This window comes from Erinaceus europaeus, chromosome 15, assembly GCF_950295315.1.
Source record: "Erinaceus europaeus chromosome 15, mEriEur2.1, whole genome shotgun sequence".
Lineage (NCBI taxonomy): Eukaryota > Metazoa > Chordata > Mammalia > Eulipotyphla > Erinaceidae > Erinaceus > Erinaceus europaeus.
In genome coordinates this window covers 87,917,392-87,989,480 of record NC_080176.1, presented here as the reverse complement: position 1 = coordinate 87,989,480, position 72,089 = coordinate 87,917,392, and the positions used below count along the sequence as shown (strand labels likewise).

General features: G+C 43.9%; 1 pseudogene; it reads right to left on the bottom strand.

Annotated features, from left to right (window-relative positions):
* Positions 1–13,376: 13,376 nt before the first annotated feature.
* LOC103111311 (protein mago nashi homolog) lies at positions 13,377–54,094 on the bottom strand (annotated as a pseudogene).
* Positions 54,095–72,089: the final 17,995 nt, after the last annotated feature.

The window sequence follows — 72,089 nt, the reverse complement described above, 5'->3', positions numbered from 1 at the left end:
TGTTTATTAAACAATTCATCCTGCCTCATACCTTACTGCCTTTTAGTCACCAAGTTGCAGATGCTACTACTACCACCATGATGCCAGCCTGACTTCCCTGGGCAGATGCCCTCACCCATGTGTCCTGGAGCCTCCCCTCCCCAGAGCCCTGCCCCACTAGGGACAGACAGACACAGGCTGGGGGTGTGGATCCACCTGCCAGCACCCATGTCCAGTGGAGAAGCAATGACAGGAGCCAGAACTCCCACCTTTTACAACCCAAAAAGAATTTGGGTCCATACTCCCAGTGGGGGAGAAATGTCAGGGGAAGATGACCAGAGGAATCTGAACTCCAATTCCATCAGGACCCAGAGAAAGAAGAGGGAGAAATGATATTTGGAAGTAGTAACAGGTGTAGGTGTGACTTAGGAAGAGAAAGTAGAACCACTGAAAAAAAATGGATATATATGTAATTACCTGTGACCTTGGAGAACCACTGCAGTTTCCACCGGAAACACAAATGGGGACACAGAACTCTGGTGGTGGGAACAGTGTGGAATTATATCTGTCAGCTGATAATTTTATAAATTAATATGAAACCACCAATAAAACCAGACAAATAAGCACAAATAAAGCTGGTAATGTGAGAGAGGAGCACCAAGTTTTAATTATCCTCCTGTTACAGTCTGACCTGGGGTCAGCCAAAGTGTGCCTCCAAGCTTCTGCTTTCTTGAGTAAAATGGGATTAGCACAGCGTCCTCACCTGAGTGCCGAGAAGAAGACAGGAGGAGCTGACATCTTGGAAAATGCTTTGCGAATGGTGATTTTATGCGGAGAGTGGAAACAAGAGCATGGGTTACAACCTTTATGATTCTACAAAGAAAATCACCTGCACCTCTTAAATGCAGTCCTTAAAATAATCCTTCATTATTTGCAAGGAACTGAGACTCCCCAAGATGGATTGCTGTGCCCAGGACCAAGGAGCCATGAAGATGGAAGCAGGATGGATGGTCTATCCTGCCAATTTCTCCACTGGCACTCTCAGTGGTACACTGCTCAGTTTCTGCATTTTTCAAAACCAAAGACTCACTGCCCTGGCTCCCACCACCGACTCCAGAATGCCATGTCCTCTCCTCCTGTGGAACTGGGTGAACAGAAACTAAATTATAACTTCTGATGGTTCAAAATTATAGAGCTATATAGAGAAACTGACACGTGCTTCCTAGTCCAAATCCCGAAATAACTGTCTCCTCCTTCCCCTACCCATCCCATTCCTGATGGAAGCAGGGAAGTTGGCACTCACAGTCATTCCTAGGATGACTGTCAAGCTTTGCAAACTCACTCTGCTGGAATGAGGATGCAGGTTGTTTCAAAAGATGCCATCCCAGATCATTGGAGAGAACTTTGGAGCTCCTTTCTGTGAACTTTTGGTGACAGTAAGAGCGCTGGTCTCCTGCACTGGTCACACTGGGGGGGTGTCATTGAGTAGAGAACCCACAATGAAATTTGGGGGGGGATCCTCACACATTCCTCAGGACATTAAGTATATATATATTATTAAAAATAATTATTCATTCTCTGCTTTATCAAATTAAAATATATATTTGAACACCTAAAATAAACATAATAGTCTATGTTAATTATGTCTCAATTAAAATAAAAGAATGTTTGACAAAAAAGTAATTATTCATGTACACACTCATTTTAATTTAAATTATTTTGGGTAGAGACAGAGAGAAGTTGAGAGGAAAAGGGAAGATAGAGAGGGACAGAGAGGGGCCAAGTAGTGGTGCTCCTGGTTGAATGCACATGTCAGAATACAGAAGGAACTAAACTGAAGCCCCTGGTCCCCACCTGCAGGGGAAAAGCTTCTCAAGTACTGAAGCTGGGCTGCAGGCATCTCTCTGTCTCTCTAGAGTCCCCCTCTTTGTTTCTATCAATAAATATGTAATTCAATAAAATATTAAAGAAAGAGGGGAGAGAAAGGCAGGAGGGGAGTGGGGGCTTTATCCAGTGTGAGATTATGTGAAATCATGGTAAAGCATAGGGGAACTCCCATCCTAACGATGGAGGTCTGAAAAGACACCCCACCTGTCAGCCTTTCCCTTTCAGGGATGGAGCATGAAGGGAAAAGCTTTCCTGACTCGGTTTCCTCTTGTCAGTCTCCCAGGCTTCACAAAGGCCTGCACCCCCTAACACTTAACTCATCCCTTTGCTACAAACAACGAAAATTTGTTCTCAAGGATTTCATTTGGGCTTTGTACCTGCATGATTCCGCCTATCCTAGGAGATTCCCTCTTTTTTATTTTCTCTTTTAGATTAAGAGCTAGAGACAGAGAGGGAGAGACATCTTAGCATCATTCCACCCACAGGCTTGTGAGGCTGTTCCTGACTTGGGGCCTGAACTTGGGTCCTCACACATAGAAAGATGTTCCCCAGCCCTGAGAAAAGAAAGTTTCCCTTTTTAGATTTATGTTTTATTTATGATTAAATATTGATACACAAAATTGTATGATAATAGAGGAATAATTCCATATGGTTCCCAGCACCAGAACTCTGTGTCCCCAGTCCTCCCATTGGAAACTGCAGGAATTCTCCCACAGGTCACAGATACAGGCTGATTCTATGACTATATCTATGTCTTTTATATCTATATTTATCTATCATCTGATTTTGACTATCTATATGTCATTTATATCTATATATATTTAAATATATAGATATAAATATATAAAAATATATTTATAAATATATATCTATATATTTTTTTTGCCCATTTTTTCCTATGGTCTTGCTTTCACTTCCTTTCTTTTTTAAGTATTTATTTATTTATTCCTTTTTTGTTGCCCTTGTTTAATTGTTGTAGTTATTATTGTTGTTGTTGTTGGATAGGGCAGAGAGAAATGGAGAGAGGAGGGGAAGACAGAGAGGGAGAGAGAAAGACAGACACCTGCAGACCTGCTTCACCGCCTGTGAAGCGACTCCCCTGCAGGTGGGAAGCTGGGGGCTCGAACCGGCATCCTTAGATCTGTCCTTGCGCTTTGTGCCACGTGCGCTTAACTTGCTGCGCTCCCGCCTGATTCCCTTTCACTTCCTTTCTAAGTCACACCTACACCCATTACTACTTCTGGGTGTGTTTCCTTTTTTCCTTCTTCTCTCTCAGATAAGAGAGGCAGAGCCTGGCTGCTTCCTCTGGTGTTTTCCAGACTTGTTTCCCTTTCAGTTATGGTATAAGAACAAGATTCCTGGTGACAGACACTTTCGCTGGTGAAATGGGGGTGCACAACTATCTGGTCATCTTCCCCTAACACTTCTCCCCATTGGATAAAAATGATTTTTGGGATGCGGAAGGTGGGAGTTCTGATTTCTGTCATTGTTCTCCAGTGGACATGGACGTTGGCGGGTCAATCCATACACCTAGTCTCTCTCTCTCTCTCTAGCTAGGGGACAGGGCTCTGGGGAAGTTCTTCTTCTTCTTCTTCTTCTTCTTCTTCTTCTTCTTCTTCTTCTTCTTCTTCTTCTTCTTCTTCTTCTTCTTCTTCTTCTTCTTCTTCTTCTTCTTCTTCTTCTTGCGTTTGCCCTTCTTCCGTAGCCGGTCAACAGCGTCAGGTTGAGCCTGATGTCAAGTTTCGAGACCTCCTTTGAATCTGGAGAGGTGGCAGTCGTTGACTATGTGGGTCATAGTCTGTCTGTAGCCGCAGGGGCAGTTCGGGTCATCTCTGGCTCCCCAGCGATGGAACATAGCGGCACACTGGCCATGGCCTGTTCGATAGCGATTGAGGAGGGCCCAATCATAACGTGCTAGGTCAAAGCTGGGTTGACGCTTGCAGGGTCTGTGATGAGGTGTTTGTTCTTTACCTCATCTGACTGTCAGCTCTGTTTCCAAGAGACTGGAACAGAGAAGTTCAGTGTAGGCGTAGGGGACCAGATTGGGTGATGAGACGTCAAGCGTTGGACAGGGTGGGCGAAGATATCCGTGTATATTGGCAGGTCCGGTCGAGCGTAGACGTGGGAAATGAACTTAGATGATGCCGCATCCCGACGAATATCTGGCGGGGCGATGTGGCTAAGAACTGGCAGCCATGGAACCGGGGTGGAATGGATGGTTCCAGAAATGATCCTCATGGAGGAATATAATTTGGAATCGACCAAGTGGACATGGGGGCTACGGAACCATACTGGGGCACAGTATTCTGCAGTGGAATAGCATAATGCCAGAGAGGATGAGCGTAGTGTGGAAGCGCTCGCGCCCCATGAGGAGCTGGCCAGTCTTGCAATGATGTTATTCCTCGCGCCCACCTTTGCTGCAGTTTTTATGAGATGTTTGTGAAATGACAGAGTGCGATCGAGAGTAACGCCAAGATAGACTGCCTGGGCTTCATGCCGGATTCTGGGGAAGTGAGACTCCAGGACACACTGGTGGGGTCATCTGCCCAGGGAAGTCAGGTTGGCATCATGGTAGCATCTGCAACTTGGTGGTTGAAAGGTGATAAGATATAAAGCAGGAAAAATTGTTTAATAAACAGGAACCAAATATCAGGAATAGAGCAGATGAGAATAGCAACCTTAGGGTGGAAAGAAGCTAGACTTATTTATTTATTACCCACATAAAACACCACTCACTCCTGGCTCTTGATGGTGCTGGGTATCGGGCCTCTGGCATGCAGTCTTATGTGTTACCACTGTGCTAGCTTCTCAGCACTCTGATTTTTATTAATCCCTCGGCTTCAGGCTGTTACATGGGCACAGGAAGAGACAGGAGCTAAGATCACTGGGTAAGAGGATGCATTGTAGGCCTGTCCAGTCCCAGGGCCTTCTGAGCAAAGGCCGCTGCTGCAGGGGAGCCTGAACTTTGAACAAAGGAAGGAGATGGCCTGGTAGCAAAGTCTCCTGCTTTTACTAACTCCTCCTTGGTCTCTGCAAAGACCTGCTGGAAAAATGACACTGGCTTTTCTGACAGGGTTTGGAGATAGCAGGTAACCAGACCCAAATGAAACACATCGATTTTTTTAGGTATGTGGATAGAAAATTGCTTTTTTCCCCCCATCTAAAGTAGGTACTGACAAACTCTGCTCCTTCTTAATCTGAATTGGTTCTGGGATGAGGGTCTGAGGTAGACACGTGGAAGGGTTGGAGGGAATTCTGAGGAGCCAGGAATGGGGGCTCCTAGACTTAACTTCTACAGAGTCAGTCCAAAAATAGCCTTGGTCCTGCAGAGTTTAAGAAAATGCCTTTTTGGGGGCGGATTGATGCAGCCCCCAGTTGAGTTCACACATTTCTATATTCATGGCTCCTCACCTGCATAGGGGAAGCTTTATAAACAGTGAAGCAGATCTGTAGGTCTCTCTCTCTCCCTCTCCCTCTTTCTCTCTCCTCTATCTCAATTTATTTATCTTTCCCCCCTTTCACTTTCAATTTTTCTCTGCCCTATCCAATATAACGGGAAGTGGAAAAAATAGCCATGGGGAGTTTTGTTTATCCTTGTCTGTCTATAATGTTGATGAGAAGGAAGCAGCCCTAATTGACAATAAGGAAATTATGTTATTTAAGAATATGCTGGGAGTTGGGCAGTAGCACAGCGGGTTAAGCGCATGCAGCGCGAAGTGCGGGAACTGGCAGAAGGATCTCAGTTCGAGCCCCCAGCTCCCCATCTGCTGGGGAGTTGCTTCACATTTGGTGAAGCAGGTCTGCAGGTGTCTCTCTCTCTCTCCCTCTCTTTCTTCTCCTCTCTCCATTTCTCTCTGTCCTATCCAACAATGTCGACATCAATATCAACAACAATAATAGCTACAACAATAAAATAAGGGCAACAAAAGGGAATAAATGTTGGTCTGCTTCTAAATTCTGCTTCTAAGACCCCTTCTGTTGCAATGCTTGATGTTGCGGTCTATTTACACAACCACTGTTATCTAAAAACCTCCCTGCCTGCAGGGCACTTCTTCTTCTAGCGTTTGCCCTTCTTCTGTAGCCAGTCAACAGCGTCAGGTTGAGCCTGATGTCAAGTTTCGAGACCTCCTTTGAATCTGGAGAGGTGGCAGTCGTTGACTATGTGGGTCATAGTCTGTCTGTAGCCGCAGGGGCAGTTCGGGTCGTCTCTGGCTCCCCAGCGATGGAACATAGCGGCGCACCGGCCATGGCCTGTTCGATAGCGATTGAGGAGGGCCCAATCATAACGTGCTAGGTCAAAGCTGGGTTGACGCTTGCAGGGGTCTGTGATGAGGTGTTTGTTCTTTACCTCAGCTGACTGCCAACTCTGTTTCCAAGAGTCTGGAACAGAGAAGATTAGTGTAGGCGTAGAGGACCAGATTGGGTGACGAGACGTCAAGCATTAAACAGGGTGGACTCGAAGAGCAGGACCAACAGCTTGAAAGCTGGCAGGAGCTTATTGCTGGCTTTGAAAGTGACTGGGATCCATGTGGATTCAGTCGGCTAGGAAGGATCGTCAGTTTCCCCAATGAATGGGTACTCACGGGATGCACCACGGGAAGGTCGATCCAATGCATCCCTGCAGGGCACTGGTTTAATCTCACTGGTTCACAGGCTTTTTCCTTCTCCACACCCCCTATCCTACTGCATCCTCCTCTGACCTGACACTTCCGCCTCAGGAGATATATATAGAACAGGCAGGATTGTGATTAGAGATAGCTAGCTTGCACTGCATTCCTCATCAATAAAGATTGAATTGCATCCCAGCTCAGCCATGAGTCCCTGGTCATCTCTCTCCCGCCCATGAAGCTAGACCGGCAAATAAATAAAAAAAAAGAAAGAAGAATATGCTGTAATTGTCAGAGTTTTTCAGAGAGATGAGAGAGAGAGATTGAGAGAATGGGGGAAGGTCAGGGAGAATGAGAGTGAGAGGAACAAGAGGGAGTGAGAAGGAATAAGACAGCAGAGGGAGGGGCAGAACACTCTGGAGAATTTATCCACATAACTCTGGAGGCCCAGAAATCCACCTGTCCTGTCCACCCGGAGGCCCAGGAGACCTGGTGACCCTAGTTCTGAGAGCAGAAGACCATTTCTTTCTTTCTTTTTTTTTTTCTTCTGTTTTTTTTTTTATTTTTTATTTAAGAAAGGATTAATTAACAAAACCATAGGGTAGGAGGGGTACAACTCCACACAATTCCCACCACCCAATCTCCGTATCCCACCCCCTCCCATGACAGCTTTCCCACTCTCTATCCCTCTGGGAGCATGGACCCAGGGTCATTGTGGGATGCAGAAAGTGGAAGGTCTGGCTTCTGTAATTGCTTCCCCGCTGAACATGGGCGTTGACTGGTCGGTCCATACTCCCAGCCTGCCTCTCTCTTTCCCTAGTAGGGTGGGGCTCTGGGGAAGCAGAGCTCCAGGACATATTGGTGGGGTAGAAGGTTGTGAGAGCAAATCCTCCCATCAAGACTTGGAGCAGAGTGAACACAGAGACGTTCACTGATTTCCACAGACATCCTCATGGCTCTAGCATCTAAGGACACACCTGGGTACCCCGCCATCCAGCCACATGATAGAATCACAGTCCCACCCTGAAGCTGCACCCCGATGTGCCCACCAAGCTTCCCATATAACCCAAAGCTCCCTCCCTCCCTGCTCCCAACTGTAGCCCCTCACCCAGTTTTCACAGTAAAAGTTGCAGGACATCTATGGGCATTCATTCACTTCTATCAGAGAGGCTTCTGCCCCCAGACTTCCTGATACTTGTTATTAGAAGTTCTTGACCCCTAGCCTTGCCAAACATGCTTATCTGTTGTTTGTCCACCAGGCACGTTCCTTTGAGTAATAACGCTATAATGAAGCTGATTTTCTAGGCTGTGGCCCTGACTTTAAGAAGCGTGCTCTACAGCAAAGTCTGGGGATGGCAGAGACTTCACTGGCCCACAGGTGAGTCGTGGTGTGTCACCACAGGCAATCACCCAGAACTCTGCTGTCTGGCTGCTGCCCTGAGGGTCTGGAGACAGTGCTTGGGATATCTGGAATAAACTCAATATCCTATGGCATCAAAAGAATGTGCCTGACATTATGACATTTGGACAATGTCAGTTTTCAGCACCCTTCCTCTGATGTTTCCCTCTTAGAAATAAATGTATTGGAGCTCCAGTGGTGCAATCGGTTAGCGCGTGGTACTTATACAGAAATAAATGTATTCTGCTCTTTATGCGATATATAAACAAACACCTGCGACTTGTGCCTGGACATGGACTCCTGATATATACTTTAGTTAAAAATAATCTTCAATATTCCTTGTTCCTTTTTGATGTAATGCATAATTTTTTAATAAAGTATTTATTTATTTATTCCCTTTTGTTGCCCTTGTAGTTATTATTGTTGTTATTGCTGTCATTGTTGTTGGATAGGACAGATAGAGATAGAGAGAAGAGGGGAAGACAGAGAAGGGGAGAGAAGGATAGACACCTGCAGACCTGCTTCACCACCTGTGAAGCGACTCCCCTGCAGGTGGGAAGCTGGGGGCTTGAACTGGGATCCTTACGCCGGTCCTTGCGCTTTGCACTTAACCTGCTGCGCTACCGCCCAACTCCCGTAATGCATAATTTTAGCAATATTTACTCCTAGAAGTCTGGGGCGGGTGTCACACATCTGACACTGTCCCAGCTCGGGGTGTCCTGTGTGTGTTCCCACCTGACCTCTTCTGATCAGTCGAAGGCTGTGGTTATTCTCTCTCCACCAGGGGACTCGTCTAATCTCAGGGCCCTGGCAGCTGAGGGAGGTACTCCACCCACGCAATCACCATGCACCCCAGGATGAAACTGTTGGATGGCATCAGGCCAACTATCTTGGCCATTTGACTCCATGTAACATTTCTGGAGTGGGTTCTGCCCCAGGACTGGGTCCCACTCCAGCCTCCTGTGGACTGTCACCCCCCCCCTTCTTGTGTTGCCTCTGGTCTCCCACCCCACACTGCTGCCGTGAGGGGCTGGGAGACACCTGGAGCCAGGCCTCTGGCTGTGAAGTTAAATGTCAACCTGTTTGAGCAGCCACCAAGCTTTTCCAGGACACCTCTGCTGGCATTTCACTTCTGATTAGTGCTAGACCCTGAGAGACTGCTGGGGCCATATGCTTTCCTTCAGGTTTCTTAAAAAGAAAAAAAAAAAAGAAGGAAGAAAGTGAGAAAGGAAGGAAGGAAGAAAGAAAGAAAGAGAGGAAGAAAGAGAGGAAGAAAGCTGAAATGTTATAGCTGTGTCTCAGTTTTGTTCATGCTTGGAGAGTGTGAGAGTTGGTGGCACAGGGCAGGCAGGTGACATGTTTTTGTGTTTGAACTTGGTCTACTCAGACAGGAGTCAGTGTCATTGGTCCTACTCAGTGCTGGGGAGACTCCTGTCTGGGTGCTAATAAAGCCTGAGCCATGGGTGCTGGCACCTGGCTGACTGCAGATACTGCCACATGCAGTGAACTGGGTTCCCGCTCCCGCACCCCACCTGCAGGGCGGAAGCTTCACAAGTGGTGAGGGAATTCTGCAGGTATTTTTCCTTATTCCCTTCTCCCTCTCTCTCCCTCTCCCTCTCCCTCTTCCTTTCCCTCTTCTCTCTCCCTCTCCTCTCTCCCTCTCTTCTCTCCTTCTCCTTCCCCCTCCCCTTTCTCCTCTCCCTTTCTGCCTCTCCCTCCCACTCTCCCTGTCTCTCCTTCCGCCTCCTCTTCCCTCTCCCTCTCCATCTCCATCTCCATCTTCAGTTTCTCTTTGTCATATCTAATAAAGAAAGGAGGAAAGGGGAGGGGGGAGAAAAATAGCCACCGGAATGGGAGTCGGGCAGTAGCGCAGCAGGTTAAGCATATGATGGCACAAAGCGCAAGGACTGGCATAAGGATCCCAGTTCGAGCCCCCGGCTCTCCAACTGCAGGGGAGTCGCTTCACAGACAGTGAAGCAGGTCTGCAGGTGTCTGTCTTTCTCTCCCCTCTCTGTCTTCCCCTCCTCTCTCCATTTCTCTCTGTCCTATCCAACAATGACAACATCAATAACAACAACAATAACTACAGCAATAAAACAACAAGGGCAACAAAAGGGAATAAATAAATAAATATTAAAAAATGGCCACCAGGAGTTGTGCAATGACTGAACCCCAGAAATCACCCTGGTAGAAAAAAAAAACAAATAAACAAGCCAATAAAAAAAGAAAAGAAAAGAAAAGAAAAAGAAAAACAAAGCCCAAAGCCGCTGAGGGCTTTTGATATAGCTCATTTGGATAATGCTTTGTCTTGTGTGTGACCCACATTTGAGCCTGATTCCCACCACACTGAACAAAGCTCAGGTGCTGTGGGTCTCTCTCTTCTCTCTCCTCACTGCCTCTCTACTTCTCTCTCTCTCTGTCTAAAAAGAAAGCCAGTGGGATTCATCTGCTTATTTGAAGCTCTGAAAAGATGTTAGCCGTCCCAAAGCCTGAGGTGACTATAATGGCTGTGTAGCAAGAGAAGCCGCTGTTCAGAACTTGCCACGGCTGCTGTCCGTCCGTCTCCTTAGACTAAAGAGAGACTGGGTGCAGAACAGCGCCGCCTTTCCAAACCGAGTTCTCAGGGGGTGAAGATCTGAGGAGACTTAATGGCGAGAAACTTGTACGAAGGCTCATATTAATCGGTTTGCAATCACTCAGACTTCAAAAACTCTTTTCCTTTGAAAAGGACTAATTTGCACAGCCTTTCAGCCCGTGACGGTTGCCTGTGATTACCAGCAAACTTCTCTTGTCAAAAGTGCTCTGCTTTCTGTGGGAACTCTCTCTTCCTTCCTTCAGTTTTTTTTTTTAAATGGAGATGGGGCGGTCATTGAATTATAGCACATTTGTCTATACATGTTTAAGGCTTTCCCAGTTCTGCATATCAGGTGTCTGTCTGCTACATACTCTTATACCTTCATCAAGGGCCCAACCCCCTCTCCCCTGTACAGGGATAAACATGGAAAGAGGGAGAGGGAGAAGTTCTCATCTCTGGTTTATGATGGTGTTGGGGATTGAACCTGGGACCTCAGGCATGAAAGTCTCTTGCAGAATGTTTCATCCTCCGAAGGGAGGATGGTCAACATACTCTGTGCTACACCTGAGGAAGATGGGTCCTAATATTGGGGCAGCTTGAAATGTTCCTACTCATGACCACAGAATGTGAGCTCAGACCTACAGAGATGCAGAGGTCACATAGGCTCCTAAGCTGAATATGGGCCCCAGATCACATCAAATAGATGGGGTTTACAGTCAACAATATTTATACACCTTTCCCACATTAGGGAGCTACTCTCTTCCCTGATCCAGCTTTCTGGTCCTTTTTCCAGCCGTGACATCATCTCCCCAGACAATAACTTGGATCCACCTGCATATCAGATTTCAGGCTCAGGAGAAAAATAAAAAACTAGTATAGTCACAGGCCCTTTGAAATATAAACAAAATATGCCTACTAGCTTTCTACAAAATGGAGCCCCCCCCCCAACTCTTCATCTGCACTATTCCAGCCTTTAGGTCCATGATTGGTCAACAATTTGTTTGGCTTTGTATGTTAACTCTCTTTTCAGCCACCAGGTTCCAGATGCCATCAGGATGCTGGCCAGGCTTCCCTGGACTGAAGACCACACCAATGTGTCCTGGAGCTCTGCTTCCCCAGAGCCCTGCCCCACTAGGGAAAGAGAGAGGCAGGCTGGGAGTATGGATCCACCTGTCAACGCCCATGTTCAGCGGGGAAGCAATTACAGAAGCCAGACCTTCCACCTTCTGCATCCCACAATGACCCTGGGTCCATGCTCCCAGAGGGATAAAGAATAGGAAAGCTATCAGGGGATGGGATGGGATGGGATATGGAGATCTGGAGCTGGGAATTGTGTGAAGTGTAACCCTCTTATCCTAGTCAATGTTTCCTTTTTATAAATAAAAAATTAAAAAAATGAAAATAAAATATAATAAAATAGAAAAGTCTCCAATTTAAAAAAACAACAGAAAGTCTCTTGCAGAACCACTATGTTGTCTTTCCAGCCCTGAGCCTTTTCTATGTGTCCTGTGAGCCCAGTCCTCTGGGAAATATTCAGTTCCTGATGTGGCTGGCGGCCACATGACCTGTGGTTGTTTCTGTATTTTTTTCTCACTCATCTCCTTGCAGAGAGTGCCAAATCTTGGACCACAGCCTTTTTCATAGAACTGGACAAGCTGTATTCTGATTTTAAGCTCAAATATTCGTTCAGGAAACAAGGGTTTTCAGGCAGACTGCTTTGAAAAAATTATTTTCTCTTTTACAGGTAGAAGGACCACTCCTCACAACATCATAAGAGGCTTAGTTCTCCCAGTTGAAAGTAAGTTCAAAGGCTTCTCTCTCCTTTTATTTTTTTTTTTCCAGTGCCCTTTTTCCTTCTGTTTAGCTGAGACAAATACCTTAGCACCTTCCTCCGTCCTGTCCTGAACCTCACCCACCGAAGCACCTTGTAGCTGTGAAGACCTGTGACCAGAGGCAGGTTTCAGAGGCAATAAGATGCTGGGATGCTTCACACAAACACTGCTGTCACAGCTTGCAATTCTGTAGCCCTGGTCTGTGAGGCCTCTGTACTGCGTTTCCTTGCGGGGCTGATCACAACCACCTGTTGGAAAGAGCCCCATGGTGGGGACCCCTCACCACCTTGAGCGAGTTAAGAGCAAAGCTTCTCCTGGGCCAGGCAGATGAAGCCACAGGGGCAGGGAGGGAGACTTGCCTGCCAGGGAGGACAAGCCTAACATGGCGGCCCAGGGTTCTGATTAAATCCCCATCCAGAGACTCAGGACTCCTAGACCCCTTTCAAGGGTGCTTGATTATTTCTACACTGAGGCACCTTGTCGTTGATCCACTGCGGGGAGTTCTGGGGGAGAAGCTTTGCCTGCTGCTTCTTCCTGGAACTGGGCTGATCAACCTCCCCTGCCCACCCCCCCCCCCCAATTTGCTTGCTCTGAGACCACTGGCAGGCACAACTGGTTGCCATAGTGATAATGAGGTGTTAGGAACCAGGACAATTATCCAATCATCATCATCATCATCATCATCATCATCATCATCATCATCATCATTATTCATGGTGGCTAGGGCCTGCAGGCAGTCTGCACTCTATGATGCACTGGGCTTTCCAAATGAATGTGGGGCCCCAGATGAGGGAAGCATGGCTCCCATGCCCCGGTTACCATGCCAACTGTCTCCCATTCATTTACCTAGTGACATTCTTGATGGATGCTTCCAGGAACTCTGGTTACCACACAGGCTTGCTTTTTGCTCTCTCTACAACAGTTCTTTAAAAAAATTTTCTTTATAAAATAACAAAGATTTATTTTGTCACATTTACTAGACAATCCATCACTCACAGTTTATAAAAAAAAAAATACTGCCTAATAGACACCAGCATTTTCTAGTCACGGTAGTGCAGAATTTGCCCCTCCCCCTTGTGTCCACAACAATAGCAATATCAAGGCTTACTTTTGAAGTATAATCCAGTAAGACTACAGACCAAACACTTCAGGTCCTGGGCAGGATAATGAAGTGCTTGCGAGCCTTCTGGATCCCTGGGTTGGTTGACATCAATAAGGGAGCCAGTTTTGATGTGAAAGAGATGTTTTTACCTCCAATGACAATTTCATCTCCTGGCAGGAGGTGTCCACACAGCATCATCCTCTCTGGTCATTACATCGTGGTCAATCATTCCCTTCAGCCCCTCCACCACACTTACATGTACACAAACCTCTTTTCTGATTCCAACATCATTTTTGTAATTGCTGTCATTGGAATAGCTCAGTTTCCCATCAGGCCAGAACTCAAATTCCAGAAGCACATGACTGAATTTTTCCTTGGGACCCACGTAAGAACACAAACAGAAGTCGCTGTGACCATGGACTGTGAGCTCGCTCAGACTGACTGACAGGGACTCACAGGTCACACAGGCTCCTTCCTGTGCTAAGTGTGAACAGACGTGGGCCCTGGGTCAGACTGGTGAAGTTATCAATTAATGGAATTTACATACTTTCCACATATTTGGGAGCTACTCTGTGCCCTGATCCAGCTTTCTAGTTCTATTTCCAACTCTGACACCATCTTCCCAGAGAGTACTTTCAGTCCATCTGCATATTGGCTATCAGGCTCAGGCAAAAATTACTAAAGTCATGGGCTACATGGAATATACCTAATATAGACTTCCTAGCTTCTTCCCACACAAAGACCCTGAGTTTCATGTGCTCTATTCTTTTATTTTTTTATTGGGGGGTTAATAGTTTACAGTCAACAGTAAAATACGGTCGTTTGTACTTTGTACATGTCTCAGTTTTCTACATTTCCATTCCACCCCCACTTGGTCCTCCTCTGCCATCCTGTTCCAGGACCTGAACCCTCCTCACCCCACCCCAGAGTCTTTGACTTGGCTGCAGTATATCTGCTCTATTCTTACCTTTGGCTCCTGATTATTAAACAGTTTGTCCTGCTTTATATCTTACTGCCTTTCAGCCACCAAGTTGCAATGCTGCCATGACGCCACCCTGCCCTCACCAGTGTGTCCTGGAGCCTCCCCTCCCCAGAGCCCTGCCCCACGAGGGACAGACAGACACAGGCTGGGGGTGTGGATCCACCTGCCAGCACCCATGTCCAGCGGAGAAGCAATGACAGAAGCCACAACTCCCACCTTCTGCTCCCCGTAAAGATCTTTGGTCCAGACTTCCAGAGGGATAAAGAACAGGGAAGCTTCCAATGGAGAGGAGGGGACATGGGACTCTGGTGGTGGGAACTGTGTGGAATTGTAGCCCTGTGATCTTACAATCTTGTTCATCATTATGAAATCATTAATAATAATGATTTTAAAAAAGTCGAGGGAAGCAAAACAAACAAACAAACAAAATAGACACAGAGTGATAACAGCCTTATCTGAACAACGTGCAGTTTTAAAAGATGGTTTGAGGCTGATCACAAATGCCTCCAGATCCCACAGACCAGGGAAGGACTCAGACTGGTGTGAAGAGCGTGATGTTTATGCAGAGACTTTCAGGCCGAGACTCTGAGATTTCAGGGTCAGCTCCCAGCACCATTCTCCACAGCTCTTGGAAGAGCTTGAACAGCCTAAGCACACAGTCGCTGTGATCATGGGGCCCTCCTCTCTGCAACATTTCTCTCCTCTCCCAGAGAAATGCAAACCCATCTCTGCGGTGGGGACCGTTTCATCGTGGGTATGGATGCTGTGCTGGGAGACAGGTGTCGTTGGGATGAAGACAGAAGCTGCTTCTGCTCCTTGCTGCCCTAGTGAAGACGCTGGTGGTACCAGGCAGGGCTCTGCCAGGGCCTCTGTGCGCCGCCAGGGGGGGCAGCTGCAGGCCTTCTGTATTTGCGTTCTGCTTTGGAAAGGACTGGAGGAATCAGTAGCCAGACCCTCGATGGCTCTGTGGATAAAGTCACAATTGTTTGCCTTTCTTGATAAGTTTGCTAGAGAACTTGAGAGTGAAATAGCAGCTTGGCAGCTTCCTATCTGCCCAGCACAAACTCGATTCCATTTCCAGCTAAGTGTCTGAGGGGGAAGGTTTCTGATTTAAACTGAGGTCTGTGTTTTATTTGACTCCAGATTTTGCGCAGTTCCTACTTTTCTGAAGGCAAACATGAAGAAAGCCAGTGAGCACCAACAACAGCAAAATTCTCGACTGTCTTTTGAAGTAGGACTATAGCCTCCAGGAAGTTTCTATCCTGTTATTTATTTATTTTTGCCACCAGGGCTATCACTAGAGCTCAGTGCCTGCACCAAGAATCCACCACTCTTAGTATATATATTCCTCTTTTGTACTTTCTTTTTTTTTTTTAGTTTTAAATTTTTGCTACGTATTTATTTTTTACCCGAGCACTGCTCAGCTGTGGCTTACGGTGGTGTGGGGGATTGAAACTGGGACTTTGGAACCTCAGACATGAAAGTCTCTGCATAACCCTTATGCTGTATACTCCCACCCTAGCCTTTCTTTTTATTTGAAATTTTTTCATTATCTTTATTTGTTTATTGGATAGAGACAGCCAGAAATTGAGAGGGTAGAGGGAGACAGGGAAAGAGACACCGGCAACACTGTTTCACTACTTGCAAACCTTTTTCCTCTGCAGAGGGGATGGGACTTGAACCTGGGTCCTTGAGCTCTGTAGCATGTGCACTCAATCAAATGCACCATAACCTGGCCCCTTTTTGAAAAATTTCATTTTTATCTTTTTATTTCTTTTCTTTATTTTTTATTTGATAAGATGGAGAAAAACTGAGGAGTGAGGGAGAGGGAGAGAGAAAGAGACACTTTCAATACTGCCTTATCACTTGTGAAGTTCCCCCTCCCTTCTACAATTGGAGACCAGGGGCTTGAACCCAAGCCCTTGTACCTGGCAATCTTGGTATGTGCCTCCTTGGGTCCCTATCCTGTATGACTTTAAAAACTCCAAGTAGTAAAATCCTTCCAAGTGTGACATGGACTTCTAGGCATGCTCAGTACACATCCTCCCTGCAAACACACAGGCTTATGGCGTGAAAGAACAGGGTTTCTTAGCCAGAGGCATCCAACCACCCAGATCAGGACTGTGACACGCCTGGGCCCCTGGGAGCCTGACACTGAGACAGAACCACAGAATCAGCTCTTGACACCCAGCCTTATTCCTGTCTCTGACCTGTGGAATCCCTTGCTCAATTAAGATCGTTTCTGTAGGTCGAATTTGTTTGATCTGAACCTTGAGGAAAGTACTTAACTGAATGATATTGCTTTTGAACAGTTTATATCTTTTATTTGGTGGCTGTAGTAACCCTCCCTTCTTTTTTTATTTTTCTTTCAAATCAGTATATCTGGCTTATTTCAGCAACTTTACTGCCAGACTTGGATGCTTGGGTTGCTTTAGTTTCCCCTCCCTCCTTTCCTTCCTTCTTTCCTTTCTTCCTTCCTTCCTTCCTTCCTTCCTTCCTTCCTTCCTTCCTTCCTTCCTTCCTTCTTCTTCTTCTTCCTCCTCCTCCTCCTCCTCCTCCTCCTCTTTTTCTTCTTCTTCTTCTTCTTCTTCTTCTTCTTCTTCTCCTTCTCCTTCTCCTCCTCCTCCTCTTCTTCATCTTTTTTTTTTTTTTTTTTTTTTTTACTATTTTTATCGAGGGGTTAATAGTTTACAGTATAGAATTTCTCCTCACCACTCCCATCACCAAAGGTCTGCATCCCCACCCCCACCCCCTAGATCACCACTCTAGTTCTCCCACACTCTTAGATAGAGGCTGACATTTTTTCCCTCACAGTTATATGTTCTATTCTCTCATATAGATAATTGAGTGAAATGGTTATCACCAAGGGACTGGGAAGACAGGTGAGGAGGGTGAGGCCACACCCCGGAAATGTGGGGTGCTAAATCCTGCAGATTCATCACGGTCTCAGACTTATGGAGACTATCTCTATATGAATCTGTGTCAAGCAGTGTTCAGAGAGAAAATGCAGGGGTGCATCTAACTAACATGCTGTCACTGTAGGAAAAGTCAGGCTCTGAGGATGGGGAAATAGCGTGACTTATCTGTATAGCAAGACCCGGGGAAGGGAGACAGTGTTTCCTCTTCTTTCTCTGCGTCACCTGTTCTCTTTTCTATCCTGTAAATACAGTATTTTATTATTGATGTTACATTAATTCAGATAGTGCACTCTCCAAAATCCAGCATTAGTGTGCTGAGTGCCATTGAGGGTTTTAGAGACACTCCAGGAGTTCTTTTAATTAATTAAAATATTTTAATGAGCAGGAGGAGAAAGAGAGAAGCACACTGCTCAGCTCTGGCGGATGCTGGGAATAGGGATTGAACCTGAGACCTTAGACAGGGCCGCAGGCAGGGGACTCTTCTGTGTAACCATTATGCTATCTCCCCAGCCCTATTTATTATTTTTCAGTCTGATAGGGCAGAGAGATATTGAGAGGGAAATGGCAATAAAGAGAGAGGGGAAACACCTCCAGTATTGGTTCATTGCTTGTGAAACTCACCCCTGTTAAGGAAATCTATAAATCAAGAAGACTGGAGCTGGGGTGGGAGAAGGAAGAAAGGAACTTTTTATTATGCATGGGCCAAGAGTTCAGATCTCTCTGAGAGCTCTGGCCCTGAACCAAGGGACAGGCTTATACAGGGGGTGCAGGCTTGAGAGCAAAAAGCATCATTACAGAAGCCGAGGCTACAGGTTGAGGGGTGGGACTTGAACCCATTGCTCAGGGTCTGGTAGCCTTAGTTCTGTCATCTTTCCTGCTGTGTCTGGGAAACTTTAGCCTCAGCATAAGATATACCACTGGGAAGGCAGGGGTACATTTTAGGAGGGCAGAAGCTAGCCAGGGTTACAGAAGCTGACGGGACAAGCAGGTAAAGACAAAATCTGGCAGTAACTTGGTGACTATAGATAGTTAGGTCTGGCCTTCTCCTCTGCTATCTACTGCTCAGTTTGCAGAAATTCAGCCTCGACTCTTTGTTTCCACTTACTTGACCTTCCGCTTTTACACAGTCACCTACTCTGTCTCAAAGTAGCTGCATGCACAATCAGTCCTTTCACACATTCTTTGCCCTCAGTTATTCTGTTCTGTGTTGAGGCCTTCTTACAAATGTATCACAAGCATATACCACTAAATTACAAGCACATCTTTAAGCATATCCTAAGGCTAACATTTTTGGGAATTTCCTATCACCCCTTGTAGGTGGGGACAAGGGCCCTAAACCAAGGTCTTTGCACACAGTAGTGTATGCACTCAACCCCGTGTGCCACTGTTTGGCCTCCACTCCAGGACTTGCTGACTCCTTAGTAGCCTTAAGAGCTGAGTTTGCTGTGCTGGGGGTATGGATCCACCTGACAACGTCCATGTCCAGAGCCCTGCCCCACTAGGTAGAGACAGAGACAGGCTGGGGGTGTGGATTCTGTAAGCCAGACCTCCCACCTTCTGCCCTTCAAAAAGAATTTGATTTCGTATTCCCAGAGGGGGAGAAATGTCAGGGGAAGATGACCAGAGGGCTTTGAGCCCCAATTCCATCAGGACCCTCAGAAGAAAGATATAAAAAGGAAGGACAGTCAGACGTAGTAAGAAGTGTAGGTGTGACTTAAAAAGGAAGTGAAGCCAGAACCAGAGGGAAAAATGGGCAAAATATAGATGATAGATAGATAGATGAAAGGTAGATAAATAGATGATAGGTAGATAGATAGATGCCAGAGAGTTATAGAAATAATAGAGGAACGCTTTGTGAGTGGTTAAGCAGGGCTGCAGGTATCTCTCTGTTTCTCCCTCTCTATCACCCCTTTCCCTCTCAATTTCTAGCTGTCTCTGTCAAATAAACAAATAGATAAAATTAAAAATATATGTTTAAAATGTTAACAAATAATAATAGCCAACACATATCTGTGACCTTGGGAGAACCACTGCAGTTTCCAATGGAGGGAAAGGGGACACAGAACTCTGGTGGTGGGAATGGTTTGGAATTGTTCTCCTGTTATTTTGTAAACTGATATGAAATCACTAATTAGAAAACCCCCCCTACAAATTAAAAAAAAAAAAGAGCTGAGTTTGGGCTCTGACATTGCAGACATGAGCGCTCATGTCTCCCTCCAAACCACCCAGAGCTTGAGACTCAGTTCCGTCCCTGCCCAGGGTGCCGGGCACCTGCCTTCCCTCTGTGCCCATGCATTTTGTGACAGGCTCAGAGGAAGGTCAGGCTGTCCTTGTGCAGAATAGCAGCTGCTGCTCCCTGCAGGAAGGAGGCTGGATGGTCTGGGAGCAGGAGCTGGCTTCTAGCTCCCAGAGTCTCTTTCCTTGGAACAGGCTGTGCAAGTGACATGATGAATTAGTCCATGCCACCTCCCAGGAGGCCACCTGGCTAACTCCACTGCTTCCTGACTCCAGGTCCTGCTGCAAGATGCGGGGGTGGGGGGTGGCATGGGGATCTGGTGGCTTTTCCAAGGTTGTCGGGCTGAGCTTCATTGACGGGAGACAGACGACCCGGGACTCATGGTTGAGCTGTAGGCAGTATCTCTTTATTCATGCAGGACGCAGCACAATCTAAGCTGAGCTAAGCTAAAGTACCCTAAAACTCACAATGCTGTCTTTATATATACTTGCCAAGTAGGGTAGAAACAGGATGTGACATAGAGAGGGTGGAGAGAAAAGTGATTGGTGAAAATCAGAGTGTGACAAGGAGAGGGGGTGGAGCAAAAACATATCATGAACCAGTGGGGACTGAACCAATGCCCTGCAGGGAGGGTGGTGCTTGTTAACAGCGGTTATGTAAATAGAATGAAGTGGTTACGTAAATAGAATGAAGTAGTTATGTAAATAGAATACAGTGTTAAGCAGGGGGTATTAAACCAATGAAACAGAAGGGGTCTCATGCATCCCAACACAAGGTCACAGGGATTGTTGCTGAATTGCAGTCTAGGCTCTCAGCTCCTGTTCAGACTCGACTTCCTGCTACTCCTTGATGTGAGTTGCATATTAGAAAGAGACGCCTTTGTAAACGTGGCATCCATGCCCTGTGTCAGGGACACCGGAGGAACCACTAGAGCCTGCTGTTGCCATGGTGCCCTGAGGTGCCTCGTGAGCACAGGAAGAGAGAAGGGGCTGGAGGCTGGGGAGACAGCATAGTGGTTCTGCAAAAAGACTCTCCTGTCTGAGGCTCTGAGGTTCCAGGTTCAATCCCCAGCACCACCGTCAGGAAAGTTGAGCAGGGTTCTGACCATTTTTCTCTCTCTGTATCTCTCTCACTAAAAATAAATAAATAAATACATTAAGTAAGTAAGTAAATAAAAATGTTAAAAGGAGGGAGTCGGGCGGTAGTGCAGCAGGTTAAGCGCAGGTGGCGCGAAGCACAAGGACTGGTGTAATGATCCCAGTTCGAGCCCCCCAGATCCCCGCCTGCAGGGGAGTCACTTCATAAATGGTGAAGCAGGTCTGCAGGTGTCTGTCTTTCTCTCCCCCTCTCTTTCTTCCTCTCTCCTCTCCATTTCTCTCTGTCCTATCCAACAACGATGACATCAATAATAACTACAACAATAAAACAACAAGGGCAACAAAAAGGGAATAAATAAATATTTTTTAAAAACGTTAAAAGGAAAAAAAAGAAGGGGCTGTTTCACGCAGATTTTCAAGTCCACCATATTCACCACAAAGATTTTGGGTTCCTTTTGTTTTTATGGGGTGTTGGGGTCTCGTGTATGAGTGGTCCCCCATCAGCCGGCTTCCCTGGGTTAAATTTTCTCATTATTCTATTTTTAGAGAAAGGAACAAAAGAAGGGGGGAAAGGAGAGACACAGAGAGAAGAGACACCACGATATGGCTCTGTGATTTGTGAGGCCTTCCCTACCCTTCCCCAGTTTTGCTCAGCTGCTCGGCATGGAGCTGGAACTCAGCCCTGGTGCACCCTGTGCCTGCTAAGACACAGACCCAACTGTCTGAGCCATCGCCTGGCCCTGCAGTCACGTTTGAGGATAACTCTGCCCTTCACCCTGTTCTTGTTGCTTTTGCAAATACTCACTTCTGGTATTGCATCTGTTGGAGGCATTTCTGACCTGAGCTAATGGCTATCTCTATCCAGTAAATAAATCTAATTAAAAAAATAAATAAGTTTTAATAATAATAATAGTGGTGCCCAGAAGTGAAAATGTTCTGCATGCCCAGTTTAATGATCTTATGAAGCAGAGTTTAGTCAAGTTCTGCATCCTCCGAGCCACCCCTGACCAGGCTGATTCTTTGTACCTCCCTCCCCCCATCAAAAGGCAAAAACCTCACTCCAGAGATACAACCTCACACCTATTGGGTGCAGATTATGTTAGCGACTTCCCTGCAGGTGGGGATCCTTATGCCGGTCCTTGCCCTTAGCGCCACCTGCGCTTAACCCACTGTGCTACCACCGCCCGGCTCCCATGATTATTTTTAATTTTATTTTCTGTTTTTGCTACCAGAGTTCTCTCTGGGGCTCAGTACTACAAATCCACTGCCGCCAGTGGCCATTTCTATTTCTTTCTTTCTATTTTTTTAATGGGGCAGGATAGAAAGAAAGTGAGAGAGGAGGGGAATATAGAGCGGGAGAGAGAGAGAGAGAGCCCTGCAGACCAGCTTCCCTGATCATGAAGGGTCCCTCCCGCAGGTGGAGAGCCGGAGCTTGAACCTGGGTCCTTGTGCACAGTGATAGGTGCTCTCAGCCGGGAAGGGGAACATTTTCTACACAGTCTATGCAAATGCTATCTTTTGCCATCTCCTGAGGCGATCCACTCACAGACTCTCACAGACTCGCCTTCTTCTCGACTGATACTTTCCATTCTTGTCCTCTGCTCCTTCCCACCTGTCCCCCCCTTGTCCACCAGGGTGTGTGAGCAGGCCCTCTGATCTCATGAACTGCTGCCGACGGGGCCTTTGAGGTCTGGGGTGCCTGCGGGCAGCCTCCACTCCACTCGCTGCCCTGCTCACTTCACCTGGGACGTGTGCTGTTTCCTCTTATTATTTGAGGACAGTCCCTGCTTCTGAAACTTGCTGAAACACTTGAAGCTTTGCACTAATTGCACCATGGTACAATTTCACACCATTCCCACCACTTTGCACTTTAGTCACCTGAGTCATGTAGTTAGACTCAGAAATCCCAAATTTGAGCTTCCAGGTACAGAATAGATGATTAGTACAACACCGAGGAACTTGCTGGCCACCTAGGTCTGTTTGAGTTTCACATAAGCAACACATGACATTGCACCTGATCTGAATATGGATGAGGACTCTTCTCTCTCAGGCTAATTCCCAGACAAACCCTTCTATGCCATGCTTACAGAGACCACACGGTGAGCTAGTCCAGTCTCTCTCTCTCTCCCTCTCTCTCACTTTCTCTCTCACTCTCTCCCCCATCCTTCCACTTACCAAACCCTCATATTTAAAAAAATATTTTAATTTTATTAGTGACAATATTGATTTACAAAATCCTAACAGTGGTACAATTCCCCACCATTCCCACCCCCAGAGTTCTGTGTCTTATTCCCTCCAGTGGAAACTGCAGTGGTTCTCCCAAGGTCACAGATATGGGTTGAGTATTATTTCTATAGCTATGTATTATTGTTATAGCAATAGTTTGAATCCCCGGTCCCCACCTGTAGGTGAAGCAGGTCTGCAGGTCTCTCTCTCTCTCTCTCTCTCTCCCTCTCTCTTCCTTTCCCCTCTCAATTTCTGGCTGTCTCTATCCAATAAAGGTAATTGTTAAATTATATATATTTGCCCATTTTTCTCCCCTCTGGTCTTGCCTTCAGCTCCTTTCTAAGTCACACTTATACCATGTCTTTCCATTTACCTCTTCTTTCTCTGGATCTGGATGGAGTTGGAGTTCAGAGCCCTTTGGCCATATTCCCCTGACATTTCTCCCCTCTGGGAGTCTGGAACAAAATTCTCTATGGGGAGCAGAAGGTGGGAGTTCTGGCTTCTGTCATGGCTTCTCCGCTGGACATGGGTGTTGGCAGGTGGATCCACACCCCCAGCCTGTGTCTGTCTGTCCCTAGTGGGGCAGGGCTCTGGGGAGGGGAGGACAAACCCACAAACTTTTCCTCAATATCCTCCTTGTGAAGCCACGCCTCTACTCTTTATTTTGAATCATGGAGTAAGAAAACCTTCCTTGACTTGGTGAAAATCGCATGACCACACTCACTCCTGCCCAGCTGGTGAGGGTGTGGGACAGACTCCTGAACGTGCAGGATGTTGCCAGGATCTCCTTTCCTCTGTGATCAAATCCGCTCTCTGCCTCTGCAGTCTGCTTGCAGGAAACGTCTCTCGTGATTCATCAGATGGACTGAGCTCCACTCCAGCAACTGAATAACCACAGCTGCTGTTTATTGCGTCCCATCAAAAGGCCATGGAGATACATCCCGAAGAAAGCCTTTCTAGCACACCTGAGTGTCAGAGCGTCGGAGACCGTCAGCGAGTGCCTGTGTTTTCCCAGTCACCAGAACGTCTGCATTTACAAAAGAATCTCAACCCACTTCTCAAGGCTTAGGAAATCAGACCTTTCAGACCTTTTCTTTTTCTATGGTGGCTGCTTTTACAGGGTGGATGGGGGGGGGGTGTATATCTATATTTCCCTGACTTGTCTTTCAGCTATCAAGCTCAGGCAAAACTTGACTAAAGTCAGCCTACATGGAGCATACCTCAAATAGACTTCCTATCTTCTTCCCACACGAAGACCTCTAATTTTATCGCCTCTATTCTTACTTTTGGCTTCCTGATTATTAAACAATTTGTCCTCCTTGATATCTTACTGCCTTTCAGTCACCAAATTGCAGATGCTACCATAATGCCATCCTGACCTCCCTGGGCAGACGCCCTCACCCGTGTGTCCTGGAGCCTCCCCTCCCCAGAGCCCTGCCCCACTAGGGACAGACAGACACAGGCTGGGGGTGTGGATCCACCTGCCAACACCCATGTCCAGCGGAGAAGCAACGACAGAAGCCAGAACTCCCACCTTTTGCAACCCAAAAAGAATTTGGGTCCATACTCCCAGTGGACTGATTCCAGTCAGTCACATCTGACCCCAGATTCCAGCAATCACAGGCAGTTCTAGTTGGGGGCGACCATTTTCTACATCCTCACAAAGCCGGTGGCTAACCTGGGGCTGCTTTTTTCCTGTTGCTAAATTTGCTGCTTTTTATGAGTTCTGAAATAACTACTTGAGCCAGGAGGGATTCTGAGAAGTGCTTTGACTTTTTAGCAGCCATACTCGGAGTCTTAAACCCCGACCTCTGAAAAGCCAAGCACGGCACATGATAGCCAAAGGAGCATCTATTGAGTTTTTATTTTATTTATTTGTTTCATTATTATTTTTAAGTGGAAACACCAGGAGAAAATCTTCAGTGAAGGTGTTTCTGAGGCCTCTCTGGGTAAAACGGTCCCTCCACCCTGGCGGACACTCAGCAGCTCTGCAGAGGAGATGCCAATCACACCTTCTCCCTTGCTACCTGTTATCTGTGGATCCACAGAGCCTGGAGAGAGAGGGCAGATCATATCTTTTGTGCTTGGATTAAGCAATAGATGCTGGAAAGTTTTACAGGCTGCTCAAGATCAGAGTGGACAGAACCAGGGTCAAGTTCAGGGCCATTTCCTACAGAAAGTCCAGCCATAGGAATTAATCTTTAAAAAATTATTTATAAAATTATTATAAAATTAATAAAAAATATTTATAAAATTATAAAATTCACAAGACCATAGGATGAGGGTTGTACAACTCCACACAGTTCCCACCACCAGAACTCCGTATCCCATCCCCTCCCCTGATAGCTTTCCTATTCTTTATCCCTCTGGGAGTATGGACCCAAGGTCATTGTGGGATGCAGAAGGTGGAAGGTCTGGCTTCTGTAATTGCTTCCCTGCAGAACATGGGTGTTGACAGGTGGATCCATACTCCCAGTCTGCCTCTCTCTTTCCCTAGTGGGGCAGGGATCTGGGGAGGGGGGGCTCCAGGACACATTTGGCTGTTTCCCAAAGTAGTCTGGCAGGAAAGAAAGGTTGTTTTTCTGAAGGCGAAACGAGCGCTTTTCAAATGAATGAGAAGCAAAGGAACTTTGCTATTTTGATGTCTGTAGAACTGAAGCATTTGAACATTATTATTGACTGTCTTTCTTCTTGGAGGGGACATTGCAATGAAATGGATGATTAGAGGAAACCTTTTCAGTTTGAGCTGTTTACTTCCCCTAATGCAAATCACACTCAACACACTGCACTAATAAGCCTTAAAGAGTGGATTCCATGGACTGAAGACCCCACCAGTGTGTCCTGGAGCTCCACTTCCCCAGAGACCCACCCTACTAGGGAAAGAGAGAGGCAGACTGGGAGTATGGACCAGCCAGTCAACGCCCATGTTCAGCGGGGAAGCAATTACAGAAGCCAGACCTTCCACCTTCTGCATCCCACAATGACCCTGGGTCCATGCTCCCAGAGGGATAGAGAATGGGAAAGCTATCAGGGGAGGGGGTGGGATATGGAGATTGGGTGGTGGGAACTGTGTGGAGTCGTACCCCTCCTACCCTATGGTTTTGTTAATTTATCCTTTCTTAAGTAAAAAATAAATAAAAAGAGTGGATTCCAGCTTAGCAATGCACAGACTTCTTCCTCTTTTTTACTTTCCTAAGAAAAGAGCTCACCTAACAACCCCAAGATAATTAGACAAAAGAGTGAGGAGAACAATAGGGCTAATGCTCTACTCATCCCCAACACACCTGCTGAAAGCCTTCGCCATCACGCATGATTTCCCCACATAACGGACAGAAAAACTAGTCTCAGGGGCACAAATGAGCCTTGCAGCTTGCTTCTCCTCTAAGTGATTTTTCTTTCCTGTCAAGTCTAACAAAAGCACAAAGAAAAAGGGTTGATATGATTCTGCCCTCAAAATACTAGGTTTATTCCATAGGCATTTATTGAGTATCTGCTAAGTTCCAAGCAGGGATGATTCACATAGGAACACAGAAGGAGTGGGTGGGAGGATAGGGCTGTGAGGAGACTGGCCGCTAGGCTCCGAGGGGCTCTGTAACTGCCCCTCCATCAGGACCAGCCATCCTTCTCTGCTGTGCTCTGTCACTTCTCAGACTTGCTATGGAGGGCGTCTTCCACCTTCTGCATCCCACAATGACCCTGGATTCATACTCCCAGAGGGACAGAGAATAGGAAAGCTATCAGGGGAGGGGATGGGATACGGAATTCTGGTGGCGGGAGTTGTGTGGAGTTGTACCCCTCTTATCCTATGGTTTAGTCAATGTTTCCTTTTTATAAATAAAAAATTAAAAAAAAAGAATTCTATGTTGAGAGAGAGAGAGGGAGAGAGAGAGAGAGAGAGAGAGAGAGAGAGAAGAGAGAGAAAGGGCTTAATGTAGAGAAAGGGTTTAATGTGGTGGGGACTGGACTCAAACTTGAGTCACACACTATCCAAGTGAGCTATTTTGCTGGTCCCATGAAAGTTCTTGTAGACCCTACATTTTTCAAGATGTCATTGCTGATCTATTGCTTAAAAGTCAACTCTACCAGACACTCATGGAAGCATAGAAGAGTTAAAGCTGATGTGATTACTTTTCCGGGGGGTGCTGAATTTAACAGAAATTATTAGAATCTGGAATTTAATTTTTTTTATGTAGTGCCTGAAAATAAACTCAGGGCATTGTTCACACATGATACTGCTGAGCTGTCTCCCAAACCAACCCTTACTCTATCATTTTTTTTTAGAAAAAAAAAAAAAAAACGAAGATGGAGGGACATCAAAGCATCGTTCCACCATCTCTGGTGGGCTCCCTTCATGACTTCGTGGTGCTCCCACGTGGTGCTAGTGACTCAGTCAGGCATGGGATGCTTGATATGGCATGCACTCTACCAGTTGAGCTATCTCCCAGTTCCTGAAATTTTGTAATTGTAACATGTGCACTCAACCAGGTGCGCCACCACTCGGCCCTGAAGTTTTATAATTGAAAGGTCATTTTACCTATATTTTCCTATCTCAGTCTCACCAAAACCCTTAAGCAAATAGAAAAGATAGTCATTTTAGGTCTATTTTGTGTGATAAAAATTATTAAGTATTCCAGAGGGTAGATAGCATAATGGTTACGCAAACAGACTGTCATGCCTGAGGCTCCAAGGGTCTTGGGTTCAATCCCTTAAAAGCATAAACCAGAGCTGATTAATGCTCTTGTAAAAAAAAAAATAAGTAAAGAATATAGCTGCAGAGAACCCAGTGGGGGTTGTATTGTTATGTGGAAAACTGGGAAATGTTATGCATGTACAAACTATTGTATTTACTGTTGACTGTAAAACATTAATCCCCAATAAAGAAATTGAAACAAATAATAATCTGTATGGCAACACTAATATATTAGGTACCTAATATATATATTAGGTACTCCAAATGCTGGTGTGTGTGAGCAGCATGTGAGTGGTTCATGACAGTGTCAAGTCCAGGCTCCCTCTGTCTGTGAACATGCTGTGGCTCTCTTCAGGGTGCTCCCTGGTGACTGAGTGGGGACTCAGGAGGCTCTGGTGGAATTGTCTTGTTGGTTGTAGTCTAATCCCCATGGGGTCCACACCCTACTGAGGATGTAGGGGATCCCAGTTTTGGCTGGTAGTCATGGAAAGCAAGTGCAGTCACAGGACTGATTTCTAAGGATTTTATGGGCAAGCTGAAGTGAGGGAGACTATTGACTCATTTACTAAGATTTGGTATAAGACATCCTACTTTTAATGCACAGAAAATTCTCTCATGAATTCTTGGGAAAGTTACATCTATCTATTGAGTCATTTCAGTTGTCAAAGGTTTACAAGATAGGCTTTTAATCGAGCACCTACTGCAGGCATCATTGTGCTGTGACACACACTTGCACAGACACAATGTAGTGGTTTTCTTTGTCACTCTGGGAGTGTAACTTTAGGCATTAAGAAGTTCGCTACTTTTTTTTTTTTTTTTTTTACAAATGTCATGTTCTCTTTTGTTGCCATTTTTATTGTTGTAGTTATTATTATTGTTCTTGTTATTGATGTCGTCGTTGTTGGATAGGACAGAGAGAAATGGAGAGAGGAGGGGAAGACAGAGAGAGGGGTTAGAACCGGGATTCTTATGCAGCTCCTTGTGCTTCCCACCAGGTGCCCTACTGCCTGACTCCCAAGAAGTTGGCTACTTTTAAATGGCTATTTTCAAGTCATTGCTGTTACATGAAACATAGGCAGTGAAAGTGAAAATAAGGAATTATCCATTTTGCAAGAGTCTTCTCCAGTACTGATAGGTTTGGGATGTCTCTTGGATGCTTTCTGTTTCATTGTCGGGGGAGGGGGGAAACGAGCTTCTTCACTGCAATCAGAGAATGAGTCTGTGTTGTGTTTGCAAATGTGTTTGACTGCAGTTCTGAGGTGTTACGGAATCCTGGTGAGAGGAAGGTAAGATGACTGTGGATTAATGATAAAGAGATGAAAGAAAAAAACAAAAGACCTCTGTGCAGCCAAGTCACACACACAGAGGGACACGCCACACTCTGTTTTCTAAATTTGAGAGACTTTATATGCTCCTTATACAGAGAATATGTATAGCCACTAATGTGTGTTCTGCACAGATATCTGCGTGTAAAACACACATACTAACCTACCCGTATGTCTAAGTTTAGCAATAATGCAATAATGCTACATAATATAACCACTATGATATTGGAGATGTATTAATATGTAAATATATATGCAATATACTTATTTTCTATATTACAGTAGATGCACTAGAATTAAATGAATGCATTTTTGAAACGAATCTTTAGGATTTTATATAGCATGATCAGTTCATAGCAATTTCCTGCAAGTTCATTTAAATGATTTCTTTCTTTCTTTCTTTCTTTCTTTCTTTCTTTCTTTCTTTCTTTCTTTGCCTAGATCCTACAGACCTAACCCAAAGCACTTTCAAAATTCAGTATATCTAATAATTCCATTTTCTTTGCACCCTTTACAGCATTTACTCTTCAGAGTCCTTTGGAAAATTCTATAAGAGGATTTTTCCTTACCTCATTTCCTGTCTTTCATTTCATTGATTCTCCCTATGAAGTCAGATAAGTATATAACAATATCAGAAGAATGTGATTTTTTTGGACCTTAACAGCTCTGTAATGTTATTTTCTAGACTGTGTCTGGTTGCTTCTTTGAAAGAGTGAGCATACTCCTTAAGGCCACTTTCCAAATACGGATCATCAGTTACTTGTGAATTTCATGGACAAAATAAAAAGTTTAAGAAAAAAGACCTTTCCCGCAGTCAACATGACAAAGAGCTCATGGAACCAGACTGAGTTACAACCTGAGTTCCTCACTGTCACATACTGGGGGCCATGGCTTACCGTTGACACAGCCAGACCAGTTATTCTGTAAAATGGAAGCACACTTTGGGGCGTATGATCAAGGCCAACTCTTGGATGATTCATGAAGGGACCATGTGAAGTGAGAGAAGCCAGAAAGAGAAGTTTAATTTGGGGATGATCTCACTCAAAGACAGAACTTAAGCAAGAACAGAAAGGTAACACAAGGTAGAACTTGGCCTGGTTTGGTTGTATTGCGCCAAAGCAAAGGACACTGGGGGAAGGAAGACTGGGAGAAAGGTGGAGGGAGGGGGGGTTTCAGCTCTTGGTACATGATGATGGACCTACGTTGGAGGTGGTAGTGTTTTGTAGACACCTATCTTAGTGAGATGTGAAACTGTACCCATGTGTCAACAATTGTAAGCCATTAATCCCCCAATAAAGAAAAAAAGTGATCAGGGTCAAGATATTGGCAAATACAGAAAGGTGCTGAGTGTCAGTGGCACTCTGAGAATTGATGTCCTGGTGCTGCCAGCTGTTTGTGTGTGGACATGACATGTGGCACTCTGTCCGCTAGCCACTGCTTCCTGGTGAGTAGATCAGTGTTAATAATGGAGCCAACTCACTGACTGGTGGCCACTACCAAGCCATATCATCACCTGGGTCCCTAGTCAGGGAATCCTAGGATTCTCACACAGACAGATAATATGGGCCTAGATCTCTAATAGACCCCTCTCTTCATCATCGCTGGTCACTGCCATCAGGAACATCATCATAAGCCCTCTGTGGTCTAAGCCTTGTGGAGAGCAGTCTGGACAACACCCAGAAGGCTAGAAATGGATCTACCCTATTGCCCTGCAGTTCCTCTCCTAGAGATATATACCCTAAGGAACAAAACACACCCATCCAAAAGGATCTGTGCAGACCTGTGTTCATAGTAGCACAATGTATAATAGCCAAAACTTGGAAGCAACCCAGGTACCCAACATTAGACAAATGGCTGAGACAGCTGTGATCTATATATACAATGGAATACTACTCATCTGTGAAGAATGATGGAGTCACCTTCTTCCCCTCCTCTTGGATGGAGCTTGAAAGAATCCAGTGAAATGAGATCAGACAGAAAGAGGAGGATGCAGATGGGATGGTCTCACTCAGGGGCAGAAGTGGAGAAATGAGAACAGAAGGGGAAACTCCAAGTAGGACGTGGACTGGGTTTGGTGTCTTGCCCCAAAGTCAAGGACTCTGGGGTGGGGTGGGGGGCTTTCAGGTCCTGGTGCTGATGGTGGAGGAGGACCTGGGCTGGGGGAGAGTATTTTGCAGAAAACTGAGAAATGTTACACATGGACCAACAACTGGATTTTCCATAAACCATTAACCTTCCTAATAAAGAAAAAAACCCTAAGCTGACACCCATGTGGAGTTTATTAAAGTTAGGGGGCAGGCAGTAGTACAGAGGGTTAAGTGCACACGGCACAAGGACTAGCTACAGATCCCGGTTTGAGCCCCTGGCTCCCCACCTGCAGGCGTGGGAGTCGATTCACAGGTGGTGAAGCAGGTCAGCTGGTGTCTGTCTTTCTCTCCCTCACTGTTTTCCCCTTCTCTCTCCATTTTTCTCTCTGTTCTATCCAACAACAACAACAACAACAACAACAACGGCAATAAGGGTAACAAAAGTGGAGGAATGACCTCAGGAGCCATGGATTCGCACTGTAGGCACTGAGCCCCAGCTATAACCCTGGAGGGGGGGGGGACTGTTACTGCTATCTTACATTACTCCCCTCTCCAACAAGAACTAAGGTGAATGACGTAAACAGACTGAAATGTGCTACAAATAGAAGCCAAGCTACCATGGCCAAGGAAAGAGCACCAGGCTGAGTATGGAACCTTCCGGGGAGAGGATGTTTCTTTCTGAGCTTCCTTGGAGCCCCATATTGAAAGCGCTGGCATTACAGCGGTGAGCGGCCATGATATTCTCCAAGCATGAGCCTTCTTCCTGCTTGATAGAGATCACCTGGCCTTAGTCCCAGCTGAATACCCCATTAACCAAGGAGTCTCCACGCCTGTTTAATTCTTTTATTTATTATTTTTTTGTCTTTATTAGGGGCTTAGTGGATTACTGGATAGATGCTGGCATCTGGGTACCATTCCTTATCTCCCTGGAATAGGTGTCTGCAAAACACTCTCACCTCCAACTTCCTCTACCATTATTAAGCTTTTGACTCTGGCCAGTGTTGAGGGGAGGGGCTCCATCTTGTTAAGACAGGCATGCTTATTTCACTTAGCATAATCTTCCTCAGTTCCATCTACGTTGTTCCAAGGATACAGCTTCATTTTTACTGGATTGTGGAGTAGTCATATGTAAGATACAGATGGCTAAAATATAATGCCCTTAAAAAACTGATAAACTGGAGCCAGGTGGTGGTGCATCTGATTGAGCACAACTGTTACAGTGCGCAAGGACCCGGGTTTGGGAGCCCCTGGTCCCCACCTGCAGGGGGAAAGCTTTGTGAGTGGTGAAGCAGGGCTGCAGGGCTGTCTCCTTTTCCCTCTCACTCTCCATGTCCCTCTCCCTCTTTATCACTCCTTCCCTAGAAATTTCTGGTTGTCTCTATCCAATACATAAATAAAGATAATTAAAAAAACTTTAAAAAGAAAGAAATGGTAAACTGTCTCTTGGATTTTGTGTGTTAGTCCCCTGGTCCCTATCTGCAGGGGCAAAGCTTTGCGAGTGGTGAATCAGGGCTATAGGAGTCTCTCTCTCTCCCTCTCTATCTCCCCCTTCCCTCTTGATTTCTGGCTGTATCTATTCAATAAGTAAAGATAATAATAATAATATTTGAAAAACTGGTGGTTACTGCAAAGAGGGCACAGCACTTTAGTGGAGGTGTGATGGCCCACACTTGTTATGAATGAGAGTTAAATTACAGCTCTGGGGTCACATGATTGTAGAAAACTAAATGACCAATAAAAAAAAGGAGAGGGGGCTGGGTGGTAGTGCACCGGGTTAAGTGCACATAGTACTAAGCATAAGGACCAGCATATGAAGCTTGGTTCGAGCCTCTGCTCTCCCTCTGCAGGGGGACACTTCACAAGCTCTGAAGCAGGGCTGCAGGTGTCTCTCTCCTCTCTCTCCCCCTTCCTTCTCAATTCCTCTCTGCCATATCTAATAAGATGAAAAAAAAAATCGGCCACCAGGAGCAGTGGCTGCATAGTGCTGGCACCAAGTCCCAGCAATAAACCTGGAGGCAAGAGAGAGAAAAAGAGAGAGAGAAGAGAGAGAGAGAGAGAGTGAGAGATGGAGAGAGAGAGAAAGAGAGTGAGTGAGAGATGGAGAGAGAGAGAGAGAGAGAGTGAGAGATGGAGAGAGAGAGTGAGAGATGGAGAGAAAGAGAGAGAGTGAGAGATGGAGAGAGTGAGAGATGGAGAGAGAGAGAGAAAGAGAGAGAGAATGAGAGATGGAGAGAGAGTGAGAGATGGAGAGAGAGAAAGAGAGAGAGTGAGAGATGGAGAGAGAGAGAAAGAGAGAGAGAGATGGAGAGAGAGAGAGAGATGGAGAGAGAGAGGGAGAGAGAGAGAGAGTGAGAGATGGAAAGAGAGAGAGAAAGAGAGAGAGATGGAGAGAGAGAGGGAGAGAGAGAAAGAGAGAGAGAGTGAGAGATGGAAAGAGAGAGAGAAAGAGAGAGAGTGAGAGATGGAGAGAAAGAAAGAGAGAGAGAGAGAGAGAAGAACTGAGTGATTTGATGAAATGATTCTCTAAGTAATTGTCCCTACAGGACTTCTCTCACAGCTGTGGGGAAATTGCTATAAATACATGAAAGCAGACTGTGTGAAATCCCTGAAAGAGATTTCAGCCAGAGCTGAGTAGGAGAGACGGAGAGTCCTTCAAAGGGTGCTGGACGGTCCTCGGGAGGAGAAATTGTCCATCCCAGCACCTCTGGCCTCTGAGCAGAGTGGGCGATGCTGAAGGCAGTCTGCCAGTGTCTCTTTAGTGCGACTTCCACAGGTGGCTTCAGACCTTAATTACATTACCATGAAGCTAAAAGTTTCCTGTCCTTCCCAGCGGTCAAGGAATCAAGGCTTTCATTTCCTCTAAGATGGAGCTAATTATTTCAGAAAAATCTCCATTCCAAACTAGCTTAATTTAAAAAATATTGGTACATTTTACACATGTACCAACAACTGAATTTATTGTAAACCATTAATTCCCCCAGTTAAAAAAAGAAGTCAGGTTGGAGATAAGAAAGAGGAATTAAAGACATTTTTATTCATACTTTCTTTTTAAATAAAATCTTCATGGAGAAAATAAAGGGGCAGGGGTGGTGGTGGTGTACCTAGTTAAGCACAGATAGTACTAAGCACAGGAACCAGCACAAGGACCCAGGTTTGACCCATTCCCCACCTGCAGGAGCGACACTTCACAAGTAGAGAAGCAGGTCTGCAGGTGTCTCTTTGTTTCTCTCCCTCTCCCTCTCTCTCTCTCTCCTCTCTCAATTTCTGTCTGTCCTATCCAATAAAATGGAGAGAAAAATGGCCTCCAGAAGCACTGTATTCATAGTGCCTGCAATGCAGCCCAGCAAAGGAGAAAAACAATTATATCACCATCATTTGTGAGCCTCTGGCTAAACTTATCCAGATATGTTTCACACATTGATTTGAATTTGAGCAGATGCTGGAAAAGCCTGTGCTCTTGATGCTCTTTTATTGACAATTTAAACCAAATCAAGAAGGTATATGATGTCTAAGTCACACAGGCACAAAGACCCTCCTCAGGGGTGTGGGGGTGGGTGGGGTGGGCTGTGAGGTAGGGATCAGACCTCTGCTCTAGGTAAGTTGTTGGTGGTGTCAGAAACAGAACGTGGGGCTCCCTGAACCCATTGACATTCTCCCCAGCAGTGCAGGAGGGGTTCCTTTGTCCCCACAACCTCTCCAGCATTTGTTGCTGGTGCGTGACGCTTTCACAAGGGTGAAGTGGGATCTCACTGTTGTTCATGTTTGCATTTCTCTGCTACCAGTGACTTCGAGCTTTTTTTTTTTTTTTTTTTTTTTGATAAGTATCCTGTCCATATTCTCTTCCACTTTTGGATTTTGTTGTTGTTGTTGTTGCTGAGTTTGATAAGTTTTTTCTTTTCTTCTTTATCTTTTTTTTTCCTTCAGGGTTATTGTTGGGGCTCAGTGCCTCCACTACAAATCCACTGCTCCTGACGGCCATATTTCTCTCCATTTTTGCTGTTGTTATTGTTGTTGGGTAGGACAGAGAGAAACTGGGAGAGGGGGATAGATAGAAAAAGGAAAAGAGGGGGCCAGGCAGTGGCACACCTGGTTAAGTGCACACATTACAGTGTGCAAGGATCTGGGTTCAAGTCCCTGGTCCCCACCTGCAGGGGGAATGTTTCACAAGTGGTGAAGCAGGTCTGCAGGTTTCTTTCTGTCTCTCTTCTGCACTATTCTCTCTCCCCTCACAATTTCTCTCTGTCTCTATTCAGAATCGATAAAGATTAAAAAAAATAAAATAAAAAAGAAAGAGGGAAAGAAAGATAGACATCTGCTGACCTGCTTCCCTGCTTGTGAAGCAGCCTCCCTACAGGTCAGGATCCAGGGGCTCCAACTGGCGTTCTTGCTCCTGTCCCTGCCGGCCCTTAATCTGGTGCGCTACCACCCAGCCCCTGGGGAGCTCTTTGTAGATGTTGCTTATTAGCCTTTTGTCTGATGTATGGCATGTAAAGATCATCTCCCACTCAGTAAGGAGTCCCTTTATTTGGGTGGGGTTTTAGTTCCTTGGAATCACCGGCAGAGCCAGGGCACAAGATCTGGAGTCAGTCTGTTTCAAGCATGGAAACAATGAGATGCCTTTGGACATTTTTTTGCTGAGTAACACAGGAGGAAAGCTTGTGCTGTGCTGTGCTGTGCTTTCTCAGTGATGCTCAGAATACATGGTGAATTACCAGGCTGGTGTTATTCCAGAAGGACAAGCTGGACCCAAACGTTGTCTCTTCCATGGTCAAAAAGCCAACTTTGCTAGAAGCATAGAGCATGGTAGATAATGACAAAAGTGGGTGGTGGTTGGTTGGAGTGGGAGGGTCCTGGAACCCCAGGCTCTGGACACTTGCTGGCAGGGCTGGGGCCTAGAGGCTCCTGGATATTGGAGCATGTTTTTTTTTGTCCTTGTCAGGGCTTCACCACTCTGAGGTAACTTTTTTTTTCAGAGAGAAAGACAAGGATAGAGATAGAGGGGATGAGAGAAAGATAGCACAGCACTGAAGCTACTCCTAGTACACTGGAGATGGGGTTTGAACTTGGGTCTTTTCCATGGCAAACCAAGTTCTCTTCTAGGTGAGGTAGCCTGCCTGCCAATTTATAGCATTCCCCACAGGAATTGTGGTCTACAGAGTGTGTGAGGAAGAGAAACTCTTGGTAAGTGTGGAGTTTCCTCACAGGACTTGCAGACTCATAGAACAGAGCAGAATCTTGCTTCAGTGTAATTAGATAATTACTGTCTCTGCTCGATTCCTATTCCTGCATCATCAGCATTTTCAGGTAGGGACGTATGCGAGGTAATTGGCAGAGTGGCCATTTTCTTTTCTTTTCTTTTTTTCCCCTACCTTGTTTAGGATCCAAGACCTTGAGACAATTTGTTTGAAGTGACTTCTTGAGTTCTTAGTTTAGCCTTTTGTCCCTGGCAAGTTCCCATGACTGTCACTGAGGTGAAGGTAATCCTTCCCACCACCTGGCTTTGGCATCATTCCTGCATGCCTACTTAATTATCCACAAGTAAAGAAAGTGGTCCCGTGCTCTGAGGAGTTGAGCTTTATTGGATGTGGACAATAATTACCTTAAGTGCTGCCTCAGTCATCTCTGAGTCCAGGGAGGGTTGAAAGAATTGGTAGCTAAGGTTGTTGACTAAGAATGTGTATAGGACACTTGTAGGAGAAATTACATTATTGAGCCACTGAGAGGAGGAGGTGCGGCCGAGCGGAATTTCAGAATCCCACCAGTACCTCAGCAAATGGAAACTGCTCACCTTCCTCCTATTAACTTGTTCTGTTGGGTATGTGAAAACTCAAGTTTGATTTTAGTTGAATGAGATTGCATATCTTTTTTAAAAAATTATTTTATTTTTGAATGAGAGAGATCCAGAGGGGAAGGCAGATAGGTAGATAGATACCAGCGCACTGCTCAGCTCTGGATTATGGTGGTACTGCAGATTGAATTTGAGTCCTTCATCCCAAGAAAATGGAATACACATTTCACTCAAGTCCACATGGGTCATTCTCAAGGATAGACCATATGTTAGGCCACAAAGACAGCATCAACAAATTCAAGAGCATTGAAATCATCCCAAGCATCTTCTCAGACCACAGTGGAATTAAACTAACACTTAACAATCAATAAAAGATTAGATACAGTCCCAAAATATGGAAGCTTAACAATACACTACTTAACAACTACTGGATCAAGGAGGAAATCAATATGTTTCAAGAGTTCAATGAAAATGAAGAAACAAGCTATCAAAATATTTGGGACATAGCTAAGGCAGTACTGAGAAAGAAGTTCATAGCCATACAAGCACACATTAGGAAACAAGAAAAAGCACAAATAAACAACCATATGGCACACCTTAAAGATCTAGAAGAAGAACAAAGGAACCCTAAATCAATCAGAAGGACAGAAATAACTAAAGTTAGAGCAGAAATAAAAAACATTAATATAAGAAAGCTCTCAAAATGGTGAACAAAATCAACAAACCTTTATCCAGACTCACAAAACAAAAAAGGGAGAAGACCCAAATATATCAGAATATAAATGAGAGAGGAGATATCACAACAGATACTGCAGAAATTCAACATATCATGTGAGGCTTCTATGAACAACTATATGCCACCAAGCTACAGAACCTGGAAGAAATGGACAATTTCCTAGATACCTATGAACTTCTAAAATTAAATAAAGAGGATCTAGATAATATGAACAGGCCCATTAAAACCAATGGATTTGAAATAGTTATCAACAACCTTCCCAGGAATAAAAGTTCTGGACCAGATGGTTTTACAAATAAATTCTACAAAACCTTCAAGGAAGAGTTAATACTTCTACTTTTGAAAGTCTTCCAGAAGATTGAAGACACTGGAATATTCCCTTCCAGCTTCTGTGAAGCCAACATCACTCTGATACCAAAAGCAGACAGGGACACAACCAAAAAAGAAAACTATAGACCAATATCTCTGATGAACATAGATGCTAAAATATTGAACAAAATTCTAGCCAACTGGATACAAAAGTGTTGTTAAAATTTTCGGAGGCTCTGGCCGGGCCGGCTAGCTTCACGGTGGTGAACAGAGACGCGGAGACAACGGCTGGGCAGGGAAGCTGTATTTCTTTATTCAGAAACAACGATTCACAAACTAAGACAAACTAATCACCAAACAGAACTCTGCTGTCTCTTTGCGGCGGCGCAAGCACTCTTTCTTTTTCTCTCGAACTCAGGAACCCTCTCCCTTACTCTCGAACTCAGAAACTCTCGCACCCTCGCACTCTCGAACTCCGGAACTCAGGAACTCTGTCACTGGGGAACTCAGGAACTCTCGGACTCCGGAACCCTCTCCCAGGGTCCCTTGGGGCGGGGCCAAGCAGGCCCGCGAAATTAACAGGACTCATCCAATTCTCTTGGAGGGGGAGGGCTAGAACAAGCCAATGTAAAGCATACGACACAAAAGTATATTAAACAGATTGTTCCTCATGACCAAGTGGGGTTTATCTCAGGCATGCAAGTTTGGTTTAATATACATAAATCAATCAACGTGATCCACCACATCAATAAAAGCAAGACAAAAAAAAAAAAAACATGGATGCAGAGAAAGCCTTTGACAAAATACAACATCCCATTATGATCAAAACACTACAAAAAATGGGAATAGAGAAAATTCCTGAAGATAGTGGAGTCTATATATAGCAAATCTACAGCCAACATCATACTCAATGGTGAAAAACTGGAAGCATTTCCCCTCAGATCAAGTAATACACAGGGCTGCCCACTATCACCATTGTTATTCAGCATAGGGTTGGAAGTTCTTGCCATAGCAATCAGGCAGGAGCAAGGAAATAAAGGCATACAGATTGGAAGAGAAGAAGTCAAACTTTCCCTATTTGCAGATGACATGGTATTATATATAGAAAAACCTAAGGAATCCATCATGAACCTTTTGGAAACAATCAGGCAATACAGTAAGGTGTCAGGCTACAAAATTAACACACAAAAGTCAGTGGCATTCCTCTATGCAAACACTAACCCACCCTACTAGGGAAAGAGAGAGGCAGACTGGGAGTATGGATAGACCAGTCAATTCCCATGTTCAGCGGGGAAGCAATTACAGAAGCCAGACCTTCCACCCTCTGCATCCCACAACAACCCTGGGTCCATACTCCCAGAGGGATAGAGAATGGGAAAGCTATCAGGAGAGGGCATAGGATACGGAGATCAGGTGGTGGGAATTATGTGGAATTGTACCCCTCTTATCCTACAGTTTTGTTAATGTCTCCTTTCTTAAATAAATAAAAAAATAAATAAAATAAAAAAGAAGTTGAAATCCAGAAATCAATTCCTTTTACTATAGCAACAAAACAATAAAATCTCTAGGAATAAACCTAACCAAAGATGTGAAAGACTTGTATACTGAAAATTATGAGTCATTACTCAAGGAAATTGAAAAAGACACAAAGAAGTTGAAAGATATTCCATGTTTATGGGTTGGAAGAACTAACATCATCAAAATGAATATACTACCCAGAGCCATCTACAAATTTAATGCTATTTCCATCAGGGTCCCAACCACATTAAAAAAAAATGTATTTATTTATTTATTTATTTATTTTTTATTGGGGAATTAATGTTTTACATTCAACAGTAAGTACAATAGTTTGTACATGTATAATATTCCCCAGTTTCCCATATAACAATACAACCCCCACTAGGTCCTCTGAATCCTTCTTGGACCAACCACATTTTTTAGGAGAGTAGAACAAATGCTACAAATGTTTATCTGGAACCAGAAAAGGACCTAGAATTGCTAAAACAATCTTGAGAAGAAAGAACAGAACTGGAGGCATCACATTCCCAGTTCTCAAATTGTATTATAGGGCCATTGTCATCAAAACTGATTGGTATTGGAACATGAGTAGACACACTGACCAGTGGAATAGAACTGAGAGCCCAGAAGTAAGCCCCACACCTATGGGCATCTAATCCTTGACCAAGGTGCCCAGACTATTAAATGGGGAAAGCAGAGTCTCTTCAACAAATGGTGTTGGAACAAATGGGTTGAAACATGCAGAAGAATGAAACTGAACCACTGTATTTCACCAAATACAAAAGTAAATTTCAAGAGGATCAAAGACTTAGATGTTAAATCAGAAACTATCAGATACTTAGAGGAAAATATTGCATAATATTTTCCTCTTTTATGCATAAATTTTAAAGGCATCTTCAATAAAACGAATCCAATTACAAAGAAGACTAAGGCAAGTATAAACCCATGGGACTATATCAAATTAAAAAGCTTCTGCACAGCAAAAGAACCCACTACCCAAACCAAGAGACTCTCACAGAATGGGAGAACATCTTTAGATGCCATGTATCAGACAAGAGTTTAATAACCAGAATATATAAAGAGCTTGCCAAACTCAACAACAAGAAAACAAATAACCCTATCCCAAAATGGGGAGAGAACATGGGCAGAATATCATTACAGAAGTGATCCAAAAGGTTGAGAAACACATCAAAAAATGCTCCTAGTCTTTGATTGACAGAGAAATGCAAATAAAGTTAACAATGAGATACCACTGCACTCCTGTGAGAATGTCATACATTAGTAAAGGTGGCAGCAACAAATGCTGGAGTGTTGTGAGGTGAAAGGAACCCTCCTGCACTGCTGGTGGGAATGTCAATTGGTCCAACCTCTGTGGAGAACTGTCTGGAGAACTCTCAGAAGGCTAGAAATGAACCTACCATATGACCCTGCAATTCCTCTCCTGGGGATAGATCCTAAGGAACCCAACACATCCATCCAAAAAGATTTGTGTACACATATGTTCTTAGCAGCACAATTTGTAATAGCCGAATCCTGGGAGCAACCCAGGTGTTCAACAACAGATGAGTGGCTGAGCAAGTTGTGGTCCATATATACACTGGAATGCTACTCAGCTATTAAAAACAGTGACTCCACCATTTTCTGCCCATCATAGATGGAGCTTGAAGAAATAGTGTTAAGTGAAATAAGCCTAAAACAGAAGGATGATCTCACTATCAGGCAGAAGTTGAAAAACAAGATAAGAAGAGAAAACATAAGTAGAACCTGAACTGTAATTGGCATGTTGCACCAAAATAAAAGACTCTGGGGTGGGTGAGGAGAGTACAGGTCCAACAAGGATGACAGAGGACCTAGTGGGATTTTTATTGTTATGTGGAAAACTGAGAAATGTTATGCATAAACTATTGCATTTACTGTTGAATGTAAGACATTAATACCACAATAAAGGAATTAAAAAAAAAAAAAGAAAAATGCTACCTGTGAGAAAGACTGACCATTGCCAAACTTTGTCTCATTCTGAGTGGTTTTCACTCCCTACTTTCTCAGCCCCTGTAGCTTCCCCATTCTCATCTAGATGTGTGTCAGATGTCTTTCATTCTTCAGGTCATTGTTCTCACAATGTAAGGAGCTCTTGCATCTGAAATTAGGTTTTAAACAACTCCCAGTCTTTGCCTGACTCCAGGAGCTTATGAAAGGCTCCTAGTTCCCCTTATATAAAGAGAATGGATGTAAACAAGGGGCAGACTAGGGGAGTTCCATGGATGGTGAAATGGGGTTTTGGAATCTTCTGTCTCTCTGTCACTCTCTGTTTTTTTTTTTTTTTTTTTTTAATCAGTGTGTAGTATTGGTTCAAATCTCCTGCTTACATGTTTTTTTGACAGGATGAGGAATATTTCTTGAATTTTAGAGTTCTCCCAGGACTCAGCAAAAACTGAAAATAAAATAATCACAAAACCTTCTTAGTCCATCATTTTACTGGTCCTTGTAGCTCATATATATGGAGTAATCTTTACTTTTTTTTCTTTCTTTTTAATCTTTTTGGATGGGTGCTTTGGGTCCCTTAGGATATAGCCCCAGGAAAGGAATTGCAGGATCATACTTATTTTTATGATACATTTATTAGCCACCAAGTTTATCATGTAAATTCAGCTGGTGTTTCCCCTTAAAGTAACAGATGTTTACCCTCTTGTGCTGCCTTTCTTTGCAGACTCAGTGCCTAGTGACTCCCAGTAATACTCCCTGTCATGTAAACTCACTGTGGCCTATTTCTAAGCAGTCACTATTAAATCTCAAAGTCAGGGGCAGGGTGGTGGCACACCAGGTTAAGCACATGTAGTACAAAGTGCAAGGATTCCTACAAAAATCTGGGTTCCAGCCCCCAGCTCCCCACCTGCAGTGTGGTTGTTTCACAAGCAGTAAAGCAGGGCTACAGGCGTCTTTCTTTCTCCTTCTCTATCTTCCCCACCTCTAAGTTTCTCTCTGTCCAATCAAAACAATCAAACAAACCCCCAAAATGAAACAAAACAAAGCAAATCAACAACAACAAATGGCTACAAGAGCACGGAATTTGGGATACATATATATTCTTTTTATTCTTTCATTCTCCAGAACAGATATTTTCTTTGCCCTGACTACTATAAAGGTAATCCTTCAGATATAATCCTAGTCCAAAAAATAGGAATATTGTCCTAGAGGTAGGCATGAGCAAGTCACACAAGCCCTGTGGCAACTCATCCTTGCTGGAGACTACCAGCTGGAAACATGAATAAGAATGTGAGCATCTCCTAGGAAGCACCATCAGCTCCTAGATGACAGTCAATGAGGATGGAGGGACCCTTAATCTCATCTCCACCCGGAACCTACCTTAGTCAAAACCTGAATGGATGGATCCTTCTCCAGAACCTGGGCCTGGTAAAACCTTTATACAAGGATAAATCCAAGTCTAAGACTTCTGAGAGATGTGGAGATAGTAAAGTTGGACAATTTTCAGTTGGTGTGTGCTCAGTAGTTATGGTGGTAGGAAAAATAGACATTAAGCAAGGTGTAAATTATGATTTCTGGAGAATTTAGTGCATTAGAATAATCTTAAAATTAGCAACACTGGACATAGGAGGTGAATTCCATGTGGGGAAACAGGACTATCTAGGGTGAGATGGGCGACAGACACAGAACCTATGATAGGGAGAAAGGAGAAGAGAAATTTCTGATCAAAATTAGATGTAAAAACGCTGAAGGAATGTTACTGTTTACATACCTTATGCATGAATATAGGTACACTGTGTTCAGATGGAGAGACTTCCTTGTAATGACCTTTATTTTAAATAGGCTTTAAGCCTCATATCCACTTCATATGTATGTCAAAGACACTGAAATTCTTATTTATTGAGTTGGAAAGGGAAGAGGGCCAGCATATTAGCAGATAAATACATACTTATATATGTATATATATATATATATATATACATATATATATATTCTCATTCAGATCTGAAGAGTAGTTTAATAATTCAAGTAGCTGGCTTGTGGGTTGAGTTTAATAGGCTCTAATAAGAAGGGAAATTTTTCCATCTACCGATTGTTGTCAGTCAAGGATGGGGACAGATTCTGGGTAAGTTGATGTTTCAAAAAATCAAAAGTAAATGGAACTTTGAATCTCATTCCTCTTCCTCTAACATTACCATGATATTATTGGAGTAGGGCTAGATTTTACAGCATTTACTTGGTCAAAAAATACAGTTGCATTCATTCTTGATTGTCTTTTCCTTCTTAGTAACACATTTCTGATAGGGAGTAGATAACATTTACCACTTTCCAGGACCCTGAGAACCAGTATATCTTGGGGTTCAGAAAAAATAATTTCAGTCATCGTGCAGTTTTATCTGAAGAAGTCTGGAGGGACACATGTGGGACATATTGAGCTGGGAGAGTGTCCATTCTGGGGCCTCATCCTGGTCTTCCCCTGAGTATTTCTTCATAAAATTATCATCAGAAAAAATATTCTCCCCAGAGCCATACACAAACATAACATGATACCCATCAAAGTTCCACCAAACTTCATTAAGAGAATAGAACAAAAACTACAATCATTTATCTGGAACCAGAAAACATATAGAATTGCCAAAACAATCTTGAGGAAAAGAAACAGAAATGGAGGCATCACACTCTCAGATCTCAAACTATATTATAAAACCATCATCATCAAAACATCCTGGTACTGGCACAAAAATAGGCACACAGACCAGTGGAACAGAACTGAAAGCCCAGAACGAAACCCCCACACCTATGGACATCTAATCTTTGATAAGGGGGCCCAAAGTACTAAATGGAGGAAGGGAGCTTTCTTCAATAAATCGTGCTGGGAAAACTGGGTTGAAACATGTAGAAGAATAAAACTGAACCACTTTATCTCACCAGAAACAAAAATCAACTCCAATTGGATCAAGGACCTGGATATTAGACAAGAAATTATCAAATACTTAGAGGAAAACATTGGTGGAACACTTTCCCACCTACACCTCAAGGACAACTTTGATGATACAAACCCATTGTAAGGAAGACTAAAGCAGAAACAAACCAATGGGACTACATCAAATTGAAAAGCTTCTGCACAGCCAAAGAAACTATTACACAACAAAAGAGACCCCTCACAGAATGGGAGAAGATCTTCACATGCCATACATCATACAAGAGACTAATAACCAGAAATATACAAAGAGCTCAGCAAATTTAGCAACAAAAAAGCAAATGACCCCATCCAAAAGTGGGCAGAAGATATCAACAAAACATTCACTTCAGAGGAGATCCAAAAGGCTAACAAACATATGAAAAATTGCTCCAGATTGCTGATTGTCAGAGAAATGCAAATAAAGACAATATTGAGATACCACCTCACTCCTGTGAGAATGGCATACATCAAAAAGGACAGCAGCAACAAATGCTGGAGAGGTGAGGACAGAGGAACCCTTCTGCACTTCTGGTGGGAATGTAAACTGGTCCAGCCACTGTGGAGAGCTCTCACAAGGCTAGACATGGACCATCCATAAGACCCAGTAATTCCTCTCCTAGGGATATATCCCAAGGACTCCATAAAACCCAACCGAAAATAAATGTGTACACCTATGTTCATAGCAACACAATTCATAATAGTTAAAACCTTGAAGCAACTCAGGTGCCCAACAACAGATGAGTGGCTGAGAAAGCTGTGGTATATATACACAATGGAGTAGTACGCAGCTATTAAGAACAATGAACCCACCTTATCTGAACCCATCTTGGATGGAGCTAGAAGGAATTATGTTAAGTGAGCTAAATCAGAAAGAAAAAGACAAGTATGGGATGATCCCACTCATAGACAGAAGTTGAGAAAGAAGAACAGAGGGGGAAACTCCAAGCAGGATTTGACTGAATTTGGAGTAGGGCACCAAAGTAAAAACCCTGGGTTGAGGGTGAGGGTGGATGTTTGGCTTCAAGGGTGGTGGTGGGAGGATGGGATAAGACACAGTCTTTTGGTGGTTGGAATTGTGTTTATGTACAATCCTATAAATTTGTAGTCATATAAATCACTATTTAATTAATATGAAAGAGGAAAAATTGATTGAATGTCTAAAACTTTTTAATGCACAGACCATAGGCTGAGTTTTTGATATACTGACTCTCTTAAAAGTTTAGATTAGGGAGTACAGAAGAAACTGGTGGCACAGCTATATACAAATAATGTCAAAGGACATAAATTATGGTGATGTTGTGTATGATACAGCAAATCCTAACAAAGGGATTTTTCAAAGTTAACCCAATTGCCAGATAATTTGATTATAGCAATATCTACCTATTGCCTTCTTAAACTGTAATACAGCAGGAACCTCCCACTTCCTTTATAGAATTTATATTATCCCAGTCCTGGAACCTCTAAAGTGGGGCTCACATTTCTGTATGCTTCTCTTAGTTCATACCAAATGATATCACATCCACTGATCCCACCCTAATAAACACAATGAGTACCACCTCAGTATGCTTCACTTCAGACTGTGTCCAGAGACATAAGGCATGGAATGTCCACCCTTCAGCCTCATTACTTGGGTGAGACCTTTCCTTTCATAGTATTCTCTGATTCCATTCCAGGTCGTTCACTTCCTAACACAGTCCCAAAACCTAGTTATAGACCAGGTACCATGAGATAGGGTTATCCATAAATTAGGACAAAATGTATCCATAAATTAGGACAAAATATATGCCTGAAAGCAAAAGTACACAATAATTTGCAGTGAGTCAGTATGAAGTTCATAATGAAATAGCGTCTACTTAGACATAGATACCCTCCTCACCTATTTCCTATTATACTTCCTTCACTCACTCCCAAGCTATCCTAATCAAAGCAAGGACTACAAAAGCTAAATAAGGACAAGAGACTGGCATACTTTAACAATGACTATTTAGTCACTATCAGGCCACCCCATCAGCTGGGGCCCTAGTCAGGGAGTCCTGATATTCCCAAACAGACATGATGGACCTAGACCTCAAATAAATCCCTCTCTCCATTGTTACTGGTCATTCCTATCAGGAACAACACAATAGATCCCTTTGTGGGCCCCCATAGGACCTTGCCCTCAATGTGGATCAACAATGGTAGAGAATGTTTCATCCTCCAAAGGGAGGCTGGACAACATACTCTATGCTATACCTCAAGAAGATGGGTCCTGATATTGGGGCAGCTTGGATTGTTCCTACTCATGACCACAGAATGTGAGCTCAGATCTACAGGGATGTAGAGGTCACACAGGCTCCTAAGCTGAATATGGACCCCAGATCACATCAAATCAATGGGGTTGATAGTCAACAATATTTATACCCCTTTTCCACATTTGGGGGATACTCTTTTCCCTGATCCAGCTTTCTGGTCCTTTTCAAAGCCATGGCATCATCTTCCCAGACAATAACTTGGATCCACCTGCACATCAGATGTCAGGCTCAGGGGAAAAAAAAAAAACTAGTATAGCCACAGACCCTTTGGATTATGACTAAATATGCCCACTAGCTATCTACAAAGTAGAGACACCCCCCAACTCTTCATCTGCAATATTCCAGCCTTTAGGTTCATGATTAGTCAACAATTTGTTTGGCTTTATATGTTAACTCTCTTTTCAGCCACTAGGTTCCAAATACTACCATGATGCCAACCAGACTTCCCTGGGCAGATGACCCCACCAATGTGTCCTGGAGCTGTGATTCCCCAGAACCCTGCCCCTAGAGAAAGAGAGAGACAGGCTAGAAGTATGAATTGACCTGCCAATGCCCATGTTCAGCAGGGAAGAAATTACAGAAGCCAGACCTTCCACCTTCTGCACCCCATAATGTCCCTGCGTCCATACTCCCAGAGGGATAAAGAATAGGAAGGCTATCAGGGAAGGGGATGGGATGTGGACTTCTGGTGGTGAGAATTGTGTGGAGTTGTACCCCTCTTATCCTATGGTTTTTGTCAGAGTTTCATTTTTACAAATAAAATAAAATAAATTATGCATCACATCAAAAAGGAACAATGAATATTAAAGATATTTTTAAGTGAAACATACATCAAAAGGAAATGTCCAGGCCAAAATATCAGATGGTTACACATGACATATATAAATATCAGAATATATTTCTAAGGGGAGAACATCAGAGTAAGGTTGTTTAAAACTGCCATTGTCCAGTGTCATTAATGTCAGGTGTATTCTTTTGATGTCATAAGAAAATGGGTTTATTCCAGTTATCCCATGCACAATCTACAGACCTTCTGGGAAGAAGCCAGACATCAGAGTTATGGGTGACTGCATGTGACAATACACTCCTCTAGCCTGTGGGCCAGAAAAATCTCTGATATATCCCAGACTTTTTCCTATAGCAGAATTCTTGTAGCAAGGACCACAGCCTGAAAAACAGGCCTCATGTACCCTGTGGACAAACAACATATATTTTGCAAACATATATGCAACAGCTACAATCAGTATGTTTTCTAATAACAAGTATCAGGAATTCTGATAACAGAAACTTGCTCAGCACCATGAACTCTAAAGTCAGCTGAGAATACAGATTTTGGCATCCTTCTAATACAATGCTTCCACGTAAGACAAATGGCTGGCAGGGTGAATGGAGCTCAGCTGCAGGACAAAAAGCTGCCATTATAAATCCAGCCCAATGGGATAAGAGGCTGTGATTAAACACACACATCCAGGTAAATGTCCCAGGAGAACCACTCAGTGCAAGATGATGTGAGTTCTCATGGTGCCTGATCCCTCATCTCTAGCAATCAGCACACTGAGCCATCAGTCCTGTATGGGTTAAAGAGGACATTAATCAAACCCAGCAAGGAGAGGCTGAATTTCAACACACTGCTGAGTTTCAGGTTGTTTTATTAATTATTATTATTTTTTAAGAAACACAATTTGTTTTGGGTTACATACTGAAGTACAGTAAGACACCTATGGATTTCTAACACAATCACTCTTCAGTTTTTTGTGTATTTTTTTGTTTCCCTCCCACCAGAGTTTTATGTCCCCATTCTCCTGCTTGGAAACTGCAGTGGTTCTTCCAAAGTCACAGATATGGGCTGACTATTATTATTTTAATTTTTATTTATAAAAAGGAAACATTGACATTATTTTTTAAACTATATTTATATGTATTTGCCCATACTTACTATGGCCGTGCCTTCTCTTCCTTTCTTTTATTTTTTTATTTTTATTTTATTTTATTTTATTTATTTATTCCCTTTTGTTGCCCTTGTTGTTTTATTGTTATAGTTATTGTTGTTGTCGTTGTTGGATAGGACAGAGAGAAATGGAGAGAGGAGGAGAGAAAGATAGACACCTGCAGACCTGCTTCACCGCCTGTGAAGCGACTCCCCTGCAGGTGGGGAGCCGGGGTTCGAACCAGGATCCTTATGCCGGTCCTTGTGCTTTGCGCCACCTGCGCTTAACCCGCTGCGCTACAGCCCGACTCCCCTTCTCTTCCTTTCTAAGTCCCACCTCTTACTTCTATGTATGAGTATTCTTCTTTTTCTTTTTCTTTTTTTCCTCTTCTTTTTTCTGGGTCCTATGGAATTGGGGTTCAGAGCCCTCTGGTCCACTTTCTTGATCATTTTCCCTCTCTGGAGTATGGACCAGAATTATTACTGGGGTGAAGAATGTGGGAGTTTTTGGCTTCTGTAATTGCTTCTCTGTTAGACCTGGAGGTTGACAGGTGGATCTACATCCCCAGTCTGTTTCTATCTTTCTCTAGTAGGACACTGGAGAAGTGATGTTCCAGGACACACTGGTGATGTCACCTGTCCAGAGAAGTCAGGATGGAATAATAATAGCATCTGCAACTTGGTGACTGTGGCCTAGTGTGTTTTTGAAGAAATTCTGGTTATGTTCTATTGAGTTTCAGGTATTTTTTTTTTTTAAGTTTATCAGGAGCGAGCAATCTGAAATGGCCTCTACCCATAGCCACACTTCCAGAAATCTGAGTTTCAGATTGTTAAGGGGGGGGGGGGTGAAAGCTGCTTTCAGGTCAGTACCAAGTGTCACTTAGTTTTTTCTCCCCAGCCCCCCCAAACACTGCAATCGTCACAGAAACTCATTATTCTGCTGTCTCATTGTTTTTCATTTCCCAGTTCCTACAAATGAGTTGATAATGGGCCCACATAGATTCAAGCCTCTGTTGTTGTTGTGACTTAGTGGTCTTCCTAGAATTAAATGACTCTTTGGAATGGAAATAACATGTCTTCATCTGTGTATATGCCTTTTGGTTATTTCTGACCACATTAACCTCCCCAAAATGTGCACATAATCTACAGCAGATGTTCTCCTCATGCCAAGAATAAACTACCTACTGCTTCTGGAGGAAGAGTTGCTCTGCTGAGATGTTTTCCTAAATAAAGATTCTTGATGTGGATGAAGAGTCCCTCAAGAATTTATTTATTTTCTTGACCTTTCAGGGGAACTTTTAGAGAACTCTGTCTCACCTATTCCTTAAGTAGATGATGGCAACATTGATAAATATTTTATATATACTCAAGAGTGAGTGCATATTAATAACCTATATTTTGAGGTTTTTCTCCTTCAAATTCTTGGCTGCTAACCTGATTTCTGAAAGACTCCTTTTTAAAAGAATATTTACTAGTGATTTAATATTGATTACAAAATTGTAAGCTAATACTGGTATAAATCCACATGGTTTGCAATACCAGAGTTCTGTCACCCTGTCCCCTTCATTAGAAATGAAGTCATTCTCTTCAGGTCTATCTTTAATTATAAATCTCTCTCTATATATATATATTTTCCATTTTTTTCAATATTCCTGTCTTCACTTCTTTTTTAGGTTACCCATACACTTATTACTACTTCTAGGTGTCTTTCCTTTTTTCTTCTTCTTTCTCAGATAAGAGAAACAGTGTCTGATTTCCTCTGGTGTTTTCCAGATTTGCTTTCCTTTCAGTGATGGTAGAAAAACAAGATTCCTGGTGACAAACACTTTGGGTTCTGGTGGAATGGGGGTATAGAGACCTCTGATTCACTTTCACTATCACTTACCTCCCTTGTAGTATGGAACACAATTCCATTTGAGGTGCAGAAGGTGGGAGCTCTGGCTTCTGTCATTGCTTCTCCACTGGACATGGGTGTTGGCAGGTGGATCCACACCCCCAGCCTGTGTCTGTCTGTCCCTAGTGGGGCAGGGCTCTGGGGAGGGGAGGCTCCAGGACACATGGGTGAGCTTGTCTGTCCAGGGAAGTCATGATGGAAAAATAGTAGCAACTGGTGGCTGAAAGATGGTAAGAGATAAAGCAGGACAAATTTCCTCTAATAAATGGGAACCACAGAGTAGAAATAGAGTACCAAATCAAAGGACTCTGGGAAAGGGTAAAGAGGAAGAGGGTTGAGGACACTTTGTGGTCCTGGGATCTGATTTTGGAAAGGGATCTAGGTTGGAGATGATAGTGTTCTACAGACACCTGTCATGGAGACAGTAGAGATTGTATCCTTGTGTCAACAACTGTACGGTAAGCCATTTATGCCCCAAGAAAGTGATGAAAAGATAAATACGTACATAAATCCCTGAAGAATGCAGGGATAATTATATTCTCACCACAGTATTTGAATTAGTATTAAAACAAGTAAAAAAAATGTGGTAAAGAAAAAAATATATGCTGTGTTTGGGGTTATGTAGATTTCTGACTGAAAGAAGAGAAGTTAGAAAAGTTTATGTTACCTAGGGGATGCCAAAATATGAATTATTTTGTCAAGATTTCTGCAGCAAAACTCAAAAAGCTACATCTAACTGCTGCGGTGAATCTTTTGCTTTTTCCCCCCTCTTCCTCCCTCCCCTTCTCCCTCAATCTTTCCCACTTTCCTCTCTCCAGTTTTCTCTCTTATTCAATGTCAGGCTTGCTTGATGATTACTTTTTCCTGACCAGAAACCTCAACATTGCTGCTAAATAAATTTAATATTTAAAATCTAACCCATCTAGGAAAAGGACAGTCTGATCTGATGTATAAGCCCCTGATTATATCTCAGCCTTCTAAATAAAACACATGACCAAGAGCTATTTGTTATCATTCTGCAATCCTGACAGAAGAAGATGATCCTGACTGCTCAGGTTAAATGCTGTCAATAGTTAGGACTTTCCTCCTTGCGTATTAAGAGGGCTCTTGCCTGGATTCTGAAGTCCCTCTTTGCAGACAGCCTGAGATGGCAGAGAAGTGGAGTTGACAAAAAGAAAGTGGAATCACTGTTGCAGAAATGGGTTATTCAAAATAGACATGCCAGGAAGTTCAGATCCTAAATCGTCCACACAGGTTTAGAGGTCACTCGGAATCGATTTTTTCATGGCATGGATTCTCTTTATGGAAAACACCATAGGAAAAAAATATGATTTTCTTTATTTAAAAAAATTCTTATGGTAACAAGACTGCCTGAGAGATCAAATGTCAAAGGATTTTTCCGGTAGCTCCAATTAGCAAAATGATTCATATCTCAGATTTCTATCTACCTCTCTGTCTGCTTAGAATCAATATTTACAGCAGAAACACCATGTTTCAAAGAAGAAAAAATATTTGAGTGTGATTAATGGTGAGATTTATAGCAACTTGAAAAAAATAAAACCAAATATAAGTCTCACTGCCTTTAGTTGTTACAATATAGATATTTATTTTCTTTTCTTAAAATTCCCTCTAAAAATAGAAGAAAAAGAAACAGAAAACACAAAACTCATCATCAGTGAAATCAATGAAAAGGAAATGATTCTGAATATGGACTGTGTGGGTATAATGACAAAGAGCTGGTTTGCAGAAACACACTCTTGAGAAGGCTACAGGATGGGAGAATGCCATTATGACAAGTAGGCATGGGGATAGAGTGTCCTGGACTTGGGTCTTGGGCATAGAGCAATTGAATGGCAGGATTTGTGAGTGTAGTCTGTATTCTCATTTCCCCCCCCTACCAGTGCCAGAATGGAGACAGGATGTTTCCTCCCCAGGTAAGAGGAAGATCTTCCTATGGAAAAAGTGAAATACCCTAAAGAAAAGACCCAGAATTTTTGATATCTTGGAATTCCAAACAAAAACAAACCCACTTTGTCCCCCATTCACCCACTAATTTGCGAGTCCTTCAATCCAAGAAACTTTCAATCAACCTTTTGATGCTTCACTTTCAGATATAAAGAGACAAACACGATCATCAGCTATTCAAGGAGTGTTGGAAGGGAAAGGTAAACCAAAACCAAACCCAGGTCTGTGTGCAGAGAATGCATGGCTGGAGAAATATTTCAAAGAGGCTATTGCTAACATCCTCAGGAAGATGAAAGAAGATGATTCACTTGTGAAGCAGAAGAGGATGTAGTTTGAATATTCGAATGGCCCCAAAACATGTGTATGTAAGCTCAGTGTTTAGGAAAATGCTGAGATTCCAGGATAAAAAGAAATAAAAATAGACATTGGATAGAAGAAAAATAAAAGAAGATGGATATCTATGGTTCAGTATCTGTTTTTAAAATTTTTTTAAAAAAAATTATTTATTCCCCTCTTTTTGTTGCCCTTGTTGTTTTTTATTATACTTATTATTATTGTTATTGATGTCATCATTGTCGGATAGGATAGAGAGAAATGGAGAGAGGAGGGGAAGACAGAGAGGGGGAGAGAAAGACAGACACCTGTAGACCTGCTTCACCGCCTGTGAAGTGACTCCCCTGCAGGTGGGGAGCCAGGGGCTCGAACCTGGATCCTTAAGCTGGCCCTTGTGATTTGTGCCATCGTATGCTTAACCTGCTGCACTGCTACCCAACTCCGAGTTCAGTGTCTGTTTATGGAAGTTCCAGAAAAAGTAAACAGAAATTTGTAAAGAAGAATCTATCAAAAGAGTAATGCAATAAATACCCCACAATCTAAGACCCACATCTGTAATGAAATAGGTCAGTGAATACCCATCATAGAAAGTAAAAGGTTAGAACCCTCAACCTCCCAACCTATACCATCACAGATTTTGCAGTGCTAAGGAAAAGGTCTGTCAAACTCCCAGAAAAGAAATGGGTAAAAGAACCCTGAGAAAGAAGACATCAGCCTTCTTATCACTGAAATCTGGGAGACCAAGAAAAACACTTTCCAGAATTTTATTTTCAACCTAAACTTGTATATTTAAGCAGGTTGTCATTCAAAAGTGAGGGTGGAATAAAAGATGCTGAGATGTAAAAGGTGTCAAGATTCTATTTCTTATGCAGTGTTTCTCAGGAAACTGCCAGAAGATGTATTTCAAAAAAAAATGTGGGGTAAAAAAAAATCTAAGAAAGATGTGTGCTCTGGAGAACAGAGAACATAGCAGGAGTGAGAGAAGTGAACTCAACATGGCAGTAAAGCAAATCCTAGGTCAGCAGCCACACGACCCAGAGAGAAATCAGTCCAGGGAGGAAGCAGAAACAGAGACGTCGAGATGGGGATCTTGGCTTCTAAATGCATTTGATGCATGGGATTGAGGAGCTGAGCTAGTTTTGCACACATACTAAAGGATGTGTAAGCAACCAGAGGCTGCAGTCAGAGCCAGTCATTTACGATGAGGCACCATGGACAGCGCTTGGGGACCAGGTCCATGATGGGGCACCATGGACAGTGCTTGGGGTCCAGGTCCATGATGGGGCACCATGGACAACGCTTGGGGTCCAGGTCCATGATGGGGCACCATGGACAGCGCTTGGGGACCAGGTCCATGATGGGGCACCATGGACAGCGCTTGGGGACCAGGTCCATGATGGGCACCATGGACAGCGCTTGGGGACCAGGTCCATGATGGGGCACCATGGACAGCGCTTGGGGACCAGGTCCATGATGGGCACCATGGACAGCGCTTGGGGACCAGGTCCATGATGGGGCACCATGGACAGCGCTTGGGGACCAGGTCCATGGATGGTGAGGCTTTGCTTTATTGTCTTTTCCTGTGTGTTTATTTCAAGACTGATTCATGAATTTATTCCAATGAAAAACAGAAGCAGAGCATCAGTCTAGTTCATGAGGTGCCAGGGGTTGAAAACAAACAAATTCAAATATGCAAGGTCTGTGCTCTACCCACTGAGCCACCTTCCTCATTGCCTGAATCCAGATTTTCATTTTGTTTTTGCCAAGGCTTCACCACTTCAAGTTGACTTTTTTAGACAGAAAGACAGAAAGACCTGGGTAGGGGAGATAGCATAGGAGTTATACAAAAGTCCCTCATACCTGAGCTTCTGAGGACTCAGGTTCAATTCCCAGCACCACCATCAGTCAGAGCTGAGAGGTGCTCTAAATATTCTCTCTCCCTGTCCCTCTCCCTCTTTGTTTCCTCCCTCCTCTCTCTCATTAAAATAAAGCTTACACACACACAAACACACACACATACACACACACACATACACACACACACACACACACACGGAGAGAGAGATATGATTGGTAGATAGATATATAGAAAGGTAGATAATAGATAGCTAGATGATAGCTAGATGATAGATAGATAGATAGATAGATAGATAGATAGATAGATAGACAGATAGATAGATAGATATGGAGAGAGACCACGGCACCAGACTTTCCTCCAGTGCAGGCTGGTTTCAAACTTGGATTGTGTGTATAAAAAAGCAGGCATGCTATCCATATTAGCTATTTTTCTGCCCCCTGAATTAAGATTTTAAGTGATCCCTGAAATATGAAAAAGAGTCCAATATTAAACAAGCAGTTGATTGTTCAATTAAGGGATGATCTAGCTATAATTATGCTCTATATTCTGGAGCATAGCTTTTGCTGCTTTCTAAACATATATATATTTCTCTCAATTATGAATATACCCTTTTCTTTTCACCCTTGCTGAATTTAGACCTGTTAGAAGGGTTGACTTTTTATTACTAGGCACTAGTGTCGTTAATTTCCCCTATAAGCTGTGGGCAGAATACACAGGGGTAAGTACTGTTCCCTTCTCTGTCGAATGTTCTTGTTCACTGCAAGGCACAGACTCTAAACAGGAGGGAATCAACAGGCAGCCTATATTTATCCCCTCTACCTAGAGTGCCCATGGTTCATGTGGTGGGAATGTTGACTGAATAGCAGACACAGGAGCAATAATGCCATCTGCTTACACACAGGTCACCAGTCAACAGATGGCAAACTTGGGTAGAGTTGCTTTTCTATTTTAGGATTTACTCATAATCATTCTGTCTTTCTACTTCTATCTCAAAATGAGAAAATAAAACTTTTTGTTTTTTGGAAAATGTTGAAGTTCTAAGCAGTAGTTATTTTATTCTTATAACTCAGATTCATAATGTCTAATTTAGCATAATGGCTGCTGTCTGATGGCTGTTGTAATAGATACTGGTGGAGGTGGACGTCTTCATCAGTGGAGAAGAAGTTGCCTGATGCCAGACTTCTTGATATTTGTTGTGAGAAATTCTATGGATTTTCACCTAAGTTTCCCTGTTTACAAAACATGTAAGGTCAATTGCTACCAGGTGTATTCTTTTGTCTAAAAATGCCTGCCCATTAAGAAAGTTTTCAGGCTCTCCTTTGTCACAACTCCCTCCTGCCTTAAGGCAGAGATACAGAGAGTGTCAAGAGTTAACTATCAGCCCACAGGCCTAGAGATAATGCAAAAATGCATTTATCTGTAACTGACACTTGGCTCCTTCCCTGAAGAGTTTGGGGGGTGTACATACTAACTTGAGAATAAACAAATATTTCTTGGGACATCAAAGACCTGACTAAGGACACTCAAAGACTACTGTGATCAGGGTTCAGCACATTCTTTTTTTTTAATTTATTTTTTATTTAAGAAAGGATAAATTAACAAAACCATAGAGTAGAAGGGGTACAACTCCACACAATTCCCACCACCCAATCTCCATAGCCCATCCCCTCCCCTGATAGCTTTCCCATTCTCTATCCCTCTGGAAGCATGGACCCAGGGTCACTGTGGGTTGCAGAAGGTGGAAGGTCTTGATGACTCCTCCACCTTGAAGGTTATCTGTGCTCTGACATTTTACTCTGGAAGTGTTTTTAGCTAAAAGCATATTTGAATTTCCTTGTTTCTTTTGGTGTGAGGCATGAGTTTACCAACAAATACTCTGCTGGAGTTCTGATCAGGGTTGAACATCTGACACTGTCCCATCTCAGGTTGTTGTGTGGACGTCCCTTCAGTCGTCTTCGGATCAATTGTATTGTGACTGAAGTTATTATCTCTCAATCCCAGGATGCACAGGGAATCAGAGTCCTGGCATCTGGTTAAGAGTCTACATCTGTGTATTAGCCATAATCAGGGCAGTGGGGACCTATGGGTGCTGATTTCCATGGGAATAAGGATCTTTGTTCTGCTCTTTGGGGTGGTTTGTCAGCCCCATTATAGGTGAACCAATACACTAATTTTCAGTGACATCGTTTCTCCAATCCACTGAGCCTAAACTCCATTTCACCAGCTAAGAACTCATATATTCAAATCTTGATGTCCTGAGATCCTACTTAGGTGCTAGTCAGTGGTCCTGTCCAATATGTGACCCTAAGTGCCCCCCACGCCCTTAACTATCTTCAGAAGATTTCTGTCTCCAACTTCTGTCTTATTTCCATGGAGAACTCTACCCTTCGCCTCTGGTGATCCATATGTCCTGGGATGTGAAAAGTTCTGCCTGTCTTCTGACCTTGTGTGGTGATATAAGGGGCTCTCTTGAGCCTTTATTCAAAATGATAGGTTTTATGAGGCAGCTTCTTACATTCAACTTTCACGACAAGCCACACTCATGGAAACTACCCACAATATCACGCCATAAAGGTTAGAGGCCTGTTCTCCCTGAGACTTCACAGGACACTGTGAGGGTGCCCGGGCCATCTATGACGTCTGCTGGGAACCGGGGATGAAAGGTCCCTTGATGTTGTTATATACTGAAAATGACTCTGAGCATGTAATTGTGTGCATGCAGTAATGAAGGTTGTAAGCTGTAAACTCTGCCCTAGTTCACAAGCCTGGGGTTGCCAGGCTAGCTTCGTGGGCAGGAGACAGACAATCAGGGACTCATGGCTGAGCTGAGAATGCAGTTCAATCTTTATTGATGAGTGGGGATGCAGTGCAATCAATCTAATCTCTCTTCATTAGAAAATCCTGTCCTTTATGTCTCCTGAGGCAGAAGTGTCAGATTGGAAGAGGAAATACTTAGGATAGGGGGTGGGGAGAAGGAAAAAGCACATGAACCAGTGGGGATAAAATGGTGGAAAACAGGATGTGACTAGGAGAGGGGGCAGAGTGGAAAAAGAGCTCAAACCAGTGGGGATAAAACGGTGGAAAACAGGATGTGACTAGGAGAGGGGGCAGAGTGGAAAAAGAGCTCAAACCAGTGGGGATTAAACCAATGCGGGTCTCAAACAAAACAATGATTATGTAAATAGACCACAGCATTAAGCAATACAAGCAATCCTAACGTGATGATCAAAACAGAAGGGGTCTTAGAAGCAGCATTAGAAGCAGACCAACATGGGGTAAGGTGGGTGTGAGTTGCTTTGTCACAGAAGGGAAGGTCAGAAGCTAAAGTTCCACCTGAGCAGAGGCCTGACCTCTACTTTCTGCTGATAGCCACAGCTTATTAAACAAAGAGTCATGGTAGCTTGATGGATGGTAAGTATATAGGGTTGATGAAATATCTGAGCAGAAGAATCTGGGACAAGATGGAGATCACGTACAACATACCCTATGGGAATCACCTAGAACATGCACTCTCCTTGAGTTTTTTTTTCTAAATTTTTATTAGTGATTTAATATTGATTTATAAAATTACATGTCAACAGGGGTATAATTCCACACCATTCCCACCACCAGAGTTCTGAACCCCAAGTCTCTTCATTGCAAACCACCGAGGTTCTCCCAAGGTTGAAGACATGGCTTAACTGTCATCTTTACAACTATCTGTCTACATTTGTACATAATTGCCCCTTTTTTCTTCCAGGTCCAATCCTCTCTTCCCCTCCAAGTCACACATAACCCTATAGCTACACCCAAATATTTCTCCCCTCCCTCTCTCTCTGGGACCTGATGGAGCTGGAGTTCAGAGTGCTCTTATCCTCTTCCTCCTATCACTTCTCCCCCACTGGGGTATGGATCAAGTTATTTTGGGGGTGCAGAAGGTAGGAGTTCTGACTTTTGTAATTGATTCTGACTGGACTTGGACATTGGCAGGTTGATCCATACCCCCAACCTGTTTCTATCTTTCCTGCTTGGGGTGGGGGTTCATACACAGATAACATGTTTTTAGTTTCTTATTTTCAGATGTAGGTGAAAAAAGCATCAGTAAAAGGAGCCTGGGCTTTAGGTGGGTGCTGCATGTCAGGACTTCTTTGTCTGTGAGGAATCTTCCTGGAGATAGCATCTCCAGGCACACTTGAACATTACACCTACCTACTGTTTCACACTTTGCAGGGGGAAAAAGGAGGAAACTTTGGGTCTCATTTCATCAGGACTCTGCAAATTATTCTGGTGCTGCATTCTGCAGAATAAATTCTTCACCTTGAGATGTCAACATTTGCCTAGCAATTTATAGTTTACAAAGCGGCAAAGAGAGCAAATATCCCTTCCTAAATCCAGACTTACAATTTCCTACCAAAGTATAATAGTTTCAGTCAGTGTGTGTGTGTGTGTGTGTGTGTGTGTGTGTGTGTGTGTGTGTGTGCGTGTGTGTGTGTTCTGACACCAGGGTTATTGCTGGGGCTTGGTGCTGGTAAGAAATATTCACCACTCCTGGAAGCCATTTCCTTCCTTCCTTCCTTCCTTCCTTCCTTCCTTCCTTCCTTCTTTCATCCCTTCCTTCCTTCCTCCCTCCCTCCCTTCCCTCCCTCCCTCCCTCCTTCCTTCCTTCCTTCCTTCCTTCCTTCCTTCCTTCCTTCCTTCCTTCCTTCCTTCTTTCCTTCCTTTCTTCTTCCTTCTTTCATCCCTTCCTTCCTTCTTTCATCCCTTTCTTCCTTCCTTCCTCCATTCCTCCCTTTCTCCCTCCCTTCCTCCATCCCTCCCTCCCTTCCCTTCCTCCCTCCTTCCTTCCTTCCTTCCTTCCTTGCTTCCTTTCTTCTTCCTTCTTTCATCCCTTCCTTCCTTCTTTCCTTCCTTTCTTCTTCTTTCTTTCATCCCTTCCTTCCTTCTTTCATCCCTTCCTTCCTTCCTTTCTCCATTCCTCCCTTTCTCCCTCCCTTCCTCCCTCCCTTCCTCCCTTCCTTCCTCCCTCCCTCCCTTCCTTCCTTCCTTCCCTCCCTCCTTCCTTCCTTCCTTCCTTCCTTTCTTTTTCCTTCTTTCATCCATTCCTTCCTTCTTTCATCCCTTCCTTCCTTCCTTCCTTCCTTCCTCCATTCCTCCCTTTCTCCCTCCCTCCCTTCCTCCCTCCCTCCCTTCCTTCCTCCCTCCCTCCCTCCCTCCCTTCCTTCCTTCCTTCCTTCCTTCCTTATATTTCTTTTATTATATAGGACAGAGATAAATTGAGAGGTATGGTAGAGATAGAGAGGAGGAGAGACAATTGTAGCCCAGCTGCAATACTTGTGAAGCTTCCCCTATCTGTAGGTGGAGACAAGGACTTGAAGTTGGGTCCTTGTGCATAGCAATGTATGGGCTCAGTAGGTATGCTACTGGCCACCCACCAGACTTTCTTTTCTCTTCTCTTCTCTTCTCTTCTCTTCTCTTCTCTTCTCTTCTCTTCTCTTCTCTTCTCTTCTCTTCTCTTCTCTTCTCTTCTTTCCCTTTTTCTTTTCTTTTTTCTTCCTTTTTTTCAACTGATGTAATAATGTTTGACAAGACTTTATAAGAGGGGTACAATTTCTTTTTTGTTGCTAAGTTTGGTGAGCTCTTTATATATTTTGGTGATTAGACTTTTGTCAGATGTATGGCACGTAAAGATCTTCTCCCATTCTGTGAGGAGTCTGTTTGGGTGATGGTTTCTCTTGCTGTACAGAAGCTCTTCAATTTGATGTACTCCCATTGATTTATTTTTGTTTTAGTCTTCTTTGCAATTGGGTTTTTATTATCAAAGATGTCCTTGAGGTTTAGATGGGGAAGTTTTTCACCAATAATTTCCGCTAAGTATTTGATAATTTCTGGTCTAATATCCAGGTCCTTGATCCATTTGAAGTTGAATTTTGTTTCTGGTGAGGTAAAGTGGTTCAGATTCATTCTTCTGCATGTTCAACCCAGTTTTCCTAGCACCTTCTAAATAATGTCTGGTACTTTCCCCAAAGTTGGAGCTACTCTCTTCCCTGATCCAGCTTTCTAGTCCTTTTTCCAACTGTGACACCATCTCCCCAGACAATACCTTGGCTCCACCTGCATGTTAGATGTCAGGCTCAGGCAAAAACTACTAAAGTCATGGGCCTTTTGGAATATATCTAAAATAGACCTACTAGATTTTTCCAAAATGCAGACCCCCAAATCTTCATCTGCAATATTCCAGCCTTTAGGTTCATGATTAATCAACAATTTGTTCTGCTTTATATGTTAACTCTTTTTCAGCTACCAGGTTCCAGATGCTACCATGATGTCAACCTGAGACCCCACCAATGTGTCCTGGAGTCCCTCTTCCCTAGAGCCCCACCCCACTAGGAAAAGAGAGACAGCCTGGGAATATGGATCGACCTGTCAACACCCATGTTCAGCGGGGAAGCAATTACAGAAGCCAGACCTTCAAACCACAATGACCTTGGGTACATATTCCCAGAGGGATAAAGAATAGGAAAGCTATCAGGGGAGGGGAGGGGCTATGGACTTCTGGTGGTGGGAATTGTGTGGAGTTATACCCCTCTTATCCTATCGTTAGTCAATGTTTCCTTTTTATAAATAAAAAATTAAATTAAAAAAATAGGAAAGCTATCAGGGGAGGGGATGGGATATGGAGTTCTGGTGGTGGGAATTGTGTGGAATTGTACTCCTCTTATCCTATGGTCTTGTCAATATTTCCATTTTATAAATAAAATTTTTTTTAAAAAAGAAATAAACAGAGACTTGTTTTCCCAGATTAAAAAAAAGTGTTTGTCCACTAGATTAATACCCAAGAGTGGTGCTGCTGGATCACAAGGTACTTCCGTGTTTACTTGTTTTAGATGTGTTTTTTCTTTTTTAAATTTTTGTTATCTTTATTTATTAGATACAGAGAGCCAAAATTTGAGATGGTGGGGGAGATAGAAAGAGAGAGAGAGAGAGAGAGAGAGAGAGAGAGAGAGAGATCAGATATCAGGCTCAGGCAAAAACTAATAAAGTCATTGGCCCCTTGCCCTTGGAATATACCTAAAATAGACCTGTTACCTTTTTCCAAATCAGAGACCCCAAATCTTCATCTGCAATATTACATCCTTTAGTTCAGGATTAGCCAACAATTTGTTTGGCTGTGTATGTTAACTCTCTTTTCAGCCACCAGCTTCCAGATGCTACCATGATGCCAATCTCACTTCCCTGGACAGATGACCCCACCAATGTGTCCTGGAGCTTCACTTCCCCAGAGCCCTGCCCCACTAGGGAAAGAGAGAGACAGGCTGGGAGTATGGATCCACCTGTCAACGCCCATGTTCAGCAGGGAAGCAATTACAGAAGCCAGACCTTCCACCTTCTGCATCCCACAATGACCCTGGGTCCATGCTCCCAGAGGGTAAAGAATAGGAAAGCTATCAGGGGAGGGGATGGGTTATGGAGTTCTTGGGGGTGTGAATTGTGTAGAATTATACCCCTTGCCCAAAGTTTGGCGTTGTGCGAAGATAATAGTGGTTTTGAAACCAAAGAAAGACCCAACACTGGCCGCCAGCTATAGACCAATTTCTCTCCTTTCCGTGTGTTACAAACTCCTTGAGAGGCTGCTTCTGTCACGTATTTCTCCTCTTACAGAGAAATTCCTATCACCTGCCCAAGTTGGTTTCCGCCCAGGAAGATCTACCTGCGAACAAGCCCTGGCCCTCTCAACTTACATTGAAAATGGATTCCAGAAGAATTTAAAGACGGGTGCTGTCTTTGTTGATCTCACAGCAGCCTATGACACGGTCTGGCACCGTGGTCTCCTGGTCAAGATCTCAAGATGCCTGCCTCCATGGGTGGCCAACACTATATCGTTTCTTCTCCAAAACAGAAGATTCTGGGTGCATCTGGGTGACAAGTCTAGCAGATGGAGACTTGTCTCATGTGGCCTCCCCCAGGGCTCTGTTCTGGCTCCTACGCTATTTAATATTTACATCAATGACCTCCCAGAAACTTCTTCAAGGAAGTTCATCTACGCCGATGACATCTGCTGTGCAACTCAGGCATCCAAGTTTGACATCCTTGAGGAAACACTCACGAAAGACATGTCTCTGATATCTGATTACTGTAAAAAATGGCGACTAATCCCTAGCACTGCAAAAACGGTATCATCTGTTTTCCATCTACACCATGCCTCGGCCTCGCGTGAGCTTAATGTGCAGCTTGGTGATACGAGAATCCGGCATGAAGCCCAGCCAGTCTATCTTGGCGTTACTCTCGATCGCACTCTGTCATTTCACGATCATCTCATAAAAACTGCAGCAAAGGTGGGCGCGAGGAATAACATCATTGCGAGACTGGCCAGCTCTTCATGTGGTGCGAGCGCTTCCACACTACGATCATCCTCTCTGGCATTATGCTATTCCACTGCAGAATACTGTGCCCCAGTATGGTTCCGCAGCCCCCATGTCCACTTGGTCAATTCCAAATTATATTCCTCCATGAGGATAATTTCTGGAACCATCCGTTCCATGGCTGCCAGTTCTTAGCAACATCGCCCCGCCAGATGTTCGTCGGCATGCGGCATCATCTAAGTTCATTTCCCACATCTACGCTCGACCGGACCTGCCAATATAGGCAGATATCTTCGCCCACCCTGTCCAACGCTTGACGTCTTGTCACCCAATCTGGTCCCCTACGCCTACACTGAACTTCTCTGTTCCAGACTCTTGGAAACAGAGTTGGCAGTCAGCTGAGGTCAAGAACAAACACCTCATCACAGACCCCTGCGAGTGTCAACCCGGCTTTGACCTAGCACGTTATGATTGGGCCCTCCTCAATCGCTATCGAACAGGCCATGGCCGGTGCACCGCTATGTTCCATCGCTGGGGAGCCAGAGACGACTCGAACTGCCCCTGCGGCTACAGACAGACTATGACCCACATAGTCAACGACTGCCACCTCTCCAGATTCAAAGGAGGTCTCGAAACTTGACATCAGGCTCAACCTGACACTGTTGACTGGCTACGGAAGAAGGGCAAACGCTAGAAGAAAACACCCCTTTGTCCTACGGTCTTGTCAGTGTTTCCATTGTATAAATAAAAACTATAAAAAAAAAGATAAAAGAAAGAAAGAAAGAGAGACAGAGAGACACCTGCATCCCTGCCTCACCTCTCACAAAGGTTTCCCCGTGTAGGTGGGGACCAGGGGCTCGAACTTGTGTCACTGCGCATTGTAACATGTACACCCAGCCAGGTGAACCACCACCAGGCCCCAGGTGTGTCATCTCTTTCTAGTTGTATGAGCCATGTGGAGAAGGTCTACATTTATCTATGTATTTGTTTACTGACTGATTGATTCTGAGTGGGCAGTAAAGCAACTAGATAGTTCAGAACACAGTTATGATATGGTTTAAATTACATTTTTCAAAGGTCAGTAGGGCCGTCGTAAACATGTATCACTTTGCATAGGTGATCTATCTTTTCCCTGGAGTTAATTTCTGAGCATATCGTGTGGAGAGACAGCTTGTAATCTAACTTGTATGTGTACATAACAACACCAGCATCTGTCTTATTCATCCTTCTTCCAAGTCTGTTCTCTCCCCAGTTGTTAAGGCAAACTTCAGTTGTAAAGCAAGTGGTCATATGGGGGGCGGGGACAGATTTTGAGCTCAGGTGACATCATTTGGGAGGCACTGTCTATCCTGCACTGATATTACACGTCATTCTTCCTTTCTGTTCTCACTTGCTGCAGAGTGGCAGGGTGACATCCTGAATCTGTCCACACGGTACTTTCTCTCTCTCTCTCTCTCTCTCTCTCTCTCTCTCTCTCTTTCTCTCTCACACACACACACACACACACTCACACACACTCACACACACTCACAGTAGTAGGGACGCATATACACAGTGAGCTCTGCTGTTAAGGAAGGAGTTTGCTTCAAATACACAGATCACCATGCTCAAAGTTCCTGGTTCAAGTCCTCAGTTCCCACCTCTAGTGGGAAAACTATATGAACAGCAAAGCAATCCTACAGGCATTTTTCTCTCTCTCTCTTTCCCCTCTTTCTCTCTCTTTCTCCCTCTTCCTTCTCTCTGTCTCTCACCCCTTATGAAAATAAGTGACTGTTGAAAATAGAAGAATCATGCAGGGACTATGTCCTAGTGATGACCCTGCTGGCAATATGTGAATTAATGAATTGAAAAAAAAGAATTTACATCACAAACCAACTTTCTTGAAAGGAAACTGACTTTGAACTTGACCTCATGACAAAGTCAGATAATTTTATATATTTATATTAAAAAAACACCTCTGTTTTTGGCTGGGGGTATGGATTGATCTGTCAGAACCCATGTTTAGCGGAGAAGCAGCTACAGAAACCAGATTTCCCACCTTCTGCTCCCCATAAACAACCTTGATCCAGACTCCCAGTGGGGAAGTGATAGGAGGAAGGTAAGAGGACTCAGCACTCTAGCTCCATCAGCACCCAGGGAGAGAGAAGGAAAAGGAGAGGGACATATGGAGGTAGCTACGATGCTAGGAGTGGCTTAGAGAGGAAGAGAGGAGTGTATCAGGAAAAGAAGGGGCAACCATGTATAAATGCAGACAGCTAGTTGTAGAGAGGATGGTTAGCCCACATCTACAACCTTAGGGGAACTGTGGTGGATTGCAGTGGGGGGCTGAAGATTCAAAACCCTGGTGATGGGAATGGTATGAATTCAAACCACTGTTGACATGTAATTTTGTAAAATAAAGATAACAAGTAAATAATAAAGTAAGACAACAACTCTGTTTTTAAGAACATTTTATTTATTTTAAAAACACACACACACACAAACACATACACACAAACACACACACTCACACACATACACACACTCACACTCTCACACACTCACACACACAAACACACACACACAAACACACTCACACACAAACACACAAACTCACACACACAAACACACACACACACTCACACTCACACACAAACACAACACACTCACACACACACTCACACTCACATACACAAACACACACACACACAAACACACACACACTCACACACACACACACTCACACACACTCACACACACACACTCACACACACACACACTAACACACACACACACTCACACACACACTCACACACACACACACACACACACACACACACACACACACACACACACACAGCAAACATCTGTTCAGCTCTGGCTCTGGTTGTGTGAGAGATTGAACCTGTGACTTCTAGGGCTTCAGACAGGCAAGTCTGGTACATTACCTCTTTGCTATCCTGCCCAGCCTTGAACTGGTGTAAACGTTGAAGATTGCCAAATAAATGCCTTCCTTCCTTCTTCCTCCTCCCCAGACTTCTCCCTTTCCTCCTACCTCCATTGCTCTTCCCCCACTCCTTCTGGTCAGTTCCATTCATTCTCCTCCAGGTTGTGAAAAGGTGAATTTTGTGTCTACAGAGTTACCTGAATCTCTCCCAAACAGCCCCCAGTTAGTTTTCTGGACTGTGCACTTTCTTCCAAGGCCCATCCCATGACCTTCCTGTCTTCTTGTCTTTGGCAAGATTTATCAGGTAGACCAAGCCTTAGCACTAGGTATGCATTTTTACACACACACTCACACACACACACTCACATACTCACCCACACACTCACATACTCACCCATACACTCACACACACTTACACATACTCTCTCTCACACACACACATACACACTTACACATACTCTCACACACAAACACACACTCACACACACACACTCACTCACACACACACACTTACACTCACACACACACTCACACACAAACTCACACATACATACACACACACTCTCTCACACACACACACACTCACTCACACACTCACACACACTCTCACACTCACACACACTCACACTCTCACACACTCACACACACTCTCTCACACACACTCACACACACACACACTCTCTCTCACACACTCACACACACTCTCACACACTCACACACACTCTCTCTCACACACACTCACATACACACTCACACACACTCACACACACACTCACATACACACTCACATACACACTCACACACACTCACACACACACACTCACACACATTCACACACACACACACACACACACACACACACACACACACACACACAATGGTATGGTTCATAAAAACAGTGTGAGGCTACACATGCCAAGTTGGTGTTGGAGTCAACACAGCAGCAGCTGGGGCCAGAGGCAGGATGGAAGGTGCGGACAAGCTCTTCCTAACGGAGACAGAAAGGCCGGCTTGCCCCACTTCCAGGAGGCAGCCGAGAAAACTGAAGATCTGGATGAACCGTATGGGCCTGGGGCCAGATAGGAGGGGAGCTGGGGAGAGAGACACGCCGGGCCCCTGCGGTACGTCTCCTCATGTCAACGACACCATCAATCACGTCAGCTCACCAGTTGTGTTCCTTCCCTCCTCCCAATGTGGAGCAGAACGAGTCTTTTCTCTTTTAAATTTTTGTTATTACTGATTTAATAATGATCGACAAGATTGTGGGATAAGAGGGGTACACTTCCTGCTCACCACTCATAACCTGGTGTTGTTTTCGCTGGGCTAGGTTGTTTTCGCCAGGCTGGCTTCACAGGCGGGTAACAGACGACCAGGGACTCATGGTTGAGCTGTAGGCAGTATCTCTTTATTCATGCAAGATGCAGCACAATCTAAGACGAGCTAAGCTAAACTCAAGGTACTGTAAAACTCACAATGCTGTCTTTATATATACTTGCGAAGTAGGGTGGAAACAGGATGTGACATAGAGAGGGTGGAGAGAAAAGTGACTGGTGAAAATCAGAGTGTGACAAAGAGGGGGCAGAGCAGGTGAGAATCCTATCACTGAACCACAAATGCCCTGGAGGGAGGGTGGAACTTGTTAACAGTGGTTATGTAAGTAGAATGAAGTGGTTATGTAAATAGAATAGTGTTAAGCAGGGGGGATTTAAACCAAATGAAACAGAAGGGGTCTCATGCATACCAACAACCTGGACATTTTATTATTAAGCTTTCCTCAACTTTCATTAACTGGGCAGGCTATTTGGTAATCATCTTCTCTTAAGCTCTTCAGAATTTCCCAGTGGCTGTCCCTGGGTGACCTTGGGCAGGGGGACACTGGCTGTCTGTCACAGAGTGGGCACTGGCGTCAGGACACAAACAGGGCAGTGTCCACACAGCTGGGTGTCTACAGATTCTGCCCAGATGAGAACCTTAACACACCTTCTCTGCTGTTGTTTGGGGTACACTTCAAAACCGACACTTGTGCTTCAAGTAGGCGGAAAGACAACAGACAAAGGCTGACTCTTCCTTTCTCTTCCTTCCTTTCCTTTTTTTCTTTCTCTCTTTCTCTTCTTTTCCTTTCCTTTCCTCTCCTCTCCAGTCCTCCCCTTCCCTTCCTCTTTCACCTTCCTTCTTTCCTCCCTTCCTTCCTTCCTTCCTTCCTTCCTTCCTTCCTTCCTTCCTTCCTTCCTTCCTTCCTTCTTTTATTTTGCCTCCAGGGTTGTTGCTGAGGCTCAGTGCCTGCACTACAAGTCCACTGCTCCTGGAAGCCATTTTCCTGATTTTGTTGCCCATATTGTAGTTGTTATTGTTATTGTTGTTATAGCTGTTGTTGTTGTTGGATAGGACAGAGAGAAATGGAGAGAGGAGGGGAAGACAGAGAGGGGGAGAGAAAGACAGACACCTGCAGACCTGCGTCACCGCCTGTGAAGCGACTCCCCTGCAGGTGGGGAGCTGGGGGTTTGAACCAGGATCCTCACGCCGGTCCTTGTGCTTTGCACCATGGGTGCTTAACCCACTGCGCTACGGCCCCACCCCCTCTTTTCTTTTCTTTTCTTTTCTTTTCTTTTCTTTTCTTTTCTTTTCTTTTCTTTTCTCTTCTCTTCTCTTCTTTTTTTTTCTTCTCTTTTCTTTTCCTTTCTTTTCTTTTTTTACCAGAGTCCTGCTCAGCTCTGGCTTATGGTAGCGCTGGAAACTGAACCTGGACCTCAGGCCTGGAGGGAAGTCTCTTCTTATAGCCACTATGTTATCTCCTGAGCCCTCTACCAATTGTTTTAAAAAAATTATCTTTATTTATTTTTATTGGATAGAAACATCCAGAAATAGAGAGGAATGGGGTGGGGGGAGAAAGAAACAGACACCTGCAGCTCTGCTTCACCACTTGTGAAGCTTTCCTCCTGTATGTGGGGGTTGGGGATTTGAACCCCGGGTCCTTGCGCCTTGTAACATGTACGTTCAACCAGGTGCACCACCACCTGGCTCCCCAATTTTTGTAAAAGGACTTAAGTGGCAGCTTTAAATTGATGCTAATATAAATCAACTGTCTTGCTCGCGTGAAGATCTACTTACATGTTAATTTTGGAACAGAATACACAGGGAACTGTGCTGTGCCCTACTGCCCATACGTATAAATAAAATTCATGTGCATTATTAAGTTGCTGGTGATTCAGCCCTCACTGATCCATGTAGATCATCTCTGTGGGTTTCTAACTTCACAGGCTGAAAAGGAAACATTCCCAGACCACTCACTTAATTAGTGTATTTTCTTGACCCTCAAGGTTTTTACAAATTAGAGGTGCTCATTTTTGAAGAAACCAGGAAATCATAACAAACAAACTTCTTTCAGGTCTGCAGGCTAAACCCAGCATCTTGTGAATGAATCCGCTGAGCCTTTTCCATGTCAGCATCTCAGTTCAGAATGGAAGGTGTCAGTCACTCAGAGAGGAGGCATATTTCCCTGCAGAATTGCCCCGAGACTTAAGGAGGTTCCTGCTGCTAATTCATAGATCACCCCCAGTGCAGGAAGTCACAGGAGAGCAGCGGCTTGTCTGCTGTGGGTCCAGAGAGCCCAAAAGATGTCTCTTCCTTGTGTGGCCGGTGGTACTTTTTGAAGGACTGAGTTGGAGAGGTCTGACTTGGTAAGGAACAGAGGAAGTGCTCTCTGAACTTGAGAAAGTTTTTCCTGTCTTATGACTTTCTCACACTGGTGACAATTTTTTTTTTTGCTCTCCTTCCTTAAACAAATAAAAGTGGAATTACCTTATAACCCAGAAATCTCAGTTTAGGCATTTATCTAGTGGACACTCAAACGCTAATTCAGAGATACCTATGCACCCCCATGTTCACAGCTGCATTTCTTATAACAGCCAGAGTGGAAGCAGCCTGAATGCCTATCAGCAGATGGCTGGATAAAGAAATTATGGGATGTAGACTCCATGGAATATTATTCTGCAATCAAAAAGATGATACTGTGTCCTTTGGGATAAAATGGATGGAACTGGAGGTTCCATGATGCTTAGTGAAATACATAAAGAGACGAAAGACAGGGACCGCTGGGTGGTGGTGTACCTGGTTACATGCACACATTACAGGGCATAAGGACCCAGGTTCAAGCCCCTCGTCCCCACCTGTGGAGAAAAGCTTCACAAGTGGTGAAGCAGGGCTGCAGGTGTCTCTCTGTCTCTCTTCCTATCTCCCCCGCCCCTCTCAATTTCTTTCTGTCTCTATCCAATAATAATTACATAAATAATTTGAAAAAAGAGATGAAAGACAACTACCATATGGTTTCACTCATATATAGAGTCTAGTGATCTGAATCATGTCAACCTGAGAAAAAACAGAAGGAAGCCAGCTTTCTCTAAACCTTGTGAGAACTCTGGTGGTCATCTTTTGGGAGGTAGGAGGGTGGGGACAAATCTTTAGTGGTGGGACTGATGTAGAATGATACAACAATGTCGCAGTTCTGTGAATAGATATACCCAACAATTAAAAGAAAAAATGACTCTCCTGAGAGATAGAATAATCATTCATAGGATCCCTTGGCTTGTGTAGGGATGAGAGGTGCAGTGAATTAGAGCAACCAAGGTCTGTGTTTCTGTGGATTTTCATGCTTCCCATGGTAGGTGGATTCCAGACTTTGAATATTGTCTTATAAGTTCCACCCTGGGTCTGAAGCTGCACCTGAAGGACTTTTATAAAACAAGACAAGAAGTTTGCCCTTTGGCGGAAATAGGCAACCATTGAAGGACTCTAAGCAAAGACTCAGACAAAGCAGAACTGAATTTTCAAAGCGTTTTTCCACTTGCTATGCAATCCTTCTTTGAAAGCACGTAAGCACCTTCTGTTGGCATTTCCTTTTTTCTTCAAGTGGTGTTCTTTCCAGAACTTTTATTTATTTACTCATTTATTTATTTTTAATATTTTATTTTATTTTTAAAAAGAGAGAGAGGTACCAGAGCACTGCTCAGCTCTGGTGTATGGTGGGCTGGGGATTGAACCTGGGACCTTAGAGCCTCAGGCATGAGAGCCTTTTGCATAACCATTATGCTGTCTCACCAGCCCTCCAGAACTTTTATTAATTCAATCATTTTCTGAGCTAATCTATTTGTTTACATCCCAAAGAAGAATTGAATATAGCAGAGTTGGATTTTGCTACTGCTTTTTGTTGGTATATTATTCTTTTATTAGAACATATGGAAATTGCTGTGTCATATTGCTATTTCATTTTGAGCTGATAGCAAACTAAGACTATATATCTGTTTGGTCAAGTCTCTCTCATTTTGTGTAAGGCAGATTTTCCACATCCCTGTGGAATGTCATGCAAATGGTTTCACTTCATCAATCATGTCAATCAAGATTGTTCTGAGGCTTGGTGGTGTCATTGGAGGCTCTTGTCATCTATCTCAGCCTGAACCAGATGATTTTTTTTTATCACTTCATTCAACAAGCAGCTTCTCTCTGGAGCTCCCTGCTCCCAAGTTCATAGAGATAATATTTTCTAACATTCTTTTTTCAGCCAGATATAAACCCACTCATGTACTGCCTTTATTTTTAAAAATATTTTTATGTATGTATTATTGGGTAGAGACAGAGAGACATTGAAAGGGGAGTGGAGATAGAGAGATAGATAGATAATGATAGGTAGATAGATAGATACATCTGCAGCCCTGCTTCATCACTTGTGAAGCATTTTCCCTTTTGTGGTTTCTGCTAGAGTAGTTCCACATAATAATTCTTTGTGTTTTCATAAAGGAGATCATCAAATGCACAGAAGAGTCAGTGAGAACTTCAGTCCAAGAATAACTGAGTTTATCCACTATGGGCTGAGCCTTTCTGCTCTAATACTGGGCAGTGTGGGGAAACAGGTGGCTGGGATACTTTTCAAATATCCCTACTTTACCTCTCACTTCACTGCCCTGGTTCTGGCTTACCTTAATTCGAGGGCTTCCTAGGGGGAATTAAGTGCATTTCTACTAAGAGGAAGGTCCATGGCTACACCACAGTGTGTAATAGCTACTCCTCACTTTGCATTCTGCCCTGCGACCCCTCAGTAGTTAGTCTATACAGGAACAGACTGCTCACTGAACAGACGTACCCACAAAGCAGACACCTTTCCACGTTGGACCCTAGCTTGTTGTAACAGGACATTTGAAAACTGAAAAGAATTCCTTTGGATTCTCTCTCTGCAGTCCAGGAACTGAGTCTAGGAATAAAACCTGGCAAATCAGGGTGTATGTCTGCCAGGTACGGACCTGTCCCAGGTCAACTCAGTGAGCTCTC